Source organism: Momordica charantia (genome assembly GCF_013281855.1).
Source record: "Momordica charantia cultivar OHB3-1 chromosome 9 unlocalized genomic scaffold, Mcharantia_2.0 BLBB01000009.1, whole genome shotgun sequence".
NCBI lineage: Eukaryota > Viridiplantae > Streptophyta > Magnoliopsida > Cucurbitales > Cucurbitaceae > Momordica > Momordica charantia.
The window spans coordinates 17,631,045-17,703,133 of record NW_028275167.1 but is presented as its reverse complement, the minus strand read 5'-3'; the positions used below and the strand labels follow the sequence as shown (position 1 = coordinate 17,703,133).

Genomic DNA, 72,089 nt, shown 5'->3' with positions numbered 1-72,089 from the left:
AGTAGGCCCAGTATTTGATGACGACATTCAATATCCAACAATTCATGGAGTGCCATTAGGTATGGACAATATGAGAGTCATGGTAGACATTGTCATTGGTGAAGATGCTACACTACCAATTCCTATGAAGGGTGAGATAGAGACATTAAATCAAACCATTGGTAGCTTCGTGGCATGACCTCGTAGACTAGTAATTTTACATGAGGAGAAAAAGGTATGTCGTATTCTAACTTGAGTGAGGTTTTAATTTTTCATTTGTTAAATGTTTGTAATTTTGTTTGTCAAAGGTTCCTTCTCCTCGAACGTCGAAGCCAATAACACAATCATCTAAACATATTGATGTCCATATGACTATTAAACTCCTAAATCAATATGCCATGCGTACGATGAACCACAAGGACGTAATTGGATTTAATATTGGTGATTACATATTTGGAAGAGAGAAGATCATTAGTTTAACACGTGACGACATCATGCAATACTATGAGATGATTGAAATAGGCTATATGTGTGTGCTCACATACATCGTGTAAGTATATTAAATCTATTTCATATCTTAGATTCGCTAACTAAGAAGTTTAATGTTTTACAATTATATTTTTAGGTATCTTTGGAATGAATGTGAGGAAGACACGTAAGAAGTTCTTGGTGGTTGACCCAGACAACATCGTACCTCAAATAATATCTCAAGAAACTTGTTCCAGACATCGAGCCAACAGATTAGACATGGGTAACTTAGAACAAGTAGTACTCATCCCACATAATAGGGGTAAGCTAGCAATTTAACTTCATTTTACTTATTTATAGTTTCTTTTATCCATCCATGAATGATAATATTATCATGTTGGTTATTAACAGTTTTCACTGGAAGTTGTTTGTTATACATCTCCGAGAGAATTGTGTTTATGTATTCGACTCTCTAAGAAGTAAGATTGAAGAAAATGATAAGGGAATCATAAACACGTAAGTGCCTTGAACTCTTATAGTTGAAATTTTTATAATTATGTTATTCTAATGTTTTAAATTATTTAGATCATTGAAATGTGGCAAGCCAAACTTCTCCACTCAACAATCTCGCAATACTACAATTTGGAAACCTGTGAAGGTAAATTTGCATAACTCATAACAATGTCGCAGTAAATCCTTTGTATAACTCATAATGTTGTTATTTTTCAAATTTTCTATATGCAGTGTCCTCGACAACCAGGTTCTACCGAGTGTGGATATTATTTGCAAAAGTATATACGAGAAATAGTGCGGAACTCTCATACTCCTATAACTGAACTTGTACGTATTATCATATACCTTGTGTTTATATATGATTTGTCCTTATATTAGTATTATTTTTCTTTTTCTTTTTTTGTAGTTTAATACAAAAAGTGCCTATCAACAAGAAGAAATCGACGAAGTTCGAATAGAATGGGCATCTTTTGTTGGACGATTTGTGTAGTACCTATGGATTCATTAGTTGTGTTTATTTGATGTAAGTATTTGGTTCAGACTACTTTCTGTATAGTACTTGGTAGATTAGAAATACTTTGTCTTGTTTATAATATGTAGAAGTTTGAATGGTGTATATATGGTACTACATAACATATTAGTTTTGGATTATTATAGAAATATTTGACTGATGATGTTGAATGTGTTGGCTTGTTTTGTTTATAATATATAGAAGTCTGGATTCTTATGTTGAATGTAGTTTTGTTTGAGGGACGGGCGGTCCCATTTGTTCTTGTGTGGAAGGGTGTTAATATAAAAGTGTTTGATTGTTGCTGAATATAATATATTATTGCTCTCCAAGTTTGTACTGACTCTTGATTATTTGTGTTTTTGGTTAAGTTTTTATAGAATAGGTTGGAACGGAGAGATATATTATTGGCTAGTTTTGAGTTATTCTAAAAGTGGAGAGGTTATATTGAAATTTGTACTTTTGATTATTTGTGTTTTGAGTTTAAGGTTAGTTCTTGAGTTAAGTTTTAGAAGATCCTGATGTTGAAATTAGTTTTACTTGCATATTAATTTTTGAGTGTCAATAATATTGAGAATTATTTTGTGTAAAATAGGTTGGAAGAAGATATATTGGTTGGTTACTTTTGAGTTATATTCTAAAGTGGAGAGGTCATGATGAAATTTGTACTTACTCTTGATTGTTTGTGTTTTTTGTTAAGTTTTTATAGAATAAGTTGGATGGGAGAGATATATTGGTGGCAAGTTTTGAGTTATTCTAAAAGTGGAGAGGTTTTGTTGAAATTTGTACTTTTGATTATTTGTGTTTTGAGTTTAAGGTTAGTTTTTGAGTTAAGTTTTAGAATAGATATTATTTTATAATGGATGAATGTGTTAAAAGTTTTAGTTCCATATTAAGATATTATCATAGGTTTGAAGGGAATATATATAGTTGGTTAGCCACGTCTGGGCAACCAACTATTTTTTTAATTAATTTATTCACAAAATAATGACAGTCAATGCCTGTCACAAAATATAGTCATTCCACGACGCACATATCGATATAGATACAATGACCCCTAAACAATGACGTACAAACAATATCACACAAAAGATGATGAACATACAATGGTGTACAAACAATGACGGTAAAAACCGCCATAAAAAAATTAACAGAACAAGGACAGTCGTAAAGATGTCGGTTGTCGCCCGTCATGGTTACCATTTCATGACGGGCATGTCCATCATGGAAAAAGATTATGCATGAGGCGCATTGCCCGACCTTAAAACGGTTCTTTCATGACGGGCATGTCCGGATGGAAAGAGAATATACATGACGAGCAATGTCTGACCCTAAAGCTGTCTGTCATGAAAGGAAAACAAGGACACTCGCATAGATGTGGGTCAGTGACCGACATGGTTACTGATTAATGATGGGCAATGTATGTCATGAAAAGGTAAATTTGTTGTAGTGTACGTAGGTACCTGTGCAGGTGAGGCGTCGATCGATCATTAAATTGCGTTAACGAAAGAGCTCCTGCCAGAAATAGCTACTGAAGACAAGTACCATGTTGCTGACAATTGAGTGTGGCCTATTAACTAGCTCTAACTCTAAAGACTGAGAAAAACCTAAAGAGATCTGCAGGAGGCTCCATGGGAAGCCGCTGTGTGACCTCTAGTGCAACTATCTTATGACGAATGGGTGCATCTACAAATGTGTATTGCCCCAATATCATGAATGATGCTCCATTTTATTTTATTTTTATTTTTATCACTTGAAAATGTGTGACAGCATGTGATTTGTTTTTTATTTAGCTTAACCAATGAATTCGATCTTCAATGCATGATGCAATAATGTATATGCCTACTGAAAGCTAGAATACAACATGTATGCATGATACTAATTTTTGTTTTGACAATGAAATGTGATTATGAATGCACAATGCATAACGCTTCAATTTTCATAATCTAGCCATGATATGAATTTTTTTTTTTTGGAAGAATCTGTATGCAAGTGATGTGAATGCATGATTTGTGAAAATATGGTTGAGAAAACAAGAAGTTTTTCCTTATTTTGCAAAAATATTACTTTTTGTCTACTCTCATCCTTCTTATTAGCAATTATTTAGCAAAGAATCAAATGAGAAAAGGTAATGTCGACATTGGAGGAAACATTGTCAACTTTTTTCTTTTTCATTTTCTTTTGCTTTCGTTTTTTTTTTTTTTAATGAATGCCTTCATTTGATTAGAGATATATACATCAAGGTAATTTCTCAACCATATCAGGTTTGGTGGGGATTATTTTGTATATGTATCTCATGTACTAGTTTAGAGAACTATTAAAAATTAATCCTAGCATTGTACATCTTGCTTGATTAAACTGCTTCATAACCTCAACCTTGTAATTGACAAGAAGATTGGATACGAGAACATGAATTTGACTTTACGAACAAGCGAGGATGAAAATGATGATTTTCCATCAAGCCTCATGATGGGAAAAGTCAGTGAGCTTCCTTTTTAAAGAAAAGAAAACAAAGAGTTCAAAGATATTTTGTCAAATCTCTTAAACAACAAGAGATTGAATATATTTTTTTTTTTTGAAGCTTTGGGTTGGAGATTATGATAGAAGAGTAAAAGTGACCCAATTTCTTTGGATAACTAATCTTGAGAATTGGTTGCGTAACTCCCCAAGAGTTCATCTCATGTACCGCACTCCTTCTTTGAGCTTAGCTAGAGATACTTGATGAAATCATCTTTCTAGCCACATGCTTCTCTTCACGAAAATGTTGTTATGGTCCACTTTGAATGTAAAGACCATCTTTTTAGCCTTAGCTTCGACGTGCAGTTGATTCAGTCCACTTTTGAATGCAAGAGACCTCTTTTTTCTCAAAGTGTAGCTCTTTATGGATGTTGTAGAGTACACTTTGTGAATGTTGAAGACTTCTAAAAATTAAAAGATTTTGTGCAATGTAACAATCTCAGTCTCAAGATGGCCTTTGACTCAAAGCTTTGTATAATGCAGTTATCATTTTGCCCCAATGTAGCATTTCTTGACTTTGTCCCAATTTGAAAATTTGTAAAGAGGACATTGAAGCTTTAGAAACTGCAGTTGTTGATCTACATTGATTGCCCCCGTCATTGAACTGAAGAATTGTTGTGGCCTTTTTATCTTCCTTTTTCTTTTTCTTCTTCTTTCCTTTTTTTAGGTCAAACACAACCTTTTTTATAAACAAAGTAGGGTGCAATCACATATAAAAAAGGAAAAAAAATTTGATCTTGCGTAGTCGCCTTTTACAACTTTGACTGCTGTTCCAAATTATTACTTTTCTGCTGCTCCAATAACATGATGAAACTGCTCTCAAACTAAGCTCGTTAAAGAAGATTGAGATCTTGAGAGTATTTGTCAGGTCGCTAGCTTCCCAATTCTCAAAATCATTATCTTCGATCTTGTAATCACTTTTTACTCAAAAGAAAGGAACAGACAATAGATTAAGCTTGAAGAACAAGACGGAAGAGAGTTGAGAAGAAAAATTTAGATATGAATAAAAAGCAATCAAAATAGGGAGATGCTTATGCGACTACAAGTACCAATTCATGAAGCAGTAAAACATAAGAGCCTAATGTTGTTTTATTACCTTCAAAGTTCTCAGGGTAACACTAGGTGGATAATTTTGGACGTTTACCACACAATTAGATGTTCCAGGCTTAGCAAAAGGCTTTTATGGTAAGTAGGCAAATATTGATATTCATCACAAATATTGTATGTGACAGGCTAAGCAAAGGATTTTTTTGGGCAGTAAATGGTCAACTCTCAATGTTGACCATATTTAACATATATCGGTAGGCTAGGCTCAAGGTAGATTAGGCTTAAAGCATGCTAGGCTCAAGGTTTTATAGGGAGAGAGTAATTTTGGACTCTCATCTCAAAAATGCATACTTACCCCATCATGAAAAATTTAGTGGTTTACTGGTTCGCATATGAGAAGAAATAAGGAGGCCAGCATAAAGCTGCTTTGAGCTAAGGTTTAGCCTGAGAACAAAACATGGTAAAATGGTTGAGTTTTGAAAAAGATTATATCTCATTGAGAACTTTGAAGGCATTCCTTTTTTCACAACCTTTTTTTATTATTCTTTTTTCACTTTTTCACTTTTTCATTTTCATTCTTTTTTTTCCTCCAAATTATGACTTATTATAATTGGTTTATGATTCTTGCTAAAGTCTCAACTAACAAGAATGATAAGAGTACACCACAATAAAGTATTATTGAAAATCTCAAAACATGTAATTTTTTATTGACAGAATTTTCAAAGAAAACTTATTTTCTCAACCAATGATATGATATGAGTGATGCATGAGTGAATGTATGATTTTGATTTTGATTTTTTTTAGAAAACTAGCTCAATTTTCACACACTCACATTCTTTTTTACAAATACTTAGCTAAATGATGGGTGAATAAAACTTTATTGCCATTTTAACAATAGCAAGCTATGAGTCGTTCGCTATCTTATCAATGTCAAAGAAGACTTCAACGAAGAAATAGACTTTAATTATAATGCAAAACAATAGGTCAACATTGATTTTCATAGTCTCATGCACTGATGATCCTAGTGCTTCATGTGTTGACCATCTTCCTTTGAAAACCATAGCAATCCTGCCTTTATTAGAACTTGCACTTTATGCTTTAGTAAAGTACAGTTCTCAGTTGAATGACTTACAGCTCGTGCATGGTAATCGCAACGAACATGCGGGTCGTACCACTTTAGATAAGGTGGTTGTAACGGCTCTACGGGTACGAGAGCTAACAGATTACCTTGAAATAATTGGGATAACAACTCGGTATAGGATATTGGGATCGGATGAAAGCTCTCTCGCTATTGTTGTCTCCGACTACTATGATTGTCAGGTAATGTTGGCGATCTTAGTTGTGGATCATACTGCAGAGCCAATGAATTAATGGGTCATGTAGACAGATTATATGTCGCAGGTCCTTGTTGGTGCTTCCACTTGCACTTCGAGATTACTGCCTGAACTTTATTTTTCCTTTTAATATAGCTTCTATTTTTTTTCAGGATGTGGCTCTTTATCAATTAAAGGCATTGGCAGTTGTTCGGTTGCTTCTCTACATCTCCGTGCACTTTCTTTTCCTGCAATTTCTTTTTTTATTCCCTACTGAGCATGGGTCATACCTATGTCATGCTTGTATTGATTTAGAAAATCAATTCCCTCAGTTTCTTCCACATTTCCATTGGTAACCTTTTCTTTTTCTTTACCTTTTAAATTATCTGTGTAATTGGCCTTCGATGTTTGTCCATATTGGAATGTGGATTCAACCTGACAGATTGTAAGAGCTTGTTGGTTTTTCTTGGAAAGCTGCATTGATCATTTTTGTGATTTGCCCTTGAATCTTATCAATGTCTTCTCTCATCTTCTTTAGCTCTACATTTTGCTCCTCCATGACCTGTTCTTGAATCTCGTCTCTTATTTTCTTTAGCTCAGCATTCAATTCTTCCATGACCCGTTTGTGGATTTCGTCTCTAATTTTCTTTTGCTCAGCATTAAGTTCTTCCATGTTATGCTGCTTTATGTACCTTGTAAATAAAGAATAGTAAATATGTGGTTCTTGAGCTATTTTACCTAAGAGTTCGTGTTAATTATGATGTAATGGAGAATGCATAGATTTTGATTTTTTAAGGTAGAAATTGATATGCATGAGATAATCTTATGCAAATTTTGATCACAAATTAAGGAAAATTTTAAATGATTATGAACATGTGAAATGATGCATGCATAAGATGATATTTTTTAATTTATGCTATGGACATGCAAAATGATGCATGGGAAGAATAAGTTTTTTTTTTAATTTATTTTTTTTGAGGAGGAAAAAAATTTATCTAAATATGCTACAAATTGCCCCAAGAATATGAAAAATACTTCATGCAATCATTAATACATTTCAAATGCATGCAAATGTAATGGTAGACTCTAATTCACCCAAAGAGAGAGAAACATGAATATGTGCATAAAATTAAACTCTAGGGTTATAGAGTCGAACTCCTAAGTTTTTGATAGAAGTGAATAAATATTAAAGTTTATGACAAGCCTACATAGGGACATTTATAACCCTTTTGAAAGACAACACTTGTACTCAAACTTAAACAAATAACTAGGAAGAAGTAAGGTAAATAATTTTTTATTCTTTTTCTTTATTTTAAACAAAGGTGGTTCATTTAAAACCTTATGGTTAAAACTCCAAATCAGCCCTAATTTTTTTTATTAAAAAACAATATGTCATGAATGACATAACAGCCAATATAAAATGTAATATGAATATGGTGTGAAGTTATGTACTAATGCCTATATGATAATGGCCCTCAAATCTTCCATATGCTTTGGCAGTATAGTCGACTTGAATAGAGAATTTCATGTTTACATGAAAATCGAAATTCCACGAAGGTCACACTACTCAGTCTTTGATCCAATCCTAAGGGTAAAGCCCGAGTAGGAGACTTGTAAATTTGTGTGAGATGCATGGATAATTCAAACTTACAAATAATTAAAACACAAAATGTGCAATAAAAAAGGAGTGGACCAAAATATTTCATAACGCGATAGTAAATGACAAAAATAAATGGATTGACTCTCAATATTTCCTAGTGGAGTAGCCAAGCTGTTGCAACGTCATTGCGACGTGGAGCGGTCAACGTCATCCCTTGAAGGGTCTCTTTCGAGATTAGGGTTTGGAGTTGCCACCAATCACACCTCATAGATGATTGGTCACCTATTATAAACTTGGTCTGCGAAAAAACAAATTTTAGTTTGGGAGTCGAGCGTAGGGAAGGTGTTAGCACTCCACGACACTCGTTCGAAAACGGTACCACATTTTGTCAGAAATTATCCTATTATATTATTTCGTCCAAAAGAAAATATTTTGTGTTTTTTATTTAAATGTCTCACGTTATATTAATTCACACTTTATTATAAGATATGAATTAATATGTATGAATGGCACGAAGGCCATTGGAAAAATTTTATCACCTCAAGAATATTGGAAGGTTTCAATTTCCGTCATTGGAGTTTTCGAAGTAATTATTTAATTGAACTTGTGACATAAACATTGACATCCAAATCATTTATCAATGTGCTAACACCTTAAGACATTAGTTAATTTCTTTTTTAAAATATAAATGTTTTAGTTTTTGAAATTTGTTTAACAAAATGAAAAGTTTTTTTATTTAATTTTTTATTTAAAATAGTTGTTTAGTAAAAACAATGATATAAAAAATGAATAAAATAAAATAACTTTAACTTCAAGAAGCAAAGACTCGAACGTGAGACATACAAATTTAACCCTAAGAAACCTACCACTATGCCAATACCACAAGACAAAATTAAATTTCCTTTTTAAAATACAAATCTTTAGTTTAAAATTTTGTTTAAAAAAAAGAAAAATAAAAACTAAAATCGAAAATTAAAAAAATAAAACTTTTATTTTTGTTCTAGATTTGAAATCCTTATAAAACAAAATTCCTTAAAACTTGTTTTAAAAAATCTCATTTAAAACAAACTTGTTTTAAAAAATCATATTTAAAACAAACTTATTTTAAAATATCATATTTAAAACAAACTTATTTTAGAAAGAACATTTAAAACAAACTCATTTAAAAAAAAGAAATTTTAAAACAAACTCATTTAAAAAAAAAAAGAAATCTTAAAACAAACTCATTTTAAAAAAAAAAAAAAGAAATCTTAAAACAAACTCATTTTAAAAAAATCATTCCAAAAGCATTTTTTTTTAAAACACGTACTGCAGAGAGGAATTCCTTGTGTGCTTGCGAATCTGAAGCTGTGAAGGTGCACTTGAGCTATGGTGGGAGTCGGGTCGCTGAAGATCTGTGTGTCGGTTGTAGAGATTGTCGAAATTTCGTGCTATTGCAGATGGATAGCCCGGTTCGTTGTATTATTGTTGTCAAGATTGTAGAGCTTTGCTGCAGATTGTCGGAGCTTGTGGTCACGGAGACGTGTGGTGGAGCTTGAATTTGATAAGGAAGAAAAAGAAAAGATGAAAGGAGAAATGAGTTTTGTTTTTTTACTCTCACTCCCCTATCCTCTGTGCTTGCTCTCAGTCCCCTGTGTCTTCCCTCTACCCTCCCTTAAATATACGTGTAATGTAATAGTAAGAAATAAAAAGAGGGAAAGCGAGAGGAAAAGAAGGAAGAAAAAGCCACATAACAGACTTTGACGAGAAAAAAAAGGGAAGGGAGAATGACCATTATTGGAGTTTGAATGAGGAAAAAATCAAAGGAGAAGAAAGAGAAAAAAAATCTTTTCATTATTTGTTTTTTAAAAATAAAATCTTTATTTTAAAATAATAATAATAATCAAATTCTTTTTAAAACATAATCTACTTTTAATATTTAATTTAATTAAAACATTACATTAAAATTTTATCTTATTTTTAACTAAAGCAATTATATTAAAACTTAAGTTATGATTATTCAAAAAAATTAAAAATTAAACTTAATAATATTTAAAATGAGTCGGACCAAATATAGTGTCTACAGTGAAGTTAGGTTTTTTCACTTCCAACCTCACTTTTTTTGCCTTGGATGGCGTTTGCTCAATAGAAGTGGGCTCCTCTCTCCTGCCTCTCTTAGAACCCTAGCCCTCTTGGCTTTTTTAGATGGACCAATCTCAACTTCTTTTGGGCAGCCAAACGTGCTACAGTAGCTCGGGTTCTTGGCCTTAAACTAGCGCCAGGCGAAATTTAAGTCGGAATTTTCTTCTTTCTCGTTTTCTTCACCACTTTGGTTAAGCACACTTCTTCCTCTGAGGTCCCTGTAGGTGCAACGAAGTTCAAGTCAGAAACATTCAAACTCGATAAAGAAAGGGTCTTACCTTTTGAGGAATTAGAGGAAGATGATTCCTCCATGGCCTCGTTAGGGACATCCACAGGATCAGATGCTCCTTCTTGCATTTGAATAGGGGTCACCTCTTCATCTTGTTGCGACTCATGCACCGGAGTACGTATTCGCACTTCATATTAGGAGATATCGTCGTTTTCTTCTTCTTAACATTCATCTCCATAGACTTCTTGGGGTAATTCTCCAAGATCCTCATTCTCTCCCTCAAAGTTCAATCTTTCTTGAGCTTCCCCACTGTTTCCATCGTCCTCCAATAGATCTTCTCCCGTTACTTCATTCAAAGCCACTAAAATTTTAGCAATTTTTGATGTAGTCCTATCCTGTTCTAAATCATCAAAAACTAGACGCTTTTTAGTCAAAGTAAGATTTGGAAAATTGGTAGATGAAATACCTTGTAGAGTGGTAGGTCGAGTGTTCTCCAAAATTGCGCCAGGCACAATTTCGCAGTGGATTTCAACCGTGGCCAAATTTGAGTGCTCTAATGGCTCTGTGTCGTGTTCGAAATCACCACTAACCTGTTTTTGACCTTATACATCCATAACAATAGTAGCGGAAAGAGGAAGAGGGATAGACAACTCTAATGATTCGGAAACGGGGTTATCTTGAGAGGAATTCAACCTATGGCATTTATTCATACCATTTAATTCAGTTTGAATTTCTTCACTCGTCTTCCTTGAATTTTCCATAAACCTTTGCCATTTTTCGTTTAACTTCGCTATCCTAGCACATATTTGCTCATTCTCTTTATCCCTAATCGCTCTTTCCTTATTCTCAATGTCAACTCTCTCATTAAGCCTAGCAATTCTTTCATCTAAATTAGAACCTTTATCACCCACGGATTGATTTTTTCTAAGGTACACCTTGCGAAATTCTTCTAATTTCTTTTCATTATGGTCTATTTGAACCCTAGCAACATAAGGTTCTAGAGTCATTTTTTCATAATTTTCACTGCTTATGGATAGGTTCGTTCTAGGGTTCATTGTTAAAGCTTCTTCTAGTTTCTTTCTTTGCACCCTAGGATCAAAAATTATCGTTTCATGAGAGATTTGAGGGGGTTCAAGAGGAATCATACCCAGTGGAGTAGGTGGTGGAAGCATCACCTTCTTCTTTCCCTTCTCTTTGTTGTTTGGTTTAGAGGAGGAGGAGCTTGCCATGGTTCTTGAATTCTTGTTTCACGATCAACACGAAAACTTCCCAATCTACCCCTAAAGTTGCCGAAAAAGAGAGACGTGTGAGAGATTTGGGGGTTCTTGAAGATTTGATGAAAGAAAAATTGAAAACCAAGTTAGGATTTTGGAGGTGAAAAACGCAAATGAGGGGAGAAACATTTAAGGATTTGTTTTATGTTTTAAAACATATTCAGGGTTTAGTACTGAGGCTTCTTAAGTTTTAAAATTGCCCAAAGCCCATTTAAACATAACCCAAATAAAGCCCACGAAAACCATGCTCCACAATTCGAAAATCGAAATTTTTTCTTAAATTGCGCTTGGAGCATTTTTTAAGAGGGTTAGATCTTGATTTTGAAAAATTCAAATACAAAAACAAAAATTAGATTTGAAATCTACACAAAAAAAGACTTAAAGAAAATGTAAAAATTTCGCAAAAAGAAGACAAAAAATATTTTACATAAAAACGCCCTCGACACCGACAAAGGGACTGTTCTCACTATTTTTTCAATGATCTTTCAGTAGTACAGAGGTTTTTCCTCTATCAATATGCTCGCCAAAGTATTTTTTTACTCGATGCTCATTTACCTTAAAAATATTACCTTTCGAATCACTCAAATCCACAACTCCATGTGGATAAACACGTTCTACTACATACAGGCCCGACCATCTAGACTTAAGCTTACCTAGAAACATCCTTAATCTAGAATTGAATAACAAAACCGAGTCTCCAGGTTCCAAATTTTTATCCATTATTTTCTTATGGTGCCATTTTTTGGTTTGTTCTTTATATATCTTAGCATTCTCATAAGAAAAGTGACGAAACTCGTCCAACTCATGTACCTGAGCAACCTTACTTCACCTGTAACAAAACAGTCAGAATTTAGTTTTCGCGTAGCCTAAAATGCTCTATGCTCTAATTCTAGGTGAAGATGGCATGCTTTACAAAAAAAAAAAAAAACAATGCGATATGGGGACATACCTAACAAAGTTTTATATGTAGTTCTGTATGCCCATAATGCATCATCAAGTTTAATAGCTCAGTCCTTCCTATTTTTATGCCCATAATTCACAGACTTCTCTAGAACTTATTTTATAGCTCTATTTGATATCTCTATCCATTAGTTTGAGGGTGATAAGCAGTAGCAATCTTATGATGGATGTTATACTTTTTTAACAAATTACTCAGTATTTAAAAAGTGTGTGCCCTCATAACTAATCAAGCATCTAGGTGTACCATATCTAGTCAAAATAAACTTTTGCAAAAAGAGAGAAACTAGCTTGGCATCGTTAGTAAGGGTGGCCAAAGCCTCAACCCATTTCGAAACATAGTCAACAGCCAAGAGAATGTAATTCTTATCGAATGAAGTCGGGAACGGACCCATGAAGTCGATACCCCAAACATCGAACAACTCAACTTCCAATATTGGGTTTAAGGGCATCTCATGTTTCCGCGTCAAGTTACCTGATCTTTGACACCAGTCATAACTTTGAGCAAATATATGAGCATCTCAAAATAGGGACTGGCCAAAAGAAACCAGTGTGGAGGATCTTCGCTACAGTTTTACATCCAACGAAATGTCCACCAAATGGTGATTTGTGACACAGCTCCAGAATCTCCTTTTGTTCATGCTCAGCAACACGCCTCAAAAAATATTGTCAGATCCCAATTTAAACAAGAAAGGTTCATCTCATCTATAAAACCTAACATCATAAAGAACTTTTTAATTTGGTGTTTACTTAAATCATTAGGAATTATGTTGCTAACCAGATAGTTCACATAATCAGCATACCAAGGGACTTCAAAAATGGCTAACAGATGCTCATCAACAAAATGTTCTTTGATTTGAGAGTTATCATGTTGCAAAGAAGACTCTAGCCTAGACAAGTGATCTACTACTTGATTTTCTATTCCTTTTCTATCTCTTATCTCTAAATCAAACTTTTGTAGCAATAATATCCATCTAATTAACCTAGGTTTAGCTTCCTTTTTAGCAAACAAGTATTTTAATGCAGAATGATCCGTAAAAACTATCACTTTAGTCCCAATCAAATATGAACGAAATTTTTCAAATGCGAAAACAATAGCTAAAAGCTTTTTCTCGGTCATAGTGTAGTTTAATTTACTACTGTTCAAAGTCTTACTCGCATAGTAAATACGATGAAGAACTTTTACCTTTTCGCTGACCTAACATTGCACCCACTACAAAATCACTTCCATCACACATTAGTTCAAATGGCAAGTTCCAATCAGGGTCAATTATGATGGGTGCTGAACTAAGTGCATTTTTAAGTGTCTCAAAGGCTTTCAAATAATTTTCATCAAAATCAAATGGTCGATCCACTTCTAGCAACTAACACAAAGGTTTAGAAATTTGAGCAAAGTTTTTTATAAAACGGTGGTAGAAACCCACGTGTCCTAACAAACTTCTAACACCTTTTACAGTAGTATGGGAGGGGTAATTTGGTAATCAAATCCATCTTGGTCTTATCGACCTCAATTCCTTTTTCTGAAATTTTGTGACCTAAGACTATACCTTCACGTACTATAAAATGACACTTCTCCCAATTAAGCACAAGATTAGTCTATTCACACATTTTTAAAACATTCTCTAAATTTTCTAAACAAACTTCAAACGACTTACCTGACATATAAAAATCATCCATAAATATTTATATCGTGCTTTCTACCATGTTAGAGAAAATAGCAGTCATGCATCTCTAGAAGGTGGCAGGAGCGTTTCAAAGACTGAACGGCATCCTCCGGAACGCAAATGTCCGATAGAGACATGTGAAAATGGTATTTTATTGGTCCTCAAGAGCTATTGTAATATGGTTGTAACCAGAATACCCGTCTAGAAAATAATAGCACTTCTTCCCTGCAAGACAACCAAGCACTTGGTCAATAAAGGAAAGTGGAAAACGATCTTTTTTAGTTACCTTGTTTAGGCGACGGTAGTCCATGCACACTCTCTAACCAGTTACCATCCTTGTCAGGATCAACTCGTTGTCATCTTTAGCTATTACCATCATACCACCATCTTTGGAAACGCATTGAACTGGGCTAACCTAACTGCTATCTGAAATGGGGTAGATCACCCAGACCTCTAACCATTTTATTGTCTCCTTTTTTACCATCTTTTTGATTAGCCTCGTTTGGCTCTCGATATAATTGGTGCTCCTTATAGGATGAGTTTGTGCATGCAGAAAGTAAGGTTGATTCCTCTTATGTCCGCTATGGTTCATCCAATAACCCTCTTTTACTTAGATTACCTGCAAAAGTAAAGATTCATGTTCATTAGTCAAATACGAAGTAATAATAACTGGCAAAGTATCGTTGAAACCCAAATATCCATATTTTAAATGGGAGGGTAGGGGTTTCTTCTCCAGTTTTGGAGGTTTAATGATGGAAGACTGCAAGGCTTTTAAATCAACTACTGTTAGTTGCAAAAACTCAAGATGCTTAAGTTATGTCAAAATTGCGCCAGGTGCAATTTTCCAGTCTTTTTCTATGGCCTCCAAATCTACTTTTAAGTCCTCCACAATCATCTTGTGGAGTTCCTTCATGGTTGTCCCTACTGTAGAGCACTCCTCGGCTTCATCTGGGAGCAACATCACATCAAGGACGTTGAAGGCGACTTACTCATCGTTGACCATCATAGTGATCTCTCTTTTCCTAACATCAAATGACGTGTCTCCAATAGTTAAAAATGACCTTCAAGGATGATCGGCACCTCAAGATCTGCTTCACAATCCAAAATTGTGAAATCGGCGAGAAAAATAAACTTATCAACCTTAACAAGCACATCTTCTATTTTTCCTTCCGGTTTCTTTATGGACCTATCAGCTAGTTGCAAAGTCACAGTAGTGGGGCTAGTTTCTCCTATATTTAACGCTTTAAAGACTGAAAGAGGCATAAGATTAATGCTTGGCCCTAAGTTACACAATGCTCTCCCTAAATTCTTACCACCTATCGAGCAAGAGATAGTAAAACTACCTTGGTCCTTACACTTAATAGGCAATGGATTCCCTAAAGCATCATTATTGCACTTTGTTAAGGCTACCGTCTCATGCTCACCTAATTTCTTATGCCTAGAAATGATATCTTTTAAAAACTTGGTGTAATTAAGCATTTGCTCTAAAGCATCTATGAGAGAGATATTAATATGCAACTGTTTTAATATTTCAAAGAACTTCTTAAAATTACTATCCTTATTCTTTTTAACTAACATTTGGGGGAAAGGCAGAGGAATCTTAACATTACCTTTCTGCGGAGTAGTGCAAGGCACTACTTGTTTACCTTTGTCGGCCTTCTTACCTTTCTCCTCTAAACTTATGAATTCTGCTTTCTCTTCTAAATGTGGAGTAGAGACAGATACAGAAACAGGTGTAGCCACATCGGTTCCTTCATTTGAATGTGAGGATCCGTCATAACTCAGTCCGCTTCTTGTGATGACTACCTTACATTGCTCCTTACCTTCACAATTTCGCTTTATATTCCCTGTGTGTCCCGGCAATGTACCTTGTGGTCTAGATTTTAGTTCATTCGTTATCTGCCCCACTTGCATCTCCAAGCTTCTCATCGCAGCATCAGTCCTTATAATATATTCTTTCATCATGGCCTCAAAACTCTCATTGTTACCACCTTGTTGAGTATTGTTTTGAGCTATTTATTGATTGTACTGTTATGGTGGCAATGCAGGTTGAGTGAAAAACCAGGAGGGATGTAGTTTTGCTTGAATTGTTGATCAGGTGCTTGCGCACTACTACTAGCTCCTCCTTGGTTACTCCACGAAAAGTTTGGATGGTGCCTCCATCTAAGGTTGTAGGTATTTGAATACGTATTGAAATCTGTTGGACACCTTGACCTACATAGTAAACAAACGCTGGATTAGTTGGACAATTTTTATACAAGTGGTTATCACCACAATAAACACAAGATATATCAGAAATTTGTAAAACAGGAGATGGTTCAAAAATCGCAGCTGAAGTGGCGATTTTGGTTTCCTTCTCCAAAGTCAGTTGTTTCAACATCTGGTTCATAGCTGCTATCTGAGTATGCATTGAAGTTGCTGTGTCTAACTCAAACATTCCAGCTGATGCTTGCTTCTTCAGTAATGACCATCCTACTTCTCCTTGGTCATTAATGTTTGTCATTTTGTTCAAAATATCAACGGTCTTATTAACTGACTTCTCTAACAATGAGCCATTGACTACGATGTTCAACAACATTCTTGATGAACGATCCAATCTCCTATAGAACTGTTTTATCTGCTCACATGCGGGAAATCCATGGCTCGAGCATCTTCTAAGTAATTCTTTAAAATGCTCCCATACTTCTTGAACTACTTCGTTCTCCTTTTGTCGAAAAGACACAATGTGTTCTTGTAGGTCTGCATTCCTGGTCAAAGTATGGTACTTTGCCAAAAATTTATCCGTCAGTTCCACCCACGTGGTGATAGAATTTGGTTCTAGCGCGTTTAGCCAAGTCCTTGCATTGTCTCTAAAAGAAAAATGAAACAATTTTAGTCTCAGTGCATCTTCAGAGACACCAGGAAGTTGAAATGCATTAACAATTTCAATAAAAGATTTGAGATGGGAATAGGGATCTTCGTTAGACAATCCTCCAAACTGGTCATCGTCTGCAAGATCTAGAACATGACTGGCTTGAGCTCGAACTGTGCGGCTTGGGGTAAAGAATTACTTATCCCCTGAATCTAGGTTATTGAATGCATGAGTGACATAATTCTACATGGCTACATTTTGGTTATCAGCTATAAGGATCGGATTAGGAACATCTCCTGCTCGGTTTGCTACTCCTTCACCTGCTATATCTCCATTCACAGGTGGATCTTGTGGAGGTGGAGGATCTTGCGGTGGAGGTGGATTTCGATTTAATTACTTCAACTACTTCAGCTTCTTTCTCTTTTTGCTTTTCTATTTCTTTTCTTAACCTCTGCTCACGCTTTCTCCTTTTAAGGGTTCTTTCAATCTCTAGATCAAAGTTCAACCAACCAGAGCCTATGCTCATACACAACTTCATTAAAGGTTAGATATAAAAATTAAGTCCAATGACAGAGGTATGCAACAATCACACATGAAAAAATTCACATAAAAAAGAATATGATTTTAAAAAATTAAGTCCCCGACAATGGCGCCAAAAACTTATTGGGACTTTCTCTACCTTTAAAAAGATTAGAGACTCGTGCAATCGCACACGATCATAAGTATTACTTGGGAGTAATCCAAGGTCGAATCCTCAGGGACTTGTTGCTTTTCAAAACAATTTTAATGAAGTGAATGATTCAAAATGCAATTGTGGTTTATGAAGAAAATAGTGACAAAATGTTGTTGTTTAGGGTTTCAAATATCAATCAATTTAATAAAACTCAACTTCTTTGCTTCCTACTTTAGCTTTGATGCAAAACATGGGAAATACGGACTGTTGGGAAAATGCGCTAGGTACAACTCTCTGGCTTTTCTTGGGAAATTGAGTTATACTCTTTCACTACCGCTTTTGGTTACTGCAGATGCTAGGGTAACCTACAATCATATGTCTATGTGTGATTACAACCCTAGAGAATATTTATTAACTCACTTTCATTATGGGTCAGAGGGCCTATGTATAAGACCGTGCTATATGCATTTATGTCTAAGTCACATCCCGTATTGGTTTCCTATTATTTTACCTAATCCACTCTTCTCAGAGTTGAGCTTTAGTGTATAAATCAAAATCCCACAGGCCAAATGGAAAAAAGACGTAAAAAGAAGTTTTCAGAAACCAACCCAATAATGCGCCATGTGCAATCTCAGCAAAATCTGGAGTGTGTTGAAAATCAAATCATTTTGGTTAAGGTATTCCACAAAGAGATTGATAATTAATTTAGTGCATAATTAAAGGAAAGAAAATGCACGAAAACATAAAGGAAGTAATTTTCATTGAATTAAAACGAATAAATAAGTCATACAAGGAGTTTTAGCTTCCCTCTTCTCTTTCAAGAATGAAGGGAATGTAAACTCGCTTAAGAACTTTAAAAGAATAGAATAAATGAAGAACAAAAGGTATAACTTGAATTAAAAGCAATACGGTAAGCAAAAGTATGAAAATAAAGGGAAAACACAACTAAAACATAAATCTAAAGCATATGAACGAGTTCTACAACTAAGAATGAATGAAATCAAGCTAAAAACGAGCTTGGAAGAGATGATTTACTGCTAAGGGAGAGGCTCCCTTTTATAGGCCCTTGAGTTAGTTGAACTCCCCATCATTTTAGGTAGAAATGGGTTGAGATTCACCTAACAAACTTGATCTCACTGTTTAAACTTGATTCCAACATGTTGGAAATGACCCCCTTGCCCTTCCTTAAGTGAAACGCACGTTTTGGCAAAAATTGAGTTCAAAATTGCGCCAAGCGTAATTTCCCTACAAAACAGATTCTGTGATTCTTTTCAAACTTTGACCATGTTTTTCTCATTTTTTCCCCAAAAGTACCATATATTTCAATTAATCTAGAAATTTTCTATGCATGTTCTACTTTAGGTATATGTAAGCTTTTTGGCAAATAATGATGGGAAAGGGTTCAAATTTGTGGTCAAATAGGCCTACCGACACACATTTGAACAGTAAAAAGTCAACCCTAACAGTAGGTCTCCTCCATCATGCGCACTCGAGTGCGCATGTCATCAAGCTCGCAGTGGAGGGTGGCAAGGACATCAGGATCCACCGCCGCCGCAGACTTGCATGAAGTTTTCTTTGACGTACCACATCGACCACGGTGTGTCTTGCCCTGTCGTGGATGAGCATGAGGTAAGGTCGTGTTGGCATTGCAGGTCAACCTATGAGACTGGTCACCCCCTTCGCCTCCCTAAACGCAATCCTCTGCAATCTTTGCATCGACCTTGCATTGAATGTCGTTCAGAGCTAGGTGATCTACTAAATTAAGTAAAACAGCTGGTTTCACCATCTTGGATTGTTTGGATAGGGATGACTTAGAATGTCCTCCTTACAAACAGAACCAAATGTTTATGCAAGAAAATGAACCAGGTCAAACCTTGGTCAAGATCGAACTCGGTTTAAGCTCCAACTTCATGCATAATGGAAAGATTTGCACAAGAGGGCAAAATCTCCAACGCTCAAGTCAATAAGCAGCTCGAACTCAATAGCAAGTTCGAGGAGAAATTCGATACCTGGTTTGGAATGAGACCCTTTATTTATAGGCGTGGGCTTCGACATGCCTTTCAATAGGCGGTTACCTTGGTCGGGTTGGAGGTCGAACCTGTTGGATCTTTCAGATCGAAGCCAGACAGTTTAACTAAGGCACTACTAGTTCATAGAAAAAATAATGACCAAGTCTTCCACCTCGGAAGGTTCAAGGTGGAGTAGCTTGGGATTTGTGTATAATGTATCTTGGCGAATCATTGTCCTCCACGTGGCATTTCAATTTCCTTCCCCAAACAAATATGTTCCATCACATTCCAACAAATAAAGATGGAAAGTCGCCTGCTTATAATGGTTGTTAAAGTTTTGATTATGCTATCTTTGTCAACATGAGCTTAACATAACAGTAATTGACACTTGTTTCTAACCAAGAGATCATAAGTTCGAACCCCTGACCTCCACTTGTTGTACTAAAGAAAATAAAATTATGCTTATCTATAAGTGTGGGAGTGAGATACTAATAAGACTTTTTCTCTCCTTATCTTTGTTTCATTTTCTTGATCTCTACTTGTTTTTTTCTCAATTTTTGTTAGTATGGAATATCTTAAATTATAATGAGTTTGCAATTGAATGATTATTTGAGGACTTGATTCTTTGTTTTTTTTTGGTAAATATTTAGGAGATTTAGAGTTTTTTATACTTTGTGATGTTTCGATGCATATTGCAGGCATGATGAAATTTTGTTGAGAGTTGATGTAAAGGATTACTTTATTGTCTTTGTTTTGGGTTGGTGGTGGTGTACTAAAATGTTTAGCAGATTTGGAGTCTTTTGTATTTTGTGATATTGTAGGTTTGGTAGAAGAAATCTTGTTGAGAATTGACCCAGAGACTTGCTTTTTCATTTTTTGTTTTGGTAGGAGAGGTGTTAAAATGTTAGGAGATTGTAAAAAGTTTAAGAGAATTGAAGTATTATTTTTAGACTTTATTATGATGTTTTCCTATGTATTTTGCATACTTATCGTTAGGAGTGTTTATTGAACAAATTGAGGTTGAGACAATAACTTCTCCAAATAGCGTAGTTGAGTAAAGTTCTTGATCCTACTCATTGTGTTAGAGGATTTGGGTTTTGTGTAACTCATTCAAAATTTGCTCCATTGTCTCTAAAAGGTAACAATATACAACATTTGAACAAACGTACTTACAGATTCAAAAGAAAATAATGGAAATAAAATCTAGGATATCATGTTTTATAAGGATAAGGATATATATTTTTAATTAAAGTTATGTTAAATCTATGATATTTATGTTTTTATCTCCTTGATATTTATGTTTTACATCAAATTCGAGCTATTGACTGATTAGACCCAATAATGTTTGCATTTTGCTCAAATGACCTACCAATACAAAATAATGGAAACTCGCCTGTGAACTGATGTTTTTAGGCGAATTGCATAGCTCGAGCTAGTTTTCCTCAAACTCGCCCGAGTTTTGGCCTCTCATTTTGGCCCTTGGATAATTTCCCAGGAAACTTTCTCGAGGACATTCCCGAGTGAGATCATCCTCAAACTCACCTGAGTTTTGGCCTCTCATTTTAAGCCTCTCATTTTGGCCTCTGCTTTATTTCTCGGGCGAATTCATGTCCGAGAAATAAGGCAGAGGCCAATTCTCGAGAAAAATTTACGAGTTTTGGCTTCTATTTTTGCCCACTTTTTTATTTTTTTGGGCAAAATTCGTTTAGCTTTCTTTAAATAACCAGAGTTTTGACTTCTATTTTTGGGCTTCTATTTTTGGCCACTCCTATGTAGTGTATATTTATATATATATATGTATTAATTATATTAATTATATCTGTAAATAAATTATTGGTTTGAGATGGCATGAATTCTAGCCGAGATTTATGCCCATTAATTTTAACAAACCAAAATTAAAAAATAATAAAAAAATTTAGGACCAAGATTACATGAACCCAATTGAGATTATGCAATTTCACTAAGATTCAAGCCTAATGTTTATGCCAATTTAATTTCAATGAATTCATATTAAAAAAAACAAAAATTTGAGGGCCAAAATTGCATGAATCCCAGTCATTTCACATGAATCCATCCATTTCACCGAGATTCAAGCCTGAGAGTTATGTCAATTTTGATTTCAACGAATCCAAATAAAATAAATCGACGGAATTAAAGCAGATTTGTCTCAATCTCTCATGTTTTTCCAATGATACGAGAATAAAATAGTGAGTTAAAATTACCAAAATTGAAAATAGGAGTGAAGTAAAGGAGAAACAAAACAAGAGAAGATAAAACAAAATGGAAAGGCAAGTTACAATTTAAAATTAGGGACATAATGGTAAATATACGTTCCTAAAATTGCTTGAAAATAATGGGAAATTGACTCAAATAACCCCTCAAATAACCCACCCCTAAAAAATTGTTTTAAATAACCTATATGATTATTTTAATTAATTTAAAAATAATAGAAATTACATTTATGCCCCTCAAAATAAAAAAATAACCGTCGCACTCCCTCCTTTTCCTCTCTCCTCTTCCTCTTTCTCTTATGTTTTTCGTTTAACCCTTTCTCTTCCTCCTTTATGGTATATCTTCTTCCAATTTCGTCTTCGCTTTGTCTCCCGCTTAATCTCTCACACCGGAAGCTTTAAGGTAAAAAGCTCCCTAATTTTATGTGGATTATATACTCTGAACGTTGGTCATTTTTGGTTTATTTCATCATTTCCCGCGATTTCATATATGGTTTTGTTTATTTCTTTGGTTTGATTTCTGTAAAATCAGTGGTTCAAAGTTAGGGATTTGAAATTTCGGAGTGGGTTTATAGGATACGTACAAATTCTTGGGGCGATTTCATGCAAAGTGGGTTAGGGTTTCGATTTTTGGAGTGGGTTTTCATCTGAACCAGTTCTCGGTGGATTTCGGGCGAACTGGGTTGGGGATTTCAACGTTTTAGAGTGGATTTTTTAGAATCTGAACAATTCTCAGTGAATTTCGAGTGAAGTAGGTTAGGGGTTCCATTTTTGGAGTGGATTTTCATCTAAACTAGTTTTCGGTGGATTTCGGGCGAACTGGGTTAGGGATTTCAACGTTTTGGAGTGGGTTTTTTAGAATCTAAACAATTCTCGGTGAATTTCGAGCAAAGTAGGTTAGGTATTTGAAAATTTTGGAGTCGATTTCTCATTTGTGAAAATTATTGGGGCCTTTCAGGCTAGGTGCGTTTGGGTTTGGAGTGTTTTTATCATCTATAAAAATTCTTGGGACATTTCGGGCATGGTGAGTACCTAGCGTCTATGAAAATTCTCGCGGCATTTTTGGGCGAGGTGTGTTAGATATTAGCATGGTTAAGAATTCTCGGGGCATTTCAGGCTAAGTGGGTTAGATATTAGATGTCAAAAATTTCTCGTGGGCAAATTATGGAGTGGTTTTAGGTTCTGAAAAAAATCTCGATGCCCAATCTCGCCCGTCAAATCATTTGATAAATTTTACAGTATTATCAATTCTCAAGCGAAGATGCTCGAGTTCATTTAAGATAATTAAATTTCTCGTGCACAATTTCGCTTGCGAATTACCGCAAGAAAGTTGGCAAGATTATGTTTTCTATCTTTTTTTTTTTTGGTTGGTTAAAGGAATGATTGGTTATTAGGATATTTATGGTTTGTCTATGTCTCTGATCATTGGATCCTTTATTTACTCATCTCCTGGTTTTTCAAAATGGAAATGGTACTTAAAATCCATCCCTCATCCTATGTCTCTTCCAACTTGACATGTCTGTCGTGCCTAGCGAATACAAACGTAGCTATTAAGAGTAAACTGACCTGGAAACAACTTAACATGTTTAGGAAAACTATATTCGGCCACCTCCTTGACTTGGATCTTGTATTTATCGTGCCATTGATACACAACATTTTACTTAAGGAGATTGAAGATAGTACACCTGACACCATTAGCTTTAACCTTTTTGGGAGTAAGGTATCATTCGGTCGGAGGGAGTTTGACATTATTACTGGCCTTAATATGATAGGAGTCCAGTTATAAAAGACACATTTAATATGATAGGAGTCCAGTTATAAAAGACACATTTCCCCACGGACTTAAGGCTCTGTACTTCAATGATAGCACCGACATCTTGTTAAATGATTTGGACAAGATGTATATAACAGCACAGTTCGAGGATGACTTTGACGCAGTCAAGGTATCTATTTCATACTTCGTATAATTAGTTCTACTGGGGGAAGATAGAACCCTAAAGTTCGACCATACCTGGTTGGGAGTAGTCGATGATTGGGAAACTTGTTACAACCACGATTGGGGCATGTTGTCGTTTGAGAAGACTATATATAGTCTGAAGTGTGGTCTGTCGAAGAAGTAGAAGGATGAGAGGTTGAGGAAATCATACAGTTTGAACGGTTTCCCTTGAGCGTTTCAGGTATGAGCATAAATATGTTTTTTTTTTGTTTCCATTCTTTTCAATTGGTTTATAACGTCAACCACTAATATGTGTGGGCGTACAAGACTATATCCTCTCTATCTGGGCGTATGGCCAATAAAGTAAATCTGGGCACTGTGCCACATATTCTTCGGTGGAGTTGCAGCCATTCAACTGCATGGAATGTGCTGGACAGAGAGATTTTCCGATCTTACACAGTAAGTTAAATCTATATTATACTTATAATGTGTTTTAATTTCCATATTTAGGCCGACACGTTCCTTACCATTGGTGCATGGAAGAACGCGATCGGTGGATCAAACAGATGCTGAGACGACCTTCCTCAATAGGACGTTCGAACCACCGGAATCCGAATCAAAGGACGACGAAGTTCGAGACGAAGGTCTGCCTGGAAGCAATGCTGCTGAATCATCAACTGCACATGCAGAACCAGAGAAGGACGATGGAGGACGAGGTACGAACGTCGATCAAGGTGACAAAGAAGATGTCCATGTCGAGGCTGGGGAGAAAGAGGATAATAATAGTGGGAAGAAGGTATGCATGTCCAGAGTGCGTTTGAGGAGAGTGGAGAAATATTTGAACCACATGGATAAACGCATAGACGATAGGGTGGGAGGTATTGAGGTTGAATTAAAATCCATCCGAAATTTCCTACAGTGAATCGCTAAGGTAACTTTAGTTTTCACTTATAATAATTAAGATATGTCAAAAAATTATATACATTAATTTGTCCTCCATTGTATAGGGTTTATCTGTCGACCCGTATTGACATGAGAAGAGGCAGCAGTAGAGATGGCGTTGATGGGGGCGGGGTGATGGTCCTTCCTAATGCTGGTAATGGTTCAAAAGCATCCGCTATAAATGGTGAAGCCACTGATGACATGATCATCGATCCTCCGAAAGTGAGTGTGCATGCGTCAGAAGCACCTCATTCTGGTCACGATAGGGACCAAGTTGAACAAGAACTTCCTAGATTTCGGACACTAGAAAAGGCGAGGTACCATTTTGATAATTCATCCTTTAAAATTCAGTCATAATCTGGTTTTAACGAAGTTGCATGTGTACTCTTTGAAGCAACATACATGTGACTTGTCGCGTAAGGAAGACGTGAATAAAAAGGACGTACAGAAGGAGAGTAGGGAAACCGATGGCGGAGAATGCACGAATGCTGCCCCTCTCAAGGAGACTCCTATTGAGGCCAAACCGGTGGACCATATAATCATTGATTCGCAGCACTTAGAGTCATCCATGGACGATGAGGTATTTACTATCAAGCTTCAACTTTTTAACATAATACTTCCTCTTTTAACATAATTTATCCAGAACCAAGATGTAGAGGATTTCCCGGACTCTAATGTGGAAGGAACGAGAGAAGTTAAATCCCAGACTACTGAGCATACATTCGGGACTTCGCATCTGGAGTCTGATGAGGTACGTGTGCTCTCGTAGCCAATTGAACACCCTAAACTGCGGCGATGGTCGCAGAAGAGGAAGCTGTCATGGAAGCTTCGGGGCTCGTTCCGTGTCATGGCAGATGGAAAGTGAAAGAAGGTAAGTCGGTACGACCCACTAGTCCATGTTCTCCCTGGACAAGTCCAGAAGTTTCATGCATTGATGGCCAACCCGAAGACTGACTGTTTCACTCGAAAATCATGTTATGGCGATTAAGAAAAGACATGGTTTCGTGACCTTATCACCTCAGATAAATGGTTGACGAGTGAGGTACGGGGTCAAAACCCTAAATATGTGTTTACACTGAGTTTTTTTTTCCATGATAACAACAACTTATATAAGTGATTGATTCATTGGTGATGTTCACGCGGAACAAACTCGAGCAATGATTGGACTTGTGTTTTCGAAAGTTCACCACCGGCGACATAGTCCTTGCGGTATGTAATATATAGTTCTTATATGCTGCCCGTATGTACAAATTCATGTGCTAACCTATCTTAGAATCACCCACAACAAAACTTCTTTCGACCAACCGACGGACTATACCAACACCTGGTGGCCTCAAATGTAGTATCAACAAGAGTTGCAGTGGAATACGATTGGACTGACAAATGTAAAACCATCATGAGCTACATAGATGGAACGCACACCGACTACTAGAAACTGTGGCTTGATTTGAACAATGTTTACCTGCCATATAGCATCGGTGGTAACCGTTGGATTATGCTTAGCATCGATCTGGAGGAGAGTGAGATCATCATGTGGGATTCCATGAAGCCGATGAGCGTTATCCTACCGACATTGATGCACAGGGCCGGTGTGCAGATACTGAGGCTGACATTACCGAATCTACCATGGCGCGTTCGTCATAACGTCGGCGCTGCAGTCGAGCGTGTCTGGTGCTTGTAGGACTTTCTTCATTAAAGTCTTCGAATATGATGTAACGGGGTCAGATATGCCCATCTTAACTCAAGACAACATTAGTTTCTTTAGGGAGAAATTAGCTGTAAAAATGTGGGCAAACATATCAGTATTTTGACTCAAATTGTCTTCTTATACAAGTAAATTGATTCCACTATGACCCCATTTTTTCAAACTAAATAAATTGTTTCGTAGAAGACTACTATGATGAATTTGCAAACAATTACATAAAACGAACCAATTGTGCAAACCAATACATAACACGAACTATGTATATTTCGGTCGAGAGTTACACGTTCATGGCCGATAACGACATACGTCTGCTTACTTGGAGGAAAGATTTCCCCAAAAAACGGTTAAGTATGAAAAAAATTCGAGCAAAATCAGGCTATTCTCGCCTAAAAAATATTCAAGCGAGTGCATTTGTGTTCACTGAAATATTTCACGTGCGAGAATAACACGATTTCGCCTGAAAAATATTCCAACGAGTGCATCTATGTTCACTGGAATATTTCATGGGCGAGAATAACAAGATTTGGCCAGAAAAAAAAATACTATTTTTGCGCAAAATCGGTTACGTAAGAAAAAATACTGCTAATTTCGAAATATGCAACATATGCAATATACAAAAAATATAATACACTAAATATATGGCGATTTGTTTGCCATTTTATTACACAAAAAAGAAATCACTAGACATAAATACGAAATACATGGAACTAAGACTCGATGATTCGTAATGGTTGGCGGCAAGTTTTCCTATTATGCCCCTGGATTCCACACGTGCTGCATTTATGAATCTGTTGAGGCTCACCGACTGAAGGTATCCATACAGTTTGTTGTTGTTCAACTCTCGGAACAAACTACGGAGGCTCAATGGTCACCTCAACAAAGTCGTCGGGTAAAGACCAGTCCTCCTCATCACCCAATGAATAGATTGGTTCGGCATACGCATTACTAAGCGTTTCTAATTTATACTTGGGTGAACACAACATGTACATACTGACATTACGATGCATGACGGCAGCAACATCGTGGGAGCACGACATCTAGTAGTAGTCAAACTGTTTACACGTTCAAGTCTTACTATTTAGGTTCACACGCACTTTACTACAGCCATCATGTACCTCGTAGTCGTAATTATCAATCGGTCTAATTGTATGTCTTGAAAGGATAGAATCCCAAATGGAAGTGGTTTATCGTTTATGATTCAACTCGAATTAGAAATTAAACGTTGCCGGTTTTCTAAAAAACAGAACATTTTTATTAAAAAATAGGTTAAGCCTCTTGGGAGGAAGAAAACAACTTACATTTGAAGACGTTGGCAACCTTTCTTCCTCGAGCACGAAGTTTGTTTCGGCACGAACAAACGAACCTAAAAGCACGTATCAGAACGTTAGACACTATCACCACGTTACCTTGCTATGTCTCAAGGATCAAGAATCGGATGGTGGGATCCTTTCTTAGAGAAGGAGAGACGTACAGAGAAAAAAAACCGATATCGTGAGAGAGAGAGTTTTTGTGCTTGATGAGATGAGGGAAGAGGGAGAGAGGAAGAAACTTCCCACTCTCCACCTCACCACTTTCCCAACAAAATTGGTGCGAAGTGGTGAGTTTGTTAATTATGGTAACAAAAAAGAAAAAAAAAATATATATATAATTATATTTAATTTAATAAATTAATTAAATTAAAAACTATTTTAATTTAATTAAATATAAATGATTTAATTAAATTAATTAATATTTGAATCATATTCAAATATATGTATTCCTCATGACCTACAGTATTTAATATGAATCCAATTCACATTAAACTTTAACCTATAGTTCTAATATGAATCTAATTCACATTAAACTTTAACCTATAGTTTTGATTCATATTATTCTCCCATAATATATATAGTTTTATAATGCATCATCATACATTATATTAAATTGTGTTATACACAATTAACTCAAATTACCTTTAATTCAATTTGAACAATTCAAATTCTTTCCAAGACTTAATGTTCTTAATTACCCTTTACGAGCTAGCAAGAGGACCTAATGGACCTATAAATCAGAAGCTCCAACGTTACGAGATTAATCAGTTAAACTCATTAACCACCATCAACATACGTTAACTACGGGTTACTCCACTATAAACCTGTAGCTGAACTCTTATCACTATAGAGTATTTATGTGTCCACAGATATCCAACATTGACGGCAAGTCAATGCTTCACGAGTGCTCGTAACCACAAATGGGTCAAATTACTGTTTTACCCTTGGGTTACATCTTATACGTTAAGTACCGCTGATCCTCTAATAAACAACCTGGTTAAGGTCCGACCAATAATCGGAAGATCCTCTCGGACTAGTGAGAGGGTGGGGCTCCTTGTTCAAATCCCGAAGTAAGTACTAAAGGGAACACTCATCTACTCCTCTAAAGTCGAGGAGGAGTGAATTCCATATTGTAAAGTTATGTTCCTAGCTCCCCACTCGGTCTCGTCCCCAAAATGGTAGGAATGTTGAGTCGGCGACTCGGGCCATTCTCACCCATACAGATCAAAGGACGAGCCCTTACGGGCATGAATCCATAACTCACTCAAGATTAAGAATGAGTTGTCTGGTCATCCTATGAAATAGCAATCTGTTAGTCAACAGCGTTACATCTAAAGATTGGCTGTTTCATGGTCTGGTTTTATATAAACTCATTGTATAGGATACCCCCACTCGCATGTCTCCACACGAACGACCTAGATCAGGTCGTCTGTAACATTTACAAAGTGGGTCGTATCCATAGTGTTATCAAGATAAGGTCTCAAGCTTTATCCATATACTATAGACCCTTTAGGTTATTCTCGGGATATTATCCAATTGTATATCGAGGGTATATCAAATATATACCCGATATATACTGTCTCGGTTACATTATAATAACCTTGGATGTTTAGTTTATTGGATTTCGACAATGCAATGTTATGAATTCAACAACAAATTGATTGAATAAAACTTTATTGAATATAAATTTGTTTTTACATAAATACAAACTACGAGTTTAGGGCAACACACCCAACAATATTGTCGACCCTGTTCCACAGCATCCGTAAGAATGTCCTTAGTATAGTCAGTGAGAATGGATGCTCTTGTTGATGCGTATGTTCGTCGCTCGTAAAACCAAAATTGCAGAAGAGCCCTATAATGTTCTAACAGTGCAGTGACCGGAAAAACTCGTGCATGCATTACAACTGCATTCATGGACTCTGCAATGTTAGTCGTCATTTTGTTGTACCTAAATCCAGGTTGATATGCACGTGGCCATTTATCGAATGTAAGGTCGTCTAAGTACTTTCGCACTTCTGGGAATCCCGCAAGCTGATTCTAATAATATCTGAAGGTAGACTTCTTGAATGCCTTAACTGCTTGGATGTATAGCCTTTGCAAGCCCTCGCTCCTAGTCTTAAACTTATCATTCAAGTTCATCTGCACGTGATGCATGCATGTGACGTGTTGAGCAGTGGGGAAGACAGAAGCTACATAGTTATTAATGGTTTGGTGCCAGTCAGACACGAAAACCAATCCATCAATTTCTCCAATACAACTCTTCACTCGCTACAAGAACCAAGTCCATGGGTTGTCTGTTTCCCTATCTACAATTCCAAGTGCAAGTGGACATATATGATTGTTACCATCAACAAAAGAGATTTTCAATATCACACCTTTATATTTTTCCTTGAGATGTGCATCGTCGATGACAAGTACGACGCAAATGCAACTCCTGAATCCCCTGATAGAGCAGCCTAGGGCCATTAATGCATATTGAAAATATTTATCATGCTCCAACTTCAATGGAAAAACCATGCCCGAGTTAACGGATTTCAACGCCTCGACATATTTACGCAAAAGAGTATACGACTTCTTTGGCGATCCCATTAATGCATATCGAATGTTAACGTAATAATTTTTCTGCATGTCATTAACAATATCCTTCGGCCTATAACGACAACTTACATCCTCGAAGTTGGACTTTATAATCTGACCGACCACACGACTTTGAGCTTGCCGGTGGTCATGTTTCATTACCTCACGTATGCAACTGTGCACCTCATAGAATGTAGAAATAAGGAATATATCCGAACCTTGAATCTTTCTTACATGCGGGCTCCATTTGCATCCATCCTCAGAGCATCCAATAGGGTACAAACTCTTTGTTGATTTCTTCACGTGATATTCAAAATTCACTCTCATTGCGAACACCGAGAGTTTGAACTGCAATTCTTCTTTTGATCGAAAAGTACTCCCTATCGCAATGTCCTTCATTGACAAACCAACTTCATCATCTGTCCTGGCCATTTCCCTTGACCAAGAAGCTTGACAAGTTGCACACCATGCATTTGTACTAACCATGTGCACTTCGGTTAAGGGTTCCGATGATGGAGCAGCTACATCCCCTAGTTCTACTTCCTCCCCGTTGTGAAAATCAGCATCGTCCTCGAATCAGTATCGTGGTTCTCATCATCCTCGGCCTCATACTCCACGTCATTCTCATCATTATAGTCCCATTGACTGCAATGGTTTGTTTCATCGTCACCCAAGTTACATGAGACTACATTGTCCGTCAGTGACATTATTGATGAGACAAAACGTGATGGGACTGGAATAAAAAGGAAGTGATGACACATAATAGGGAATGGTCTGCCGTAACTGGTGGGGAAATGAATGGAATGCTTGTGTTCCTGGAAGTAAAATTTGAAAATTAAAAATTAAGGGAAACAAGATCTCAACCCCTTAATCTCTCCTCAATCTCCTTAATTTTAGTGTATTCATATTCAAATTTGAAATTTAAACCTAATTTGTTTAAGATTTGTTTCTCTTCCTTAATTATTTGAACTAATCATTTGACGTAGCAAATAAATCTCTCATTTAATCTCCTAATTTTAATTATATTTGGCTTTCAAATTTAAAATTTAATTCACTTTGTTTCATCCCTAATAAATAATGTGAAAGTATCAAATTTAAAATTTAATTAAAAAATTATTGAGTGTATCTTTCCCCTTATCATTACATGAAAGAAAAAAAGAGATGGAAGATTTGAAATATGTGGGTGTTTTTTCTTTTTTGTAAAATTTAAGCAAAAAAAAGAGAAGAAGGTGAAAATTATGTATCAGCGAAAAAAGAGAGAAGAAAGGTGGAAGATTATATTAACTAAACTAGAAAAAGGATAGGAATGGAGAGGGTGGAGAGAAAAAATAAGAGGATAAAAAGAGGAGAGATGAGAGAGAGGAAGAGAAAATAAATTGTTTTCAAATAACAGAGCAGGACATAGATGGTTTATTTGGCAACAATAAAAGCCTACAAAACATGGGTTTTGGGTTTTTGAAGGGATGTTTAAAAGACAAATACTAAAAAGTCCCTGTTCAGCCCAAAATACCAAAAACTTTGCCCTTGCAGTCCTAGACTCCGTAATACCGCCATTGGACCACCACCTTTGGCTCTCACGTTCGCCTCACCAAAAGCTGTAGCTTTCTCCTCGCAGGCGCCAGCGGCAGTCTCACTCTGCCCCGTCGAACTTCGTTTTAAAGATATGGTCAGTGGATCCCTTTACAAACGTCTTACTCCATTGTTTCGTTTGTCCTTTGGTGTTCTCCGTTGAGATGTTGAATGTCGATGTTTCGGTTTCCCTTTGGATTTGAATTTTGTTTTTGTGTTTGTTTTCCTTAAATCATTGTAGACTAATGTATTTGTGTTAGGTTATTTCAGCTTGTGACGTGTTCATGCGTTTCTATCTTATTTGTTGAGAATTAATTGCAATTTTAATGCAACATCATGTGTTGGTCGATGGGAAGGTGAGGACAGACAAGACATATCCTGCTGGTAGTTTCATGGGTATGCTTATCTTTAACTTTGTAATTATACTGTTCAGGTTTCAATATTTTCAGTGTTGTTGCCGGCTGGGGGAAGGATGAGCATTGAACGTTCCACTATGCACAGTTAGGTCTGAATTAATCTTTCTTTTTTTTTTTTTTTTTTTTTTTTTTGGAAATTGACAGTTGGTTTTGTGACCTTGAATTAGGGAAGGTATGGAGTGTTACGCACTTCAATGCTTTCATATGGCCGGGCCTTGTATTGTTTTGGTTATAACTTCTAGTTCTCCCCCATCCCTTCTATTTCCAATGACTGTTGGCTGGGAACCCTTCTTCTAAATTGTGTATGTGTGTTTTTGGATGCCCGTGTGTTGGTTTGGCCCTCATTTTGTTGTTGGGTTTTTGTCCTCCCTTTATTCTTAATGAAAGATGTCTTTTCAGTAAACTATATTTTTCCCACAAAAAGTATTGTCTGATACAAATGGGGCAAAGAATAGGGAATATGTCTTTAAGTTTACCTGCCAAATTACAATTACCTAACAAGATACTCAACATGATATTTCCTGATTGATAGTATGTTTCAATTATTTGATTGTCAACTCATACAGAAGTCGCTCTTATAAACATGGTACCGTTGGGACTGCTTCATCTCTGCTTAATATTTGTTCTGTTTATTATTTTTTATATACATTTTGAGCATTACTCTTCTTCTTTTAGATGTTGTGTCAATTTCCAGAAGAAATGAGAATTTCCAGCTTCTTTTATGGCACAAAAGGCTGATTCCGTCTTCACTCAGTCAGGGATGAAGAGCTAAGGTTAGCTACTGTTCTTTGATATTAAACTTTTACCTGTTATTTGTTACAAGAATTCTGTTGTATAGAATGTATGCTGTTTAGGGTTCGTAGGATAAATGATTCAATTGCAAATCCAGATGGAATATCATATTTTGAAAACCGCTTTTATAAAAAATATTTAACAATCGTTATGTTTTTTTTCTTCATTACTTGAAGTCAGTTGTTTTTTCTTCTCGGTGTTATTATCATGTGAGAGTGAGAATCCTAAAGGGAAACTAATATCATAATACCCTTGAGGAACAAGTTCGTTCGTTGTCAATGAAATATATAATTGGGTGACACATGATGTGTTTGATATTGTTTTTGGGATTTTGCTCTTATATTGTTACGGATACATGAATCTGGTAATATTATTTATTACTATTCTAGGAACAAGGTGAGGTTGTTGCTTCTATGATTTTGTCGTTCAAAAACATTTTATTATTATGGAATTTATTAGACTTAAATTCTAGTTCGTTTTCAACCCATGCTAATATGAGCTCAAGGTTTACTTCGTAATTCTTGGACCCATATTAGGTATCATGTGCCTAAGTTCTAGCATCGACTTTTTCCTAGTGCATGTGGTCTATGGTTTGACAAATTACTGGTGAAAGAATCTTGTAATAGTGCAGGTCAGTTTTTGACTTAGAATTATTGGTGAATCTATTAGTTTAGTGCCTAAATTTTCCAAGTTGTCTAAATATGTTTTTGAACTTTTACTTGTGTCTAATTAGTTCTCCAATCAAATTCAATGTTTTGCTAAAAGACAATTAATAGAATTGATCTTGACGTTTCAATTCTATATTTAATAGCGTCGGAGTAGACATTAATGCAATTGGAGTAAATGTAAAATATGTATTTAAAAAAAAAAATTATTGAAGTTAGTTGTTTATGGAGGATTTGAAAAACAAGTTTGCGACTGATGCTTTATATCCATGAAAAGGTTATTGGTGGTTATGTTGTGTGGATTAGATCGAATTACAAGAAAGAAAAGTCTAGGATTTGTATGTAAACATTGCACACATGCTTGAAAGCAATTACTCTGTAAGCCGTGTTGCTTGTATGTCTTGAAGTTTCCTTTCCTTTTGATTCTGCAGTATTTGGAATGTGAAGCAGACAAGAAATCCACCCAACTTGTCCATATTCTTTCTAAGATCAATGCCAAAAAAATCATTAGTGTAAGTTATCTGTTGGATTGGATTTAAATACTTTCTATTTTACAATCAATGCGGTTAAATAAAAATTATATAAATTTACAAAGCTTTCCCCCATTTTAGTATGGTTTTTTCTTGTACAGATACGCTATGACTTGTGCATCTGTTGAGACTACCACGACTTACCATTTTCAAGGGGGTTTTTCTTGATCCCTCCACATGGAAAGATGAAACAAGTAACTTTTCAAGAAGGGGGTTTGTGCATTCAGATGTTGAATGCTTCTTCCTTCTCTAACATCCCTCTTTTGAATCAAACACTAATCTCACTTCTGCACAGATTCAAATCAATGCCCGAACTCAAAAGAATTCATGCGCTGCTTTTCACTTCTGGCCTCTCTCAAGACGACGTTGCCATTTCCCCACTTCTCTCCTTCTCCGCCCTCTCCCCCGCCGGCGATCTCGATTACTCCTACAGATTGTTACTGAATCTCCCCAATCCCACCACCTTTAATTGGAACACTCTCATAAGGGGTTTTTCAAATGTCAAAAACCCAAATCGTTCGATTACGCTCTTTGTCAAAATGCTGCGAAATGGGGTCACCCCGGATTACTTAACGTACCCTTTTCTCGTAAAAGCGTCGGCACGTATATTGAATTGGGAGCTCGGGAAGGCGGTGCATGTTCATGTTGCGAAAACAGGGCATGAGAGTGACAAGTTTGTGCAGAATTCATTGATCCACATGTATGCCTCTTGCAGAGATATCGCGTCTGCACGCAAGGTGTTTGACGAAATGGCTGTGAAGAATTTGGTGTCTTGGAATGCTATGTTGGATGGGTATGCCAAATGTGGGGATGTGGGTATGGCCAAGGAGGTGTTTGATTTAATGCCTGAAAGGGATGTTGTGTCCTGGAGCTCTTTGATTGATGGGTATGTCAAGGGCGGGGAGTATGGGGAGGCCATGGCCCTGTTTGAGCGCATGTGTTGTGTTGGACCCATGGCTAATGAGGTGACTTTAGTTAGTGTTCTGTGTGCCTGCGCCCATTTGGGTGCGCTTGAAAAAGGGAGGATGATGCACAATTATATAGTTGAGAATGAGTTGCCATTGACTATTGTGCTGCAGACATCTCTGGTGGACATGTATGCCAAGTGTGGCGCAATACATGAAGCTTTATCCGTGTTTCGTGCAGGTTCAATGCAACGTACAGATGTTCTAATTTGGAATGCTATAATTGGAGGTCTGGCAACACATGGGTTGATTAAGGAGTCCATGGAATTGTTTTTAGAGATGCAAAAGTTTGGGATTGCACCCGATGAGATCACATATTTGTGCTTGTTAAGTTGTTGTGCTCATGGTGGATTGGTAAAGGAGGCTTGGTATTTCTTTGATTGCCTTCGTAAATGTGGTATGACGATGAAGGTCGAGCATTATGCTTGTATGGTGGATGCCTTATCACGAGCTGGTCAGGTAGTAGAGGCTTATCGATTCCTATGTCAAATGCCTGTGGAGCCAACATCGTCAATGTTAGGTGCTCTCATGAGTGGCTGCATGAAACATGGTAAACTAGACCTTGCAGAAGTAGTAGGAAGGAGGCTTGTTGAGTTGGATCCTAATCATGATGGTAGATATGTCGGCTTATCGAATATATATGCCGTTGACAAGCGTTGGGATGACGCCAGAAACATTAGAGAAGCTATGGAAAAGAGGGGAGTGAAGAAATCTCCTGGTTTCAGTTTTGTTGAAGTATTTGGATTCCTTCATAGATTCATTGCTCATGATAAAACGCACGGTGATTCTGAACAAATTTACATGATGCTGAACTTACTTATAGATCAAATGAAACCGGTTAAAGATTCTGAAAATCAAGAGTATTGTTTGTATTGACATCGTAAACGTCTCTTGATTCCGTAAACACATCAACTATCGTGGGTTTTCTGAGATATTCCACTTCTAGGTTCCTTCCAGCTCGTGGTATTCTTTATTGTGTTCTAATCATTGCCTCAAAGCTTTTGTGAGGAAAAGACAAAGGTCTTTAAGTTTATCATTGAAGCATTTTCATTAAATTAATTGTAAAAAAAGGCTTCAGTCATTGGAATTCCTCCACATGGACTTTTCTCACAAGAATCAACAAAAATATCTCACCACTTGTCTTGTCATTAAATATCTTCCTTCCACTTTTTTAGGGCCATATTCAACTCACAAGCATCTTTATTCTCTTCCCTTATCCTTTTGAAAACTAGGAAGATGTGGTGCCGCATGGCTTCCTCTGTACACACACAGCTGCAACAAGACACCATCCAATTCCAAGAAAATTGGGTCTGTACAACTCTTCTACTTCCAGGAATCTTTATGGCAACACTATGTCACGCAGGGCCACTGCTTCTTCAATCACAGACTTTGATCTTTATGATCTTCTTGGTATCGACTACACCTCCATTATTTGCTGGAAAAACTTCTGCTGTTGATTCTGTTGAAGGGAGAGCTAGAGCTGTTGCACAGTGGGCTGATCCTATATAAAAAAATAATGTAGGGCATTAAACCTTGCCCAGTTGACTGCATTTGTGAGTTCTTAATCTAACAATTAAGCTTGTTAAACATTCAAATTTCCTCTCTCTCTCCTGATTTGCAAGATTTCCTTTTTATGCTTGGCAAATTAAACCCAGGATGGTAGAAAGGTCAGACTTGGCAGCTCTAGGTTTCTAACACAACAACAATTACATCCGATAGCATTTGAAAAACGCTATCGTTGACTTTCTATGGCGATTTTGTAATGTGGTTGTAGGCCATGTTTTTGAAAGTGTTCGACTTCTCATAGCATTTTTTCAATGTTATGCAAACTGCTATAAGAAGTTTTTTGATTGAAACTTTTTATAACTTTAAAATAATGCTATGGCAGATATTTCATAGCATTTTCGATAGCGTCTAATAAATGTTATTATAAAAATTTGATAGCGTTTTTCTCAATGTCATGGTAGGCGATATTATGAAAAGTAGTTGTCCTTTTATAGTATTGATTCAGAACAATCTTATTAACCATTACTCTTCTAGTTTATGATGGGAAGATTAAGTGTTCTGTCGTACAATACTATTGATTGCAGACACTAAAACGTGTTGCAGCTTGTTGATAATTCTAATGAGTTGAAAAATTATTCTTATCCCAACCAAGCAGTGGGATGGGACAAAAATGCCTTCATTTAATTGGCATGGAGAATACAAGAATTGGTTATGTTGGAAACTTTTAGATGAATGGTGAGTTTCCTTAGCTACTCTCTTTCTCCTTGGTATGAGGTTGATTCTAGAAGGAGCTTGAGATTCTGATATATGAGTTTCACAACAGTGAAAATAAAAGTAATTGTGAGCCTCCAAGGAAGCTACTTGTGAATTTGGTGGGCGTGTTTTGGGAAGTAATGCTTGTTTTTACTATTTTTTCCACTGCATTTGCTTTGTTATCCACTCTGCAAATAGTATTTTATTATTTTATATCCCATTGTTGATGAGAAATTATAATGTGAGTTTATGCTTCTTATTAACCTATGTGTAATTGTTTATTTGAAAAGGTATGGGCTGCAGCTACATATTATTGATCTCGACCCCTAATAGACTTGTGGTGGTGGTTGGCATGAAGATTACCTCACTGGTGGAGAAGTACCAGATTTCTACAGAACCATATGATAAACGTGATGGTTAGTTTCTTGCAAAGCTTTCCGTACCATTTGAAAGCTTGTACGTAATTGCAACGATTGCTCGTCGAATAGAAAGCTCTCTCTGCACTAAACGACCCCTCTGGCCCCAATGGGCAATTGTGCATCAGTGCCAAGAATTATAGTATCAAAAGGCTTAGATTTTGGTCTCAACTATTTGAAGTTGATAGCTATTTTCCAACTGTCTTGAATCTGCATTTCTTATGCCATGTGTTTATGCAAGGATATGCACAACCACGTATTTCAGATTGCAGCTCGAACTCGGCTTCCGGATCGATCTGAACACTTGAGCGGACCTGCACAAAAATGTGAGCACTCCGACGATCAAGTCAGTATAGGTCGGGTTCCCAGTTTGGTTCGAGGTCCGAGATCATCGTACCTGATCGTGGAGTGAAGTCCTCTACTTATGGGTGGTAGTCCCGCTAATCTCGCAACGGTTACGCTCGGTAATCTCGGGATCGTCGGTTACGCCCGGTAATCTCGGGACTGACGATTATGCCCGATAATCACGCCGCCGTCAGTAATTCGCATCGGTCCCCACCGAACTTCCCGGTAGGTCGGACCTCGTCCAGGTTCACCTCGGCCCTCATACTTAGCATCTATCAATGCTAGTAGTGGTGATTTCGGCCGTCCGAGTTGGGCATGACTCATGAGTCATCTTGGAGCACCAATAGGGGTCCTCCACGCGTCCAGGGTATTTTCATCCCCAAACATTGGCCCCCTCTCTGTCTGGTCTGATCTCGACCTGGCAGAGAAGTTCATTCGATTTGCTTTGGACGCGTGGCGACTTCCTATTCGTGGGAAAATATAACCGTCGCGGGAGATTTATCGTCGGAATATTCAAATATTCCGACGCTTCGGATCTTAGGGAGGATCCTTGCCGCTCGTTGATTACACGTGTACGGTGGGGAAATTCTTCCGACGGGCTATAAATGCCCTCAATCCTGCAGGTCATACCTTACGTTCCCTGAATTCTTGGAGTTTGATCTGAAGGCAGTTCGAACCCTTGGTAGGTCGGTCTCTTCCCTCACTTTCTCTTTCGAACGTAGTTGCCATGTCGTCCTCTTTTAGCAGCAACTTAAGATCCAATGAGGACTTAGCTCGTAAGTTAGAGTCCGAGCTCGAGGAGATAGAAAACTTTAGATTCTCCGATGACGGGGAGGATAGTGACGCCTCCACTTTAGGTCAGGGTTTGGAATACCCTTCTAGGATACCCGAGCACTACCTCGGATCCCTTCGTAGGGGGTTCGCTATCCCTGAGAACATCCTCTCAGGCTTCCGGAGGAGGGGGAAAGAGCTGACAATCCTCCAGAGGGATGGGTCACTCTCTACTTCAAAATGTTTGAGTACGGCCTCAGACTTTCCCTTCACCCTTTTGTCCAAGAATTTCTCTTCCGGACTGGGTTGGCTCCGGCTCAAGTGGCCCCCAATGGGTGGGGTGTCATTTTCGCTTTGGCCATCCTTTTTTGGCTACGAGCTCGGGATAGTGAGGAAGCCGAGCTGTTGGACGTAGACCAGCTCCTCGCGTGCTTCGAAGCGAAAAGGATAGCTAAGAAGCCTGGTCGGTTCTATATGTGCGCAAGAAAAGGCGCAGGCGGTATAGTTAAAGGGCCGACCTCCATCAAGGGATGGGTGAGGAAGTGGTTCTACGCTTCTGGGGAATGGCTCGCAAAGGACGAGTCAGGTCGTTCCTTCTTCGACGTCCCCACTAGGTTTGGGAACCTAGGTACGGAGTAGTTCTTGCTTTTTGTAATTTTCTTTTCTGTCATTCAGGTCTAACTCGGATTTTGTCTTCGTGCAGTTTCAATCCGACCAGTCCCCGAGCTTACGCAAGCCTCTTTCGACACGTTGAAATATTACAAGGAGTGCTTTCCGAGGGGTAGGAAGGTCGGAACCCTGGTGACCGACGAGCTACTGCTCGAGTCCGGGCTGCTAGATTACAACCCTGCAGTTCGTCCCATTGAATCCTCGAGGCCGAACTCCGAACTTGATATGTCGAGCTTGCTTCCCCCCTTTTTTCCTCTAACCTTGTGCTGACCCCTGTTTTTATTTTGCAGCCATGGTTTGCGGATTTGCAAGCAGCGTGAAGCGCAAGTCCAAGGGCCGAGCCCATGCTTTTGAGGCCGCCCAGAGTTCGAAACCTGCCACCCCTGCCGTGGCAGGGCCTGCCTCGGAAGATCCAGCCCCAGTGATCGAGCTGGAGTCTTCTGGGGGTCCCTCGAGGGAGAAGCGCCCCAAGGATCAGACCGAGGCGGTGGACGCCCTGCCTTTGGGCGAGGAGGTGAGGGAGGAAGTCCCTCAGAAGCGAAGGAGGAAGAAAAAGAAGACGACCTCCCCCTTGGAGGTCGGAGCTTGTAGGGTCTTGCCTGCGAGCTTCGCAGATCGGGTGGACGATCCTGAGGCCAGGATGGGCGGGACGTCCGATGTGACAGCACGGTTCAGAGTTGAGCCGTCAAGTTCCGGGGTGAGGGACCAGGTGTCCCGCATCTCACCTGCAAATTTGGACCGCTGCCTAAGGAGGGCGTCCAAATTTGTGAGCGATCCTGGGTCCGTTCTGCAGAGGACCATCGCGTGGGAGTCCGTGGCCCCCATTTAATTTCTGGTCGAACTCGGAATCATGAAATTAAATCATCACATTTATTCCGATCATAATTCTTTTGAAACAGTGTTTACAGATCCATTGAAAACCCTTCTGGCATTTCAAGGATAATAACGCTTCAGGTGCTCCGCGTTCCACGGGTGCGCGAGGACATCTCCTTTTAGATCGGCCAATACGTACGTCCCAGGTCGGACTATGCCCTTGACCTCAAACGGGCCCTCCAAGGCCGGATCAAGGGCACCCACATGGGTTTGGACCCTCCTTAAGACCAGATGTCCGACCTGAAAGGTCCGAGGTCGAACGCGGGCGTTGTAATGTCTGGCCATTCTGCCCTGATATTCCGCCAGGCGTAGCTGGGCCATTGCTCTTCTTTCTTCCAACAAGTCGAGGTTGAGGAGCAACTCTTCCTCATTTGCCGTAGGCTCGTAATGCTCTACTCTGTCAGATGACATGTCGATCTCAACCGGGACTACAGCTTCGGAGTCGAAGGCCAGGGAGAACGGGGTTTCACCCGTCGATTCTCTTTGGGTGGTACGGTACGACCATAGAACCTCTAGTAGCTCCTCGGCCCACCTGCCTTTCTTGGAGTCCAGTCTAAGTTTGATGCCCCGCTTGATGATCTTGTTGACTGCCTCCACCTGCCCATTTGCTTGCGGATGGGCGGGGGACGAGCTAAGATGACTTATGCCAAGTTTGCTGCAAAAGTCTTTGAACTTGGCGTTGTCAAACTGCTTCCCATTGTCTGTCACGATGACCTGTGGTATACCAAAGCAACATATGATATTCGTCCAAACGAAGGACGTGACTCTGGATTCCGTTATGTGGGAGAGCGCCTCGGCCTCGGCCCACTTGGTGAAGTAATCCACAGCAACCACAGCGAACTTGGTCTGGCCCTTGCCCAAAGGGAAAGGACCAATGATATCTACCCTCACTGCGCGAATGGCCACGGGGTCGAGATGAGGGTGAGCAGCTCGGGAGGTTGGTGGATTATGGTTTCGTAGCGTTCGCAATTGTCGCAAGTTCTAACGAACTTCTTGGCGTCCTGGCTGAGGGTCGGCCAATAGTATCCTTGTCGGATCAGTTTGGCTGACAGCGACCGGGCGCCTGAGTGATTGCCGCACACTCTTTCGTGGATCTCTCTGAGGACGTACAGGCCCTCTTCAGAGGTTAGGCATCTCAATAGAGGCAGGGAAAAGCCACGTCGGTACAATACCCCATCTCGGACCACGAACCGAGCTGCCCGCCTTGCCAACTTCCTGCGCTCCTTGGGGTCTTGTGGTGAGTTGCCCCTAATGAAGTCCGCAATCGGGTCCATCCATGAGGATTCTGGAGCGCCGATCTCCATCAGATCTGGCTCTAAGATCGAGGGATTATCTAAGATCTCGACGGGGACCGACCTGGCCAGGTCGGTCTCGTACGCCGATGCTAACTTGGCCAGGTCGGTCTCGTATTTTGTAGGTAGTCTTCCTTTACTTAGGTGTATCATGACTAGGTCTCCTTCTTTGAGCTCTTGCACTCTTCTTTTAGTATCCGCTTGCTGTGTGTACTTGGAATTGACCGCCTCAATGTGTTCTCGAACCTCCTTATGTAGTTGATTTACCTTTTTGGCCATCTGCTTCGCTTCGACACTAACATCAATAGAAAGAGGTATATTAGCTAGATCCACAGTTAACCTTGGCAAATTAGTGTAAACAACTTCAAAGGGGGACTTCCCCGTTGTTCTATTTTGCATGTGGTTAAAGGCAAATTCAGCCTGTGCAAGAGCTAAATCCCATTGATTTGGCCGGTCACTACAAATACACCGTATAAGGTTGCCAATAGTCCTATTTGTCACCTCCGTCTACCCATCAGTTTGTGGATGGTTGATGGTATTTTATTTTAAGAATGTATCGAATTTCCGCTTTAATGTAAAGTGCTGAGAAACTTGACATCTCGATCTGAAACTATAGTCTTAGGGATGCCATGTAAGCGAACTATTTCCCTAAAAAACAAATTAGCAACATACACATCATCTCATGTCTTTTTACATGCAAAAAAATGAGCCATCTTACTGAATCTGAATCGAACCCGCGTTGTGTGCGGGGTAGACCTAGGACAAAGTCCATAGAGAGGCCTTCCCAAATAGTTTTTGGTGTACGTAAAGGAATGTATAAGCCCGTATTTTGTTTTGTCCCTTTATTTGTTTGACAAATGAAAAATTTAGATACGTAACTAAATATATCTTTCCCTATTTGCCGAAAAAAAACGTGCTGCTACTAAAGTAAGGGTTTTATCACGGCCAAAATGGTTAGCCAATCCCCTGGAGATCTTTGATTAAAGTCTCTCTTAAAGAAGTGTGAGGAATGCAAAGTTAATTGCCCTTAAAAAGGAACCCATGGTGATGTGAAAATCCCCTGGGATTTTGGTGCTGTTGATATCGAGTCTATATAATGTTGAAATCAAGTCTATATAATGTTAAAATCAGGATCATCTTGATAAGTTATGGGTAGGGAAGAAAAAGGAATGATTTCTCCTTGTAGGACAGTGAGCAAAGAACCTTTTTTACTTAGGGCGTCAGTGGCCTTGTTTAGAGTACCACTCTTATGTTTGATTACAAAGTCAAATCTTTGTAAAAAAGAAAGCCACCGAACATGCATTCTGATCACTAATTTTTGTGTGTGAAGGAATTTAAGTGAGAAACGGTCTGTAAATAAGATGAATTATCGACTTAGTAAGTAGTGTTCCACTGTTTTAGAGCCCGAACAAGGGCATAAAGCTCTTGTTTGTAGGTTCTCCAATTCTATCGGGAAGTACTTAACTTCTCGCTAAAATACTCAATGGGATGCTGATGTTGAAATAAGACTGCTCCAATGCCAATCCTAGAGGCATCAACTGCGACTTCAAGGGTTGGGTAAAATTCGAAAGTTTGAGAACTAGGCTCTCAGTAAGATTGTTTTTTAGTGTAAGGAAACAATTGGTTTGATCCTCGCCCCAATGGAAATTGCCCTTTTCTAGACAGTCACTAAGGGGGCTAGTTATGGTGGAAGTTTCGAATAAATTTTCTATAAAAGGATGTGATTCCAAGGAAACATTGAATTCCCTTAACAGATTGTGGTGTGGGCCAATCTAAAATGGCATGTATTTTTTACGGATCCATTTTCAGTCCTTGGTTACTAATTATAAATCCCAAAAATGATATCTCCAAAACCAAAAAGAGCATTTTTTGAGATTTATAACTAGTTTGTTTGTGTGTAGAGCTGTAAATAAAGTTTGTAAGTATGCTAGGTGATCATTTTGAGTTTTACTATATACTAATATATCATCAAAATACACCACAATAAAGTTATGCAAGTAAGAAAGAAGAACCTAGTGCATAAGTCTCATGAAGGTACTTGGTGCATTTGATAAGCCGAAAGGCATGACCAGCCACTCGAACAACCCTTTGTTGGGTTTGAAGGCTGTTTTCCACTTGTCCCTTAGACGGATGCGTATTTGATGGTATCCGCTTCGGAGGTCTACTTTAGAAAAGAATTGAGCACCTCCTAATTGGTATAGGAGGACGTTTATTCGAGGAATAGGGAACCGGTACTTAATAGTATGCTTGTTGATAGCTCTGCTATCAATACACATTTGCCAAAATCCGTATTTTTTAGGTGTAGTATTTTGGTCATGTAGTATTTTGTATTCGACAGGACTCATACGATAATGAGGGAGATTTGGTAATGTAGCCTCGGGAATAAGGTCAATATGGTGTTGGATATTCATAGTGGAGGTAAGGAATCTTGGGGTTGTAGGAGAGTTGGAAATTTTGTAAGTAGGTGATAATAAGAGGGGATTAGACTACATTGATGAATGCTCTACTCCTTCAAGTTTTAAAACTATTTTTGTTAAATCATCACCTATTGTGCCTAAGCTTAATATACTTAATGTTGTTTCTAAGAATGCTAAATCTAGCTTTGTGCCAATATGTCATCATTATGGTATTGAAGGTCATATTAGACCCAAGCGCTTTAAATTGAAATATTCATAAAATATTTCTTCTAGAAGAAAATTTTCTCAAAGAGCAAAGTCTCACAATGCTCTAAAAGAAAATTTTCCAAAGAAAAGTATGGTGCATAAATTTGTTGAAAGAAATAATTTATAATTTTTTGCATAATGTTAATTGTTCCTCATGTGGCAAGTATGGACATAAAACTTATTCTTGTTACTTGTCTAAATTCAATGTTTTAAATTTTAATACAAGTGCTAAATTTATTCATAAACATAAAAGTGATATTGAAGTTTATGCCTAAACATGCTTATGTTGTACCTAAACATAAAAATGTTAGAAATATGCATGTAAAATCAAAATTTGTACCTACTTGTCATTTTTGTGGAGTTAAAGGTCATTAGGCCTAATTGATTTAAATTAAATAATGATCCAAGAAATAATTTCTTCATGAAAAGTAGAGTACAAAATCAACGTGTTAAGAAGTCTAATGTTGTGTCATGTGGCAAAATTGATCATAAATTCAATACTTGTTATTTACCAAAAATGAATACTAAAAATATTGGAACTAATTTAAAATGGATTCCAAATTCTAGGGTCACTAACAATAAAGGACCCAAGAAATGGGTATCAAGATCGTTTGGTTGAGCTTTCTTTTTGTAGCTATGATTACAAGGAACTAATAATTGCTTTGGACTTACAATTTAGAAATTAATTTCGTTGAAGCAATATAGCAGCTTGCTTGAACACATCAAGCAAAATGACGTATTTGGTATTTTTGTTTATTGAGATTACTATGCTATTGATTTACTCTTTAAATAAATTTGGTCTCTTTTATACGTTAGAGAAATTAAAATGATTTCTTCTATTTTATTGTTTATTAGATTAAATGTCTTTGAGTATATCAAGAATATTTTTGACATTAATCTCTATCGATTGATTATGGATTAGTGAATTAATGCTCTCGAGTAAATTGCAATTTTTTTTTGTATTAATCTTTATTACTTGATTGACTATTAGATTACATGCCACGAAGAAATTATTGTATGTCTATTTTAGCCTGATATTGAGGATATTGAGCTTTGAGAAATATTTTTCTTGATAGTTGAAAAATATTGTTTAATTCTCTTGAAAAGGAATTGTGCATTATTTTGCTCATTGGATTAGAGTTTTCTTTCTAGATGCTTTTTGGCATGCATTATGTATATTTCATGGAGATAAATTTTGTGTTTGGATAATTTTTTTATGGAGTATGTTGTGAAGTGAAAATTAGTTTAAGTATCTTATTTGTCCTATGTTCAAATGAATGTGTTTTGTAATGTTTGTTAAATTATTTTTCATAAGGGGAGTATCTATGAAAGTAATTCATATTTGAAAGTTTCATAAGCTTGTTGCTCAAAAGAGTTTAATTAATTTTTGTAATTTTTTTTTGTCTATATTTGATTGATATTTTTTTTGTGGTGACATAAGTCAAATTAGACCTATGATCAAGTACATTTGGCATAAGTGTTCGTTTGATTAATATTTTTATGGTGTCATTTGCTTATATTTATTTTGTAATACTTTTTTGGTGGCATAATTTGTGATATTGTTATTTTGACAAATTGATATCAATGTCGATTTTTCTTTATCAATTGGTGCTTATTTTCCTACATTTGATATTTTGTATCATGATGGTGTCTTAAATCTTGCAAGAATTTGTTAATTTTTTTTTTGTTAGATAAGTTGATAAGTTCAATTGAGAGTATCTTTCATGTATGTGATTTATTATGCTTAATCATGATAATTAAAATTGCTCTCTTTGGAATTATACTTGTCTTATGCTATATTTTCTTGTATGAAAATTTTGTGGAATAATTCAATAATTTGTTTAAGATAGATTGATATACCATGATTTGTTTTTAATATATCTATCTTGTGCAAATTGTTGAGATAATTTTTGCTTGTATCCCTTTATCTCCTTGACATTTATTGCTTTTATGTTTTAACAGGAGATTGCATGTTTTTAGGGGGAGTAATACTATATATAAGTGAATTTTTTTTCATATTGCTTATCATTGTTTATTCCTCTTTATGTAAATTTTTTTAAAAGTATGTATAGTAAATTTGAAATTGAGTATGTTGGGAGAATTTGCTCAAAATGTTCAAGTTTATCAAAACTAAAATTGCAAAAACTCCCATGAGCCCTCTACTAAGCTTGATAAGGATTAAACGCTAAATGTGTTGATGTTAAAGCTTATTGAGGTATGTTGAAACTATACCCTTTTTATGTGTTTGGGGATGAAAATACCCAGGACACGTGGAGGACCCCTATTGGTGCTCCAAGATGACTCATGAGTCATGCCCAGCTCGGACGGCCGAAATCACCATTACTAGCATTGATAGATGCTAAGTATGAGGGCCGAGGTGAACCTGGCCGAGGTCCGACCTACCGGGAAGTTCGGTGGGGGCCGATGCGAATTACTGACGGCGGCGTGATTATCGGGCATAATCGTCGGTCCCGAGATTACCGGGCGTAACCGACGATCCCGAGATTACCGAGCGTAACCGTTGCGAGATTAGCGGGACTACCACCCATAAGTAGAGGACTTCACTCCACGATCAGGTACGATGATCTCGGACCTCGAACTAAACTGGGAACCCGACCTATACTGACTTGATCGTCGGACTGCTCACCTTTTTGTGCAGGTCCGCCCAAGTGTTCAGATCGGTCCTGAAGCCGAGTTCGAGATGCAATCTGAAATACGTGGTTGTGCATATCCTTGCATAAACATTTGGCGCCGTCTGTGGGAAGCGACAATCTAAGTCATCCCAATCCTTTTAAACCAATACGCTGACGAAAATGGTTCAACCCGCAAACTCGACCAATACGGCGGATCGAAGGACCCTAGCTGCCAGCGATGCCCACCAGAGGGAGGTCGGAGCAGCAGCGGTAGAGGGGCAAGGTCACGACGGCCTAGCAACAGAACCCCTCCGCAGGTCAGCACGGATCACCGCGCCTGCCCTACCGCCTGCGCACCCGAGGACGTCCAAGGCCACCCATGGCCGAGGTGGGACCTCTAAGAAGGGCGCCCGGGGTCCAGCCCTGGCTCCAACAAGCGAGAACTTTGATGCACTCCAGAGAGAGATGGAGGCAATGCGCACACAAATGCGCTCCATGGAGGAAATGTATAACGAAATGATGCTAGCTGCAGGCGCAGGGTCCCGATCTGAAAATCGAGTGACGCGCGTGGACATACGCGAGCAAAGGGGTTCCCACCTCGGCCCAGCCGAGGAGGAACGTCCCGAAGACAACGAGAGTGAGGGGTACACTCGCCAGAGGGGAGACCTCCGTGAGCATCTCAACAGAAAGAGAGGCTCGTCTCTCCGAAAAGGGCAGTCACCATCCCGCTCACACAGGAGCTCCAACCAGCAGGCTGAATCCTCTCACAATCCCGTAGGGATAATCACAAGGGAGGAGTTCGACCAGCTGAGGGGCAAGCTCGATGCTCAGGTGGAGGCCTTAAAGGCCAAATGTGAGCAGAAAGACGATTCACTAAACGATGGCGACTTGGGAGAATCGCCCTTCACCTCGGACGTTTTGGAAGCACCAATCCCTCCGAAGTTCAAAGCTCCTACCGTGAAGCCTTATGATGGGACGAAGGACCCCAAGGACTATGTTGAGGTCTTTGAAGGCCTCATGGACTTCCAAGCGGCATCAGACGCAATCAAATGCCGCGCCTTTCAGATCGCGCTTACTGGCAACGCGCGATTGTGGTACCGGAGACTGCCAGCAAGGTCGATCTCGACCTACTCTCAGCTGAGAAGGGAGTTCCTCGCCCAATTCTCTTCTCGGCACTATGACAAAAAGACAGCGACCCATCTCGCCACCATCAGGCAGAAGGAGGGTGAGACGCTGCGGGAATATGTCACCAGATTCCAGGAGGAGCAGTTGAAGGTCGCACACTGCTCCGATGACTCGGCCATGTGCTATTTCCTCACCGGTCTAGCCGACGAAGCCCTCACGGTGAAACTTGGAGAGGAGGCCCCGGCCACCTTCGCCGAGGTGCTTCAGAAGGCGAAGAAAGTCATCGATGGACAGGAGCTCCTCCGAACCAAAACCGGCCAACCGGAACGAAAGATCGGCCGGGGCGGAAGTGGAAAAGATGTAGAAAGGGCATATCCCAAGTCCAAGGACAAGGGATCCTTTTCCAGCGTCCGAGCTGAGTATCGAAGGGCGGAGAGCGGACCTATCAGGAGCCGACCTTACGAACGCTTCACCCCGACCACGATTCCAATTTCCGAGATCCTAACAAACATCGAGGAATCTGGAATGGAAAAACTACTCAAATGTCCTGAGAAGCTTCGGGGAGCCCCGGAGAGGCGCAGCAAGGACAAGTATTGCCGCTTCCATCGGGAGCACGGCTATAACACGTCAGACTGCTGGGAGTTGAAGCGCCAAATTGAGGATCTAATTCAAGATGGCTACTTCAAGAAATTTGTGGGAAAGCCCAGGACCAGCTCAGCAGAGAAAAAAGAAGAGCGAAAGCGTTCAAGGACGCCGCCCCGGCGCACTGACCGACCTGCGGTCATCAATACCATTTTTGGTGGGCCAAGCAGGGGTCAGTCCGGACATAAAAGAAAGGAGTTAGCCCGTGCAGCCAGGCGCGAGGTGTGCATCATCAGGGAGCAGGGGCCGACCTGCCCAATCACCTTCGACGGTGCAGACTTGGAGGAGGTCCACCTGCCCCACAATGATGCACTTGTGATTGCTCCCTTGATTGATCATGTGGTGGTCAGGAGAGTGCTGGTAGACGGGGGCGCATCCGCTAACATCCTGCCCCTACCGACCTACCTCGCCTTGGGATGGACGAGATCGCAATTGAAGAAAAGCCCGACACCGCTGGTTGGGTTCTCTGGAGAATCGGTCATCCCAGAGGGTTGCATCGACTTGCCGGTCACGCTGGGGCAGGACCGAACTCGAGTCACTCAAATGGTCGAGTTCGTGGTAATTGATGGTAGATCGGCGTATAACGCCATCTTTGGGAGACCCATCATCCACTCATTTCGGGCCATTCCCTCAACATTTCATCAAGTTTTGAAGTATCCCACCCCCAATGGCGTGGGCACGGTCCGAGAAGAACAGACCGCTTCGAGGGAGTGTTATGCCTCCGCACTCAAAGGCTCATCGGTCTGCGCCCTCGAAACTCTCGCCGGTAGGGATGGGACCCTCGAGTTCGAGGCCGACCCGCCGAGGAAGGAGTTTGCCGCACCCACTGAGGAGCTCGAGCTTGTTCCTCTGCTTAGTCCCGAGAAGCAGGTAAGCATAGGAACCAAGTTGGGGGCCACCGACAGAGAGGAGCTAATCCACTTCCTCAGATCCAACTCGGACGTCTTTGCGTGGTCCCATGAGGACATGCCTGGCATTGACCCGCGAATTATGACGCATCGCCTCAGCATAGATCCATCATTCCGACCTGTGAAACAAAAGAGAAGACCTATAAACAAGGAGAGGAGTGATGTAATTGTTGAGGAAGTTAGCAAACTTTTGAAAGCTGAATACATAAGAGAAATTTCGTATCCCGAGTGGCTCTCCAACTTAAATAAGGCATGCCCGAAAGATTGCTTCCCACTGCCGAGGATTGATCAGCTCGTGGACGCCACAGCCGGGCACGAGCTGCTCACCTTCATGGACGCCTACTCTGGATACAACCAAATCAAGATGCATGTCTCGGATGAAGGTCATACCGCTTTCATAACAGACCAAGGTCTGTACTGCTACAAGGTCATGCCCTTCGGGTTAAAGAACGCAGGAGCGACCTACCAGAGAATGGTGAACAAAATGTTCGCCAAGCAGATCTGCCGGAATATGGAAGTGTATGTGGACGACATGCTTGTCAAGAGCAAGCAGTCTAAGTCGCATCTCTCCGATCTGACCGAAGCCTTCGAGGTTCTGAGAGCATATCAAATGAAGCTCAACCCCGCTAAGTGTGCCTTTGGAGTCTCTTCGGGAAAATTCCTCGGCTTCATGGTGAACAACCGGGGAATCGAGGCCAACCCCGAAAAGATTAAAACCGTGACCGAGATGGAGGCACCGAAGACGCTGAAACAGCTTCAGTGTCTCAATGGCAGGATTGCGGCCCTGAGCCGGTTTGTTTCAAGATCGACAGATAGGTGCCTTCCTTTCTTCAAAATCCTACGAAAGAAAGGGCCGTTTGAATGGACAGCAGAGTGCGAGCAAGCGTTTCAGCAATTGAAGAGCTACCTCTGTTCGGCACCTTTGCTCGCCAAGCCCATGCCGGGGGACAAGCTCCAATTGTACTTAGCAGTGTCTGACAGTGCCGTCAGCTCGGCCCTAATCAGGCAAGAGGAAGCGCGGCAAAACCCGGTCTACTACACAAGCAAGGCTATGACCGAAGCCGAGACTAGATACCCTCAGATGGAGAAGTTGGCTCTCGCTTTGGTCACCTCGGCCCGACGGCTTAGACCATACTTCCAAGCCCATACGGTGGTGGTGCTCACTAACTTGCCCTTAAAAAGCATCTTCCATAAGCCGGAAGCTTCCGGACGCCTAATGAAGTGGGCAATAGAGCTAAGTGAGTACGACATCCAGTTCGAACCCAGAACTCCGTTGAAAGGACAAGCAGCGGCAAATTTCATAGCCGAGCTCACACCACCTTCCGAGCTGAGCGAGTCCGACCTACCTTGGACAGTCTATGTCGACGGATCCTCCAATGAAAAGGGGTGCGGAGCCGGGGTCCTCTTGCTCGGACCAGGGGGCGAGCGATTTGAGTATGCCTTGCGGTTCGGCTTCCGAACTTCTAACAACGAGGATGAGTATCAAGCATTTATTGCCGGCCTGCGAATCGCTAGAGCATTGGGGGCCTCTTGTGTTAAGGTCTTCAGTGACTCCCAGCTGGTTGTGAGCCAGATCAGGGACGAGTACCAAGCAAAAGACACCCGAATGGAGAAGTATTTGGGCAAGGTCAGATCGTACCTCGCCCAGTTTCGAACTTACAAAGTAAGCCGGATTCCGCGATCAGAAAATTCTAATGCTGACGCCTTGGCCAAGTTAGCATCGGCGTACGAGACCGACTTGGCCAGGTCGGTCCTCGTCGAGATCTTAGATAATCCCACGATCTTAGAGCCAGATCTGATGGAGATCGGCGCTCCAGAATCCTCATGGATGGACCTGATCGCAGACTTCATTAGGGGCAACTCACCACAAGACCCCAAGGAGCGCAGGAAGTTGGCAAGGCGGGCAGCTCGGTTCGTGGTCCGAGATGGGGTATTGTACCGACGTGGCTTTTCCCTGCCTCTATTGAGATGCCTAACCCCTGAAGAGGGCCTGTACGTCCTCAGAGAGATCCACGAAGGAGTGTGCGGCAATCACTCAGGCGCCCGGTCGCTGTTAGCCAAAGTGATCCGACAAGGATACTATTGGCCGACCCTCAGCCAGGACGCCAAGAAGTTCGTTAGAACTTGCGACAATTGCGAACGCTACGGAACCATAATCCACCAACCTCCCGAGCTGCTCACCCCCATCCCGGCCTCATGGCCATTCTCGCAGTGGGGGGTAGATATCATTGGTCCTTTCCCTTTGGGCAAGGGCCAAACCAAGTTCGCTGTGGTTGCTTAGATTACTTCACCAAGTGGGCCGAGGCCGAGGCGCTCTCCCACATATCGGAATCCAGAGTCACGTCCTTCGTTTGGACGAATATCATATGTCGCTTTGGTATACCGCAGGCCATCGTGACAGACAATGGGAAGCAGTTTGACAACGCCAAGTTCAAAGACTTTTGCAGCAAACTTGGCATAAGTCATCTTAGCTCGTCCCCCGCCCATCCGCAAGTAAATGGGCAGGTGGAGGCAGTCAACAAGATCATCAAGCGGGGCATCAAACTTAGACTGGACTCCAAGAAAGGCAGGTGGGCCGGGGAGCTACCAGAGGTTCTATAGTCGTACCGGACCACCCAAAGAGAATCGACGGGTGAGACCCCGTTCTCCCTGGCCTTCGGCTCCGAAGCTGTAGTCCCAGTTGAGATCGGCATGCATCTGACAGAGTAGAGCATTACGAGCCTACGGCAAATGAGGAAGAGTTGCTCCTCAACCTCGACTTGTTGGAAGAAAGAAGAGCAATGGCCCAGCTACGCCTGGCGGAATATCAGGGCAGAATGGCCAGACATTACAACGCCCGCGTTCGACCTCGGACCTTTCAGGTCGGACATCTGGTCTTAAGGAGGGTCCAAACCCATGTGGGTGCCCTTGATCCGGCCTGGGAGGGCCCGTTTGAGGTCAAGGGCATAGTCCGACCTGGGACGTACGTATTGGCCGATCTGAAAGGAGATGTCCTCGCGCACCCGTGGAACGCGGAGCACCTGAAGCGTTATTATCCTTGAAATGCCAGAAGGGTTTTCAATGGATCTGTAAACACTGTTTCAAAAGAATTATGATCGGAATAAATGTGATGATTTAATTTCATGATTTCGAGTTCGAACAGAAATTAAATGGGGGCCACGGACTCCCACTCGATCACATTCCAGCAGTCGGTTAAAATTCAATCCTCCAAAACCTAAGGGTACGAGGTGCGATGCCGAAACCACTGATGAACTTAAAATTCAAACCTTCAAGGTAAAGGGACGATGTGAAAAGTTCAAAATGGTCAAGCCTCCGAACTTTAGGGTACGAGGAGCGATGTGAAGAATAGCTACGGACTTGGGATTTTAGCCTTTTAACGTTTTTAAGTTAAGAGTGCGATGTTAAAAAATCCAGAGTTGGTGCAATGCATTGAATGCTAGACAGAGATTCAAATTCGAGCTTTCAAATTGTTTTAATTAAAGGCGCGGCCTCAAAAGTAAGAGGTGCGAGGTGACATTGGCCGCAGTTCAAGGAAAGCAAAGAAAAGATGTTGCCGACGACAAAGTAAAAACAAATGGGAGCCTCTTTATTGAATGGAGAGCAGAGCCAAGGCTTATAGACCTTGCAGCTCTGCCCTGACACTTACAAACAAAAAAGGAAGAGAAGAGAGACAGAGAAAAGCCTCATGAAGGATGATCGCCTAAGAGTCCGCCTGAGGAGTGCCCTCCTGTGCGGTGCCGACCTGGTCCTCTTCGAGGTCGGAGTAGTCAGAGTCCAGATCTCTGACATACTGATCCACCAACGCTTGGGAGCTAGGGGTGCCGCCAGGCCCAGACGCCCACTTCTCGGCATACCTCCTTTTCAGACCGCTGAGATCGATCTGAAGGTCAGGCATGTCGGAAGCAATGCCCTTCATGAGGAACTTGAAGCCCGCGTCAGAGAAGTCCTTGGCAAATCCATCAAAGTCAGGATGCTGCCTAAACGATTCCTCCAGTAGGACTCCATTGCTGAGGCACTCCTTCGCCGTCTCCAGCTCGGCAGTCGCATGCTCCAGCTCCTTATCCTTCGTTTCAAGCGCCTGGAGCATGTCGTCCTTCTCCTTCAGAAGTTGGAACTTCTCCTTCTCCTAGCCCCTGGTGATAGCGTGGGCAGCTCGGAGTTGGGCCTTGCGCCTGTCCTCTTCCTTCTTCAGCAGCTCGGCCTGGGACTCTACCTCGGCCTTCAAAATTTCCACCTCAGAGTGAGCCTTCAGCAGCTCATCCTTCATGGTGGAGGAAGCAGCCTCCAAGGCAGCAGAGAACTCCTCTTTCTCCCTCGCTGCCAGAACTTCCCTCCCATCCAGCTCGGCCTTTACAGCCAGAGCCGATTGAATGGAAGCAACGAACGCCTGAGAAACGGTACAAGGAAAAAGTTAGACCGAGCTACCTGTTAGGCGAAATTAAGCAAAAATGGAGACACTAGTCTTACCTCGGCGGCATAGTCGATGGTCCTCTGCAGAACGGAACCAGGGTCGCTCACAAATTTGGACGCCCTCCTTAGGCAGCGGTCCAAACTTGCAGGTGAGATGCGGGACACCTGGTCCCTCACCCCGGAACTTGACGGCTCAACTCTGAACCGTGCTGTCACATCGGACGTCCCGCCCATCCTGGCCTCAGGATCGTCCACCCGATCTGCGAAGCTCGCAGGCAAGACCCTACAAGCTCCGACCTCCCCCTTCTTTTTCTTCCTCCTTCGCTTCTGAGGGACTTCCTCCCTCACCTCCTCGCCCAAAGGCAGGGCGTCCACCGCCTCGGTCTGATCCCTGGGGCGCTTCTCCCTCGAGGGACCCCCAGAAGACTCCAGCTCGATCACTGGGGCTGGATCTTCCGAGGCAGGCCCTGCCACGGCAGGGGTGGCAGGTTTCGAACTCTGGGCGGCCTCAAGAGCATGGGCTCGGCCCTTGGACTTGCGCTTCACGCTGCTTGCAAATCCGCAAACCATGGCTGCAAAATAAAAACAGGGGTCAGCACAAGGTTAGAGGAAAAAAGGGGGGGAAGCAAGCTCGGCATACCATGTTCGGAGTTCGGCCTCGAGGATTCAATGGGACGAACTGCAGGGTTGTAATCTAGCAGCCCGGACTCGAGCAGTAGCTCGTCGGTCACCAGGGTTCCGACCTTCCTACTCCTCGGAAAGCGCTCCTTGTAATATTTCAACGTGTCGAATGAGGCTTGCGTAAGCTCGGGGACTGGTCGGATTGAAACTACACGAAGACAAAATCCGAGTTAGACCTGAATGACAGAAAAGAAAATTACAAAAAGCAAGAACTACTCCGTACCTAAGTTCCCAAACCTAGTGGGGACGTCGAAGAAGGAACGACCTGACTCGTCCTTTGCGAGCCATTCCCCAGAAGCGTAGAACCACTTCCTCACCCATCCCTTGATGGAGGTCGGCCCTTTAACTATACCGCCTGCGCCTTTTCTTGCGCACATATAGAACCGACCAGGCTTCTTAGCTATCCTTTTCACTTCGAAGCACGCGAGGAGCTGGTCTACGTCCAACAGCTCGGCTTCCTCACTATCCCGAGCTCGTAGCCAAAAAAGGATGGCCAAAGCGAAAATGACAACCCACCCGTTGGGGGCCACTTGAGCCGGAGCCAACCCAGTCCGGAAGAGAAATTCTTGGACAAAAGGGTGAAGGGGAAGTCTGAGGCCGTACTCAAACATTTTGAAGTAGAGAGTGACCCATCCCTCTGGAGGATTGTCAGCTCTCTCCCCCTCCTCCGGAAGCCTGAGGAGGATGTTCTCAGGGATAGCGAACCCCCTATGAAGGGATCCGAGGTAGTGCTCGGGTATCCTAGAAGGGTATTCCAAACCCTGACCTGAAGTGGAGGCGTCACTATCCTCCCCGTCATCGGAGAATCTAAAGTTTTCTATCTCCTCGAGCTCGGACTCTAACTTACGAGCTAAGTCCTCATCGGATCCTAAGTTGCTGCTAAAAGAGGACGACATGGCAACTACGTTCGAAAGAGAAAGTGAGGGAAGAGACCGACCTACCAAGGGTTCGAGCTGCCTTCAGATCGAACTCCAAGAATTCAGGGAACGTAAGGTATGACCTGCAGGATTGGGGGCATTTATAGCCCGTTGGAAGAATTTCCCCACCGTACACGTGTAATCAACGAGCGGCAAGGATCCTCCCTAAGATCCGAAGCGTCGGAATATTTGAATATTCCGACGATAAATCTCCCGCGACGGTTATATTTTCCCACGAATAGGAACTCGCCACGCGTCCAAAGCAAATCGAATGAACTTCTCTGCCAGGTCGAGATCGGACCAGACAGAGAGGGGGCCAATGTTTGGGGATGAAAATACCCTGGACGCGTGGAGGACCCCTATTGGTGCTCCAAGATGACTCATGAGTCATGCCCAGCTTGGACGGCCGAAATCACCACTACTAGCATTGATAGATGCTAAGTATGAGGGCCGAGGTGAACCTGGCCGAGGTCCGACCTACCGGGAAGTACGGTGGGGGTCGATGCGAATTACTGACGGCGGCGTGATTATTGTGCATAATCGTCGGTCCCGAGATTACCGGGCGTAACCGACGATCCTGAGATTACCGAGCGTAACCGTTGCGAGATTAGCGGGACTACCACCCATAAGTAGAGGACTTCACTCCACGATCAGGTACGATGATCTCGGACCTCGAACTAAACTGGGAACCCGACCTATACTGACTTGATCGTCGGAGTGCTTACCTTTTTGTGCAGGTCCGCCCAAGTGTTCAGATCGGTCCGGAAGCCGAGTTCGAGCTGCAATCTGAAATACGTGGTTGTGCATATCCTTGCATAAACATTATGCATATTGTTTATATATTTATGGGGAGTTTTGTAAAAACTTGTATTAAATGTTTTTTTGTCCCTTATTAAGGGGAAGTTGTTAAACTGCTTTAAAAAGATGAGCTTTCATGTTTTTATTATTTTTCTTACTTGTCATTTTTTATTGATTCCAAAAGGGGGACAGATAATAAGAAAAATGAATGAATTTATGAGAAATTAATTCTTTGAATGAATTTCAAGTATTAACATTATGGTGATATGTTGGACTTAATGTTGTTATTATTTATTGTCTAGGCATTTTTCGTTACTAGTTTGTCAATATAAAAAATGGGAGATTGTTGGTTTTTTGGCCGTTAATCTCATATTAATTAATTTTAATTAATTAATTTAATTAATATTTTGATGATAACAAACTTAATTTTGTTTATTGACAATTTTAGTATTTTTTAAGTGTCTACAGCGTAGAGCTCCAAACAATGATTCCAACGACATTTGAATCACCCAAATCGGAGTTCAAACAAAGAAATTATGGCGAAAAAAATTGAAAGGAAAAATACCGAGATGATGATGTGGCAGTTGAGTCATTGCAACGGGTCATTGAGAAAGTGACATGTGGCATGATGTTAAAAAGAAAAAAAAGGGAAAGAAGAGAGAGAAAAGAAATAAAAAAAGGAAGAAAAGAAATAAAAAAGATGAAAATTTGAAAAGTTACCATTGGTAACATGAAAGAACGAAAGGAAAAAAAAAAGGAGGGGCGTTGGAAGAGCCGTTAGAGATGGAGAAATTTCTTTTTATTATATTATATATATATGTATATATATAATTTTTATTCCATTCAATCTCCATCCTTCATTCAAATTCATTTTTAATCCATAATCAAATTAAATTGGATTTCAAACCAATTTCAAATTCTTTTCCGTTATTTAAACAACTCTTCTCTCCCAAAATCAAATACCAATTCTCTCTATTTTTTCTTTCCAAATTCTTTCATTGTTCTTCATCTTCTAAAGCTTCAATGTTATTATAAATTTCTTGTGGGAGAAATTTATTTTGAGAGAGACTTTTGTGCTCCCAATTTTATTTTTCATTGCCATTTGAAGGCTTTATTTTGTAAGAATTTTTCTTACAAAATTTGTTAGTCAAATTTGTATATCCACTCTTTGCGAGAGTTTGTAAGGTTGTTATACAAATTTCCATATTCTTTGTAAGGGTTGCTGTTGAGCCCTAGAAAGAGTATTTGTAATGGTTTGATCCTGAACCATGGAAATGATCGAGTTTGTTCTTGCTTCCAAAAAAAGAACATTGTATCGTTGGACTCTAAGCTGTGGAAAGAGTCAAGTTGTTCAATTGATCACCCAAGATGAGCTTGGGGAGTAGAGTAGGCCGATTGTTGTCGAACCACTATAAATTTCCAGTGTCATTTTTTCTAATCCTTTTCTATTTATTTTTTGCAATTAATTTTCTTTATTACAAATTGTATAAAATTAATTGTTCGAATTTGTTATTCATGTTTATGGTAAATATTTATATTTGAATTATTTGGGTGGTGAAACTAATTAGGTTGTTTGTATTTTTAATTTGTTGTTTAATTTTGTGTTAAAATCATTTATTCATAAAAAGTTTACTTATTTGTTTAAATTGGGTCCACCGTGTTAAAAAGTTTATTAAGTTTAATTAAACCTTATTCACCCCCTCTAGGGTTGTCATACCGATCCAACCTTAACAGTGCACACATAAAAAAGGTTTCCTTTTTTTGGATTTTTAATAGGTCCAATGTTTGATAAGGGTAAAAAGACCACTGTTTTTTCCATCCAAGTAAATTCATATGTATTTTCTCTTCCTTTATGTATAGCTTGAATATCAAATTGCCATGGACAACCTAACAAAATGTGGCAAACATCCATGTCAAGGACGTCACTTGTGATTTGATCCTTATAGCTACTACCAATGGATAGAGGAATCGTACACCAACTGTTGACAAGAGCTTCCCCTCCTTTGTGAATCCAACTAACCTTGTATGGGGTAGGATGGGGAGAAACTTTGAGATTTAATGTTGTAACCAACATACTCGAAACAACATTTTCGGTGCTCCCACTATCGATAATGACATTGCATACCTTCCCATTTATTGTGCACCGTGTCCAAGAAAAAATGTCTCAGTTGGACTGATTGTGCCTTAGGAGCTAGGAGAATTCTTTCTAAAACACAAGAAACCTGTTCACTTTCATCAGGTGCAAGGTAGGCGATTTCTTCATCGGATTCTTGGTTGCAAGAATCATCAAGATCTTGAAAATCCTCCACTAGATTGACTGTTTTACGTTGGGAACATTCATTGGATAGATGGCCGACTAACGAAAACACTTTCCCAACGTAGGCCTAGTGTAGGCGTTGGGAGTTCGTTTTGTGGGCTGCTCGATAGTCTTTTGGTCTACAGAACTCTTGCCCTTAGGATTAGAAGTAGTATCGGTAGTGGGCTTATCCAAGAAAGAAGCTCCTTTTCTTGAAGAACTTGCCTGGTTATTGCCTAATGCCTGTGGTTGATATTGGTTTCCGAACCGATTGGCTTGTTGCTTTTCAACTGTGATGGTCATGGCGATTGCTTCATCCAAATACCCAATATGTTGTAATTGGAGTTTTTCTTTAATATATGCTCGAAGGCCACTAACAAACGGAGCACTTGGTATTGATCTGATTCACCAAGATTCGTTCTTGCCCCCAATCTATGGAACTCCTCGGTATAATAAGCTATAGAACGAGTGCCTTGTTTGAAATTTTGATACTGATTGAATAGGATTTGCTCGAAATTTATAGGTAAAAATCTAGCTCTCATTAGTTTTTTCATCTTTTCCCAAGTACGAATAGGGGCTTTACCGAAGCGATGCCGATTTGTTTCCAACTGTTCCCACCAAGCTGATGTCCTAGCTACCTTTCAACTTGAGAGCCACCAGCTTTATTTTCTTGTAATCCGAGTTGACATGTATTCAAAAAAACTTTCAACATTCTTGATCCACTTAAGAAATCCCTCAATGTCTAATTTTCCATCAAAATGAGGAAGATCGACCTTCCTTGTAATCACTTGGCTCTCGATGATGACGTTGATTGTAATGGTGTTGTCGCCGGTCATCTCTCCAATGCTACATATCCTCCTCGTCACTGGACGAATCCATCAGAAATTGTTGTCGTCGAAGAAAGCAATCATATCGACGATGAGCACGATGATCCCTCTGTCTTTCTTGATATTATTGAGGAGCAAAAAGAGGTTCCTGATAATCTCTAGGTGCCCTGGGATAGACTTCTTGGTGAGGAGTATGTGGAATGTCAGGGTTTCGCCGAGGAGTAGGGAGGGGTTCTTGATGAGGGAGGGGATCTTTAAGTAATCTTGAAATTGGTTATCGTGTTTCTCAACCAATAACAATCCTTTGCTCTTGAATATCCTTCCCATTATTCTTTCTTGCCTGTTCTTGCTGCACTTGTAGGTTGTCGATCTCGTCTACCAAAACATTCAATATATGTTTAATCTCTACCACATTCCGCTGCAAATTTTCAACAGCTCCTTCAACCATCAATAAACAAATGGTTGATGATCGTGGAGAGAGCGCAACAGTAGTTTCCGCCTATTTTTCGACAAGTGAAAAATCTCCCCCCAACGGAACATTCTTTCTTCCCGCCATTGACAAAGCCCTAAGGATGTGGATGCTCTGATACCAATTTGGTGTACCCGAATTTGAGAGAGAACTTGATTGTGTTGGATGATCTCAAAAGATATAAATGGCCCCTTATTTTTAGAGGAAGCCACGGAAAGGGGGAAAACAACCTAACTTAAAAATACAACTAACTAACAACTAACTTAAGCAAAATACCTCATGAAAGTACTAGGAGCATTAGTTAAACCAAAAGGCATAACAAGCCACTCATACAATTTATATTTGGTCTTAAATGCAGTTTTCCATTCATCTCCAACATTCATACGAATTTGATCATACCCAGATTTCAAATCAATCATAGTAAAGAGACTATAGCCATGCAATTCATCTAACATATCATCTAACCTAGGAATAGGATGACGATATTTAACAGTGATCTTATTAATGGCCCTCCAATCTACACACATTCTCCAAGTTCCATCTTTTTTATGCACTAAAATAACAGGCACACTACAAGGACTAAGGCTTTCGCGTACATACCCATGAGCTAACAATTCATCCACTTGCCTTTGAATTTCTTTGGCTTCAGTAGGATTAGTCCTATAAGCTGGTCGGTTAGGTATGGTAGCACCTGGAATGAAGTCAATCTTATGCTCGATGCCACGAAGTGGTGGTAATTCCTTGGGCATTTCCTCGGGAAACAAGTCCTCAAATTCCTGTAAAGAGAAACAAAAATACTAGGCAAGGAGGTGTTAAGCTCGTTAGTAAGAAAACAAGACCCTTTGTACAAAAGTACAAGAACAATCTGTTTCGCCATTAAAAGATTCCTAACCTCACGTGAACTAGCATACAAGCTCACCGTTTTGGCTTTTCTCTCATTTTTCCCACTAGGCCGGTTGCTACTCTCTTGCTTTTCACTCAAACTCTTTTTTTCTCTCAACTCATTTTCTTTTGTTTCTTTTTCACTTTTTGCTTTTGCATAGGCCTCTTGCCTCTTCTTTTCAAGTTTGTATTGATCAACATGCACATGTTTTGGTGACAAAGGTACAAGAGTAGTTTTTCTACCATTATGAGTAAAAGAATAGCGATTGACATGCCCATCATACATTACCCGACGGTCAAATTGCCAAGGTCTACCCAACAATATATCCCCGGCATGCATAGGTACAACATCACACAAAACATCATCAGCATATTTTACAATAGCAAAAGAAACAAGAGCCTATCTACTCACCTTTACCTCCCCACAATCACTCAACCATTGAAGCTTATATGGTCTAGGATGTGGTTTTGTCTCTAAGTTAAGCCTCTTGACCAGAATAGAACTTACAACGTTGGTACAACTACCACTATCAATAATCACACTACAAGGCACAGTTTGGACAAGACACCTAGTGTGAAATAAGTTCTCTCGTTGGTCTAGGCCATCTTCCTTAATTTGAGTACTGAGAGCCTTCCTAGTGACTAAGGACATATGTGTAGGGTCCTCTTCACTATACTCCTCAACAACTTCTTGAACTCATACCATGAATCGATTGGCGCCTCAAGGTTTCGTCTCCTAATTGACATTAATTTGTCCCATCATGTTACTGCATAATCTTTGAATTGAGCAAGACATAGTCGTACATTCTTTTCTTCACTAAAATTATGGAAATCAAACAAGAACTCCAATTCTTTCAACCATTGAATGTACGCTTCCGGATCAGTCTTACCATAGAACTTCAGAAGTTTTAATTTGATATTTCCCAAGTTTCGATCAATTTGAGCATTTGCTCGTGGGGCTCTCCTTTGGAAATTATGATAGCCTCTTCCCCGGCCTCTTCCTCGATCTAAGCCACGACCAACATGTCTATCACCCCCTCTTGGAGCCGCTAAAACGGTAGCTTGATCGTCCTCCCAATGATCGGATCCATCACTTTCATACTCATCCTCATCCATAACACGAGGTGGTGGAGGTGGTGGAACTCTCTCCTGAGCTTGGTTTTGAGTCTCCAACCGTCCTATCCATTCTGTCAATGCCTCCATGCTACGAATCATTCGTTCAACAGTTCCTTCTAGTGCCTCTCTCCTTCGGGCATCAGAAATATTGCCTTCATCTCCAAGATTAGCCATGCTGTAAAACAAAATAAAGTGACAAGAAATGGACCTCACAAGCACTTCCTCACTAATTCACTCGTTAGTGAAGTTCACTCGTGTTTAACCCTCAACACTCAAAATAATGTATCGCTCCCTTACAATCTCTCCCTCACAACTTAGTACACTCTTATGCACTTCAAACAAATCGGTAAGTGAGTAGCAAAGTTAAAAGCTATGTGCATTTCAAGTGGTTTAGACAGCACATAAGAATTCAAACAAGAGTGTGATTTTAGGAGTAACCCGAATAACAACAAAGAAACAAGTTAAAAAAAAAATAACGGACAGAATTATAATGGAAGCTAGAAAGAAGCGAAAGTAGAGTTAAAGATAAAGATGGTTGGGAATTAAGCAACAAGGAAGTAGCATGAGATTTCAATGCAAGGCTACACAAAGGAGTAATGACAAATGGGGTCTTATATGCTTTTTTTTTTTTTTATGAGATATGGATCAGCAAAAGCACAATCATGTTAACAATAAATGCTTTCACGTTCAGTTTTTTTTTTCTTTTTTTTTTTGAATCAATCAGCAAAGTGCATGAATTTCACCCTTAAGCAAGTCGAATTAGAAGACTTCAAAGAAGACAATTTTGTAGATAAGACCCAAATCTAGAAGAATGCAGAAGACGAAAATTGGAAAAGATGAATGGAATTGATACTTTTTTTCTTTTTTTGTAATTTTAGACAGAATACCAATATGCTTATATATAATCAAACATAAGCAAATGAATAAGGAATTCAAAGAGATAAACGCAAGGAAACATATATCCGATCAAAGAGCCTAATGCTCTGATACCAAAATGTTAAGAAACCCTTGAGAGTTGGATCTAAGAACCTTGCTAACGAACAAGACCCATAGAACTCAATCCCAAAAACCCCGAAAACAAGTATGGAATCAACCCAAGGAAAAGTTTAAGAACGGATTACCTTGATGATCAATATCAAGAGTAGAGAAAACTCGTTTCTAAACTCGTGATTCGAATCACTCCACAAGAGGTATGATCAACACCGCTTGAATGATCCTAACATACAAATTCTAAAGACACAAGAAATTGCACAAGAAATGAGAGATAAAGCTCTCAACCAAGCTAATGAAAAAACTCACTTTTCATTAAACTTCAAATTGTGTTTACAACAAGACATCTCAAGGCTATATATAGCCATCCTAGCAAGCCATATGAAAAGTCTTAAGTAAATGAAAAGACTTGTAACTTACAAGAAATGAAAAGACTTGTAAATAAAAAGACATAACTTATAAGAAATGAAAAGGCTTGCAAATGAAAAGACATAACTTCAATAAATGAAAAGACAAGCAAATGAAAAGGTTAAGAACATGGAGAGTTTAACAAAATAAATTGCAATCCCGTTCATAATGAAAGATGTGAGTGTTTGACTTGGTTTTTGAATTGAATAAGTTGACTTTGACTTGTTTTGATGGAGCTGACTTTGACCTTGACCAAGTGGACTTTGACTTACCATAAAAACACTTAAAAATGCATAACTTGCACCAAATTGAAGTGCATAGTTCTAACTTCTTGCACATCTTCCTTTATTTCTCTTGTCGAGTTCAAGAACGCTTGGACACGAAGTAGCAAAGCTTGTTGAAGTTTCCTAGCTCTCGATCTTGTAATCGGTCCATGAGGCATAACAAAGGTAGCTCCTTGGTTCATATCATTAACTACTTGTTAACTACGTCAAAATCCCATGACTCCGAACCAAAAGCTCTGATACCAGTTTCTGCTGGGAAGAATATGCAGGAAAATGAAATATTCTTAGTTCTCAAGCAAGAGCAATCCAACAGGGTCTAACTAGTTTTTCCCCTTTCACAGAATATGGTAAATTACAGTTTAATCAATACTAAAGAAAATACAAAATAGGGATAGAAAATAAACACCAGAAAATATACTGGTTCACTCCAAGCTCGGAGCTACGTCTAGTTTTCTGCAATATGCAGGTTTTACTATAATGGGAAGATTACAATAGGCCTCACTTTCTCTAAATCACTCTCTAGATACTACAACAATAGCCACCTAGCTTCTAAGTACTACAATAATACTTACTTAGGAATAAAAAATGAAAAATCTCAAAAGAATCACGAGAACGGATTGCCGACGATGCTTTATAGGCCAAGTTCTTACCTTTCTCTCTTCTCTCTGTCGATAAAAATGGCTGCTGATCTCCCCTTTGTTGCTTATGCATATGGTTTCTTCAAAAAATTATATACATACGTGAATAAAAGAACCAAAGGCGGTGGCAACTTATTAAAGAAGAAAAGAATACACTTAGATTTGGCTTTTTGTGTTTTCTCGGCCCAACAACTACCATTTTATATTGATTTCTTTTTGTCTCGATTACCTAACAAATAGAACATTGAAATTGTATAGATTAAAACAAAATTAACAAAGAAGTTTAGGAACTATTTAAATTTTAATCATTTGATGATGGGTGGTTTCATTTTGAACGAGATGTTTGATTCTAATTTTCAGGAGGGGTCATTCAAATTTTTTTATGCTATAATGTGGTTAGTCATTACAAAATATTGTTTGAAAATCTTCAATTTTCTACTATTAGATAATGTTGGTTATTCATAAGAGTGAAATTCTATAAAAATAAGACATTGCTCCAGGGTTCTGGGTGTTTTAGATTGATATGAAGTTATTTTTTAATATTATTATTTTATTTTGCTGTTGATAAGTTTTTTTTGTCATTTATCTAGTCATATTTGATTTCATGTTAGTCTTTTTTCTCTCTATTTTTCATCATTTTAAGCAATGTGCTAAAAACTTATGGCTTCATGCCTGGGCTACCCTGCTGGCCGCATGGTACACCTGGTGGGCCTTTAGTGGGGGGAGGAAAATCTTATAGATGTAGGCCAATTCTTAGCCACTCTCATAGTTAATCGTATAATAAGTTTCCGGGTTGGTATTACATATCGGCTAGGAATGACTTTTGTAAGATAGTCCACACACCCTCGCCAAACAAACATTGGAGGGATAGGTGGTTCCTCGTCTTGGGGGACAGGCTAGCTAAGATGGAGAACCGTATTATCAGGTTCCTATCGAATTTGGGGAAGTGGGTGAGTCTCAAAGGTTCTCGTCATGCTAGATTTAGGACTGTTTATTTGTTGAACTGAACTAACCAATTTTTTCGTGCAACTCTACCGCATCCTCCACCTCAAGTCAGCAATTATTCGATGGAGATCAAGGAACCAGTGGATAAGTTAGACAAGATTTGGTACGAGGATATCTTTAACGAGGTGAACCTATACCAGTGTGGCTTGGGAGAGCTCGTGCTAAAATGGTTTCGAAGTTGTACACTTGGCTGAAAACGAAGCGTGTCGCTGAGGTTGGAGACATTCCTGCTAAGGGGGGAAAACCAACAAGTGAACCTGCCTAGGCTTTTTAAGGTTCAAAGTGATCCTCTCTGCCTTTCCGAGTTGGACCACTCCAGATGGTACTAGGAGTTTCATCTTCTTCTTAGAGGAAGGGCCAGACTTCGTCTGATCATAAAGGAAGGAGATCAGATGAGGCTTCTTCCAAGTCTCCTCCGAAGTTTATCAGCATCTCTTTGGAAGACGAAGCCCCACCAACAGTGGTTCCAAAGACAGATTTCCCTATCCCTTCAAGCTCAACTTCACAGGGGAGTCTATGAGAGGGACTACTCTCAAGGCTAACAAGAGCCATTCGACTCAGATGGTACGAGAGAGTGAATGGGCTTTTGTGGAGAAGCCTGGGATTATGTGAAAAGCTTGGTTAACCAGCTGGCTCAACTCTACTTCACCGTCTGTCATACAACTACTATCATCAGCCGGACTGCAAGGAAAGTTAGCTTTACTCACAAGCGTGAAGTTACCAAGAAGATTGAAAAGCTAGAGGCCAAGCTGGAGAGGCCCGCACTGAGAGTGAAGAACTCGTAAAATCCACTTCTTCGCTGGAGAATTTCCATAGTCAGGTCAGGCTTTACAGGAGAGAAGCTGAGCTAAAGGTAAAAGAGCCCAAGGAGAAACTTGCTAAGGAGAAGAAGGATCGTGCTGCTGAGATGGCAGCACAAGAGGCTACCTTGAAGAACTTTGTTGAACTCAAATGGACCATCAAAGAACTTCCTGAATTCGACGACCTGGTAAAGGACCTGGCTACTCGAGGCTTCGACATTGTCGTCACTATGGTAAAGAAGATCACGCCTGACTTGGAGCTTTCCTCTGCCTATCAAGCGTTCGAACTGAGATGGAGAATGAAGATGAGGCTTCGATTGAGGATCCAAGTGCACCATAAGCTGAACAGGACGAGGCTCGGAAAACTCCTTGATTTAATTTCTGTAAGGACTGTTTGGTTTCCTTTTAAGTAAAAAGAAGATTATAAGAAAATTGAAAAAAAAGAAAGAAAAAAAATGGAATTCTATTTGGAAGGGTATTTTGGTCATTTAAAAAAAGGGGGAATTTCTGGAGAAGGACACGTATGTGTGTGTTGTTGATTAGTGAAGGTGTGTGACGGGTGTTTTAAAAAAGGAAAAGGAAAGGAAGGGAAAGAATAAATAAAAGAAAGAAAAAGAAAGCATATGAACGGAAAAAGCAATGAAAAGAAAGAAATGTGAGAAAAGAGAGAGACAACGAAGGAGAAGAAGAAAGAACAGGGAAGAGAAAGAAATCGAAGGTGTTTGGCTAAGGAGGAAGGTAAGAGTTCTTTTTTAGCCGGTTTGAGTTTTTGAAGCTTGTTTTTGGGTAAGTTTCGGTGTGTTAAACCATGAAATTCTCAAATATAGATTCCTTTAATTTGTGGGTTTTGTGAATGACAAGTTATTTGAGGTTAAATTGTGGTTCTTGGTTGAAGAAAAAGAAAGAAAAACAGAGAAAGAAGATGGAAGAAAGGAAGAAAATCGGTGGGTTTTGGAGAAGAAAGAAGAAGAAGATGAATAGTCTTTGGAAGAGAGAGAAAGAAACTTTTGAATAGAATTTAATTAAGAAAAGTAAAATGAATTGGTAAAAGAAAAGGGGGAAATCGCGTGAGAAGCTGAAAGAAAGAGAAATTGAATTGGTATTTGGTGGGACCCACACTTGTAAGGGTGTAAGAAAGAGAAGTTGGGGGTTTTTAATGAGGAGAGAGAATTTGGATTAATTTGGAAGATAAAGTAATTTCAATTGGAAACAAGCATATGTTGAAATTAAATTCGATTAAAGCATGAACTAATTTCGTATGGAATCGATATTACAGGTCAGGCAGAAATGGGAGTAAAGGACGACCGAGTTTAAAGAATTTGTGAGTGGTTACTTTATTAAATGTTTTGGATATTATTGTTGGAATTTGTGAGTGATTTATTTTCGAAAAGTTTTTTTTAGAATATATTGTGATAGAATTTTAAGAAAGTATATATTATGTATGTTTTAGCATTTCTGTTGATAATTAAAGAAAATGTGTTAAAAAGAATTGTTTTATAAATGTTCTGAGAATTTATGAATGTGTCTAAGAATTTAGAAAATAACTCTGGTTGTTTGATATTTGCATAAAATCTGGAGAACTGTTTTGTGATTTCGAAAAATGTGTGAAGTTTAAGAAATGTTTGATTTAGAATGAAAAAAGCTAGGTTGAATATGAGAATTTATTAATACTATATGATTCCAGAGGAATGTTTGAGGTTTCCTGAAATGATGTTAGAAAGAAGAATTTTAGAACTGTCTATGAGATTGAGAAATAAGTTTTCAAACCACCATGTTATTGTATCCAGGTGATTACCCGTATGCTATATGAATGTGTTTCTATTGTATACCCAGAAATAGAAGGCCTTTGGGACCATTTTACTCCGCGCGTTAAGAGAATTATTCTGCTGTGTATATTGAGATTACTTTATGCCAGTTGATCAGAAATAGAATTATTCTACTGTACGTATTGAGATTACTCTACGCTAGTAGACTATAATAGAATGTGGATACATGTGTGGTGTTGAGTTTTCTGAACCTATTTATTGGTTGAAAGAAAATGTTTTATATGTTATTAGAAAGTGTTTTCCCAGTTCTGTTTAATGTTTCAGGTGAACGATTTACAAATTTATTTAGAGAATGCGTGTTGTTACAGTTTATTATGAGAAAGTCTTTATGAGTTTTAGTTTTTCAAGTTTTATGAGATTTAATGAGAATATTTATTAGAACAGTTTTATAAGGTTTGTTTTGCAGAACTTCGAAACTTCAATTTTTTATGAAATAAGTTTTCCAATATTATCTTTTTTTTGTTTCAACTTACCACTCACTGAGCTTTTCAGTTCACTCTTTACCCTTTGTTTTCCCCTCAGGTTGTATATAAGTTTCAAAAAGAGAATGGACCAGCTTCTGCCACCCAGAGTCATTAAGAAATTGTATATCATTTGTAGTTACATCCTGAATAGTGTATTTAGAAAGAATTTAAGAATAAAAGTGATGTTAAAAGTTAGTTTAAAAGTTTAGAAGATTTTCGACTATAGACTCTGCACCTAGTGGGGTCCATGGTCGGCGCAGTCTGTTCTTGAACTAGTAGGTGTTATGGGACGGGTCGTGTCAATTTCGCTCCCGTTTTATCTAGTAATTTTGTATCGGGTCGAAGCCTCTATGCTTCGGCTTTTTCGTGCGTTGTAACTGCTGAGATCTAAATGACCCAACCACCTTTTTTCCTTAAGCTAATAGAATGAGATTTTTCGATCATTTATGATTTAATTTTATAATTTGTGCTTATGTGTTTGCTGCCACTTGAATGCTTGGTTGTCCTAACCTTTGACACCTTAATTTACTTGTGCATATTAAGATAATTCTTTCTATACGCTTAATTTTCTATGACGGGAGAATTAAACCGAGTCGAGCTGCGCACTATTCACGTGCTAATATCATTTCTCGGCCCCATTTGAATGTAGCTCACCCATTTGAGGTAGACTCGAATATCAAAAGGTGGTCATTTATTAATGATGTGTACAAGCTAATTACAAATAGATTCTTTTAGAGTCATTGATAGTAAATACGTAGGTGGTTAGCATTCCACGGATGAGGCAACTTGTTGCCGTTCAGGCAGGTTAAGATGTAGGTGCCTGGTCGAACCACTTCTCGGACTTTGTAGAGTTCCTCCCAGTTCGACTCCAGGGCTCTAACATGCTGCAAAACCTTTTTAAGGATGAGGTCGCCTATCTTGAATGTGCGTAACTTGACTCTAGCATTGTAGTATCCAACCATGTGGTTTTGATACTTAGCTTGGTGGAGCTGGGAGCGAGCTCATGTTTCTTCGAGGAGGTTGAGATTGAGCAACGATGCCTCATCATTGGCTTGCTGGTCAAAATTCTCGACATGCAGCGTCGGTAAGCCGATCTCTACTAGGATAACAGCTTCAGACCAGAAGGCCAAGCTAAATGGAGTTTCACCAGTGGATCTGTGCGTGGTGGTTCAGTACGACCATAGTACATTAGATAGGTCCTCGGCTAGGCGCCCCTTCAGTGACTCCAGCTTCATCTTCAATCCTCGTTTGTTGATTTTGTTTATGGCCTCAACTTGCCCATTCACCTGAGGATGCGTAGGCGGCAAACTGAGATGCTTTATACCGAGGTCATCATAGAACTTCTTGAAGCGTGTATGTACTGCTTCTAGTTGTCTGGAATAAGGGCATGTGGGATGCCGAAGTGACAAATGACATTCTTCCATACGATGTTCGTGTTGGGATTTATGCCCTAAAGCCTCATAATTTATTAATAAAATAATTTGATTATTTTATGTGCAATTTATATTATTAATTTTATTAAAATCCGAGGTTACTAGTGTAAACTTGAACAATATTTACTTGACATGCAAATTATCGTGTTCAAGTAGGAACCTAAAGAATCTACAGTATACGGATAAGGTTGGGGTGCCTTATCTTGGTAACACTGCTGATACGGCTCACTTTGTAAAAGTTACAAATGATTTAATCCTAGTTATTCATGTGAAGAAATATGAGTGGGGGTATCATATATAATGAGTTTATATAAGACTGGACCACGACTTGTCTTGTATTTTTTTAATAAGACCATTATGTGAGTGAGGGTATAACTAGGATGATTATATGCTCGTTTGATCTTTATCTTGAGTATGTTGTGAATTCTTGCTTATGCGAGTGCGTTCTTTGATTCACATGGGTGAGGGTAACTAGAGTGTGTTCGCTCAATAAGCCTACTGTTTTGGGAACATATTCAATTGGGGAACTGGGAACATTTCTACATAATATAGAATTCACAGCCACTCAATATTGGAAAGTGCAAAGTGTGTACTTCTCCTTATTGAGTGATTATATAACTGATACCCTTATAGTGTTGGTTCGGGGCTTGGATAACAGGGTACTCGTCTTCTTGATACCCTAATAAGAATTAACCCATGATGAGATAATGGAGGCTATCCATTAGAGAACTAGTGGGATTTAAGGAGCAAGAGATGAGACAATGGGCAAAATGGTAATTTTGCCCAATTGGGACCATGAATCAATTCGTGAAAGATAAGATAAGCTATTATAATTATATCCGTGGACATAACTCATCTGGAGTGCATGAGAGTGCAACCCTTGGTCTTTAGTAGAGTCACCTTGGGTTAATAGTAAAGTTGGTTAATTAAAGAGTTTAATTAATTAATTATTAACCATTAAGTAATATACCCTAGTCTTATAATACTAAGTGAGAGCAAAAGAGAATGTGTAATATACCACGTATATTTTGATATACAATGTATATATTGAAGGGATGTGATTCCCGGAGCGGAAACGGATTTTCGTTGCTGAATTTCGGGATACAAAATCAAATTACAAAGTAAGAAAATACAGAGGAAACTTTACCTTTGAAGAATGTTTCTTCAACGAGTTTCAATCGAACACCACCACTATGTCTTCCTTGCTATCCTCTTTGGTTTCGAGAACCGTGCTTGTGGGAGCGTTTTGTTTGGAATGTCAGGGAGAGTTAAGGGAGAGCTTGATTGAGAGAGAATTGGGAGAGTTTCTTCTTTCTTCTGTATTCTGTATTTTTGCAGAACTGCAAAAAAACAAAACAGTGACGTGGGTACCACGTCACACTAACCTCCCACTCCCCTGAATTTTTCAGGGGAGTTTAATATTATTAATATGTATATATATATATATACATACATATATATATATATATATATAAATCAGATAAATAATTAACACTTAATTATTTATCATAAAAATAGAATCATATTCTATAACATTTCTCTCTTACAACCTATAGTTCTAATGTACGTCTTATGCACATTATTTTTAACCTATAGTTTTAACATGAATCTTATTCATATTAATTTTATTTGAATCTCATTCAAATAATTTCTCTCATAATATATAGTTTTAATTTATAATTAACTATATATACTATAATGTATCAATATACATATAATCCCTTAAGTAATTTGAACATTTCAAATTCTTCCAAAACCTTGATCCTCGTTGTACCCGTTATGAGCTAGCAAGGGGACCTTGCGAGATTAATCGGTCAAACTCATTGACCGAGTTAATCAAGATTCGTTAACTACGGGTCATTTCACTAAAGACCCGCAGTTGCAC

At 39.3% G+C, this 72,089-nt stretch overlaps 3 protein-coding genes and 1 long non-coding RNA gene across 5 annotated transcripts; 3 read left to right on the top strand and 1 right to left on the bottom strand.

Moving 5' to 3' along the window:
* Window positions 1–30,118: 30,118 nt before the first annotated feature.
* On the bottom strand, window positions 30,119–30,913 carry LOC111025603 (uncharacterized). The gene has a single exon (XM_022303491.1). The coding sequence runs from the start codon at window positions 30,911–30,913 to the stop codon at window positions 30,119–30,121; it is 795 nt and encodes a 264-aa protein (XP_022159183.1).
* Window positions 30,914–31,877: 964 nt separating this feature from the next.
* Window positions 31,878–36,961, top strand: LOC111025604 (pentatricopeptide repeat-containing protein At5g08305). Its single transcript, XM_088117743.1, is given in 7 exon segments — window positions 31,878–32,093; window positions 32,267–32,352; window positions 32,430–32,501; window positions 33,088–33,185; window positions 34,301–34,381; window positions 34,501–36,237; window positions 36,239–36,961. Coding segments are annotated over 2 exon segments (1,674 nt in total). The 5' UTR covers window positions 31,878–32,093; window positions 32,267–32,352; window positions 32,430–32,501; window positions 33,088–33,185; window positions 34,301–34,381; window positions 34,501–34,584; the 3' UTR covers window positions 36,260–36,961.
* Window positions 36,744–57,003, top strand: LOC148209113 (uncharacterized). 2 transcript variants are annotated; one of them, XM_088117742.1, is made up of 3 exons: window positions 36,744–36,882; window positions 37,914–38,039; window positions 39,859–57,003. In XM_088117742.1, exon 3 carries the CDS (start codon window positions 47,466–47,468, stop codon window positions 52,239–52,241), a length of 4,776 nt encoding a protein of 1,591 aa, XP_087973868.1. In that variant the 5' UTR covers window positions 36,744–36,882; window positions 37,914–38,039; window positions 39,859–47,465; the 3' UTR covers window positions 52,242–57,003. The 2 variants fall into 2 exon arrangements, with proteins under 2 accessions (XP_087973868.1, XP_087973867.1); XM_088117741.1 differs by having other exon boundaries at window positions 36,779–36,917.
* A 9,970-nt stretch (window positions 57,004–66,973) lies between these two features.
* LOC111025362 (uncharacterized) lies at window positions 66,974–69,214 on the top strand. The gene is made up of 3 exons (XR_002603515.2): window positions 66,974–67,219; window positions 67,758–67,802; window positions 68,830–69,214. It is a non-coding gene; the product is annotated as an uncharacterized LOC111025362 (long non-coding RNA).
* Window positions 69,215–72,089: the final 2,875 nt, after the last annotated feature.

Excerpts from the sequence above, each read along its gene's own strand:
- LOC111025603 (XM_022303491.1), bottom strand. The coding sequence starts at position 30,913 with ATGGTTAGTACAAATGCATGGTGTGCAACTTGTCAAGCTTCTTGGTCA.
- LOC148209113 (XM_088117742.1), top strand. The coding sequence starts at position 47,466 with ATGGTTCAACCCGCAAACTCGACCAATACGGCGGATCGAAGGACCCTA.